The 72089-nt window shown below is 43.1% G+C and overlaps 1 protein-coding gene across 2 annotated transcripts; it reads left to right on the forward strand.

Annotated features, from left to right (window-relative positions):
- The first annotated feature begins 10419 nt into the window (after nt 1-10419).
- LOC136004178 (splicing regulatory glutamine/lysine-rich protein 1-like) lies at nt 10420-37597 on the forward strand. Of its 2 annotated transcripts, none has more exons than XM_065660446.1 (9): nt 10420-12130; nt 12423-12538; nt 23195-23359; nt 24343-24521; nt 30047-30177; nt 31703-31760; nt 34712-34825; nt 35898-36413; nt 37546-37597. In XM_065660446.1, exons 2-9 carry the CDS (start codon nt 12476-12478, stop codon nt 37580-37582), a joined length of 1263 nt encoding a protein of 420 aa, XP_065516518.1. In that variant the 5' UTR covers nt 10420-12130; nt 12423-12475; the 3' UTR covers nt 37583-37597. The 2 variants fall into 2 exon arrangements, with proteins under 2 accessions (XP_065516518.1, XP_065516517.1); XM_065660445.1 differs by having other exon boundaries at nt 10421-12130; nt 31646-31760.
- The last annotated feature ends 34492 nt before the right edge of the window (nt 37598-72089 follow it).

Raw genomic sequence — 72089 nt, forward strand, 5'->3', positions numbered from 1 at the left:
GACCCGCGGTTGGATTTCATCAGGTCCCATGGAATTGTGTAAGTTCAGTTTTTTAAGATGGTCTTGAACCAGATCCTCTCCTACAGTGGGCCCAAGGTCTTCATTCTCACAGTCCCTGTGTCTACCTTCTGAGACTTGGGTGGTGCAGTCAGAGCCTTTGCCAGTGAAGACCGAGGCAAAGAAGTCATTCAGAACCTCATCCTTCTCCAAATCCTGTGTAGCCAGTTCTCCCGAGAGCTTCCTCAGGGGGCCTATGTTGTCCCTAGTCTGTTTTTTGTTTGCTACGTACCTGTAGAATCCCTTCCGTTATCCTTAACATCCCTGGCCAAGTTTAATTCTAACTGGGCCTTAGGTTTCCTAACCTGGTCCCTGGCTTCCCGGACAACATCCCTGTACTCTTCCCAGGCTGCCTGTCCTTGCTTCCACTTTTTATAAGCCTCTTTTTTCCTTTGAATTTTCCTCAGCAGCTTCTTATCCATCCAAGGAGGTCTCCTGGTCCTTCTGCCGCACTTCCTTCTAGTTGGGATGCAGCACTCCTTAGCTTGTAGCAGGTGATCCTTGAATATCAACCAACAGTCTTGGGCACCCCTGCCCTCCAGAGCTATATCCTGTGGAACCTTACTGAGCAGGTTCCTGAAGAGGCCAAAGTCTGCTCTTCTGAAGTCCAGGGCAGTGAGCTTGCTACACGCTCTTCTCACTCTCCTGGGGATCTCAAATTCGACCATCTCGTGACCGCTGCATTCAAGGCTGCCCTGGAGTACCACATTCTCAACAAGCCCTTCCCTGTTGGTGAGCACAAGGTCAAGCATGGCACCTCTCCTTGTCGGCTCCTCTATTACTTGCAGAACGAAGTTGTCTGTTCCCCTGCTCAAGCGCAGGCTCTCCATGTACTGCATATTTTTTCAGAAAATGTCCAACTATTCCACAGTGGGAGGTCCTCCATAGCCTTCAGGAGTATCCTGGGTTCAGCAGTAGCAGTCATTTTTCTCCTTAGTAACTCGTGCAGTTCTGTGTTTTCAACTTTAGTCTGACAACAACGCTGATAACACTGAAGTTTTTAATTGTTGCTAACTAATATTTATTCACAGAATCATAGAATTATAGAATAGTTAGGGTTGGAAAGGACCTTAAGATCATCTAGTTACAAACTCCTGCCATCAGGCAGGGACACCTCACACTAAATTCTGATCAAGGACTTTTCTATCTCATGCTCTGCCAGTGAGGTGGAGCATGGGAAGCTGGGAGGAAGCAGAGACAGGACACCTGATCCAAACTAGCCAAAGGGTTATTCCATACCACAGCACATTATGCCCAGAATATAAACTAGGGGGAGCCCCGTGGTTTAAGCCCGGACAGAACCACTCAGCCGCTAGGTCACTCCCACTCCCTTCCTCCTCCCCCTGCTCCTGGAGAGATGGGGAGGAGAATCAAAAGAATGTAACTCCCATGGGTTGAGACAAGAACAGTCCAGTAACTAAGGTATAAAACAAAACTACTACTGCTACCACCAATAATAATAATGATAAGGGAAATAACAAGGGGAGAGAATATAATTGCTCACCACCTGGCAACCAATACCCAGCATGACCTGAGCAGCTATCTAGCCCTTGCAGGTAACTCCCTCCAGTTTCCCTTTGGCTAGTTTGGGTCAGGTGTCCTGTCTCTGCTTCTTGTGCCCCTCCTCACTGGCAGGGCATGAGACTAAAAGCCCTTGATTGGAGTAAACATTACTTAGCAACAACTAAAAACATCAATGTTATCAGTGTTGCTCCCAGACTGAAAGTCACTGAAACACAGCACTGCACCAGCTACTAAGAAGGAGAAAAATGACTGCTACTGCTGAACCCAGGACAGTATCTACCTCTTATTCCATACCATTCACGTCATGCTCAGATGCCACATTTTTCAATATACCATCACTCTTGTCTCATATACGTGTATATATATATACATCCACACATACACAAAGAGAGAGATCATTCCTTAGTGCATGGACCATTCCCTATAAAGCTCCTGAGTTGATCTGGTCCATGATATCAGGCTCCATTTCTTGTAACAGTCTTTCACAGCAGGAGAGATGGTGTGTAGTGTTGGATTGATGCCTGCTGATGACACCGTTGGAACTCATCTGGTCACTGCTGTATGAAATAGCCTTCATACATGAAAATCAAAAGACAGTTAGGGCTTTTGAAATGGTGAGTACTGCCTCCACAATAATAGCCATTAGATGACATCTTGCTGAAGAAAATCCATTCATCAGGCTAGAAGAATTTCACTAGAAGTATACATGAACCTATTTGTCTCAAATGGGATGGATGTATTCCACTTTCAGTTATAAAGCTCACAGAATATGTAGTTCTTTATTCAAGCAATGCCACACTCAGTAGTTATATAACCACTGTAAACTGTACATTTGGAAAAGAAACATTAAAAATCCTGGTATGGAGATTAGATACAAATGAGGAACTCATCCCATCATGATGTATTCTTTGAGAGCAAAGAAGAAAACATTTTACATGGAGAGAAATAAAAGTACATTTGCTAAACAGTTTCATCCAGCCAAAAAGGAGGCTTTAGTGGAATAACGTACCTGTACTCAGGGGGACAGTCTAGGAGACACATAGTGTTCAGGTCTTCAGATTAGGGGCAACTAATTTTAAAAAAAGTGTGTACATATATAGATGTATAGTGACTGCAGAAGGCTACTTCTACTAATACACGTGCAAGCTATTTTATATGTTATAGTATCATTCAAGTGGTTTCAGTTTTGTTGATGTGTGCTATGTTAAGAGTGAAATTGCAGATATAAAGGCTCAGGATCATAAATGCCATAGTAGTTTTGAATCATTTAGTATTATTATTTTGTTAGTCAGCATACCTCTCTAGATGACCACTGTTAGCATTACTGAGCATTTTTGAGAATTTTGACATTGTAAAAGCTTAGACAGTTAGCTGTAGGCCTGGAGGCACATAAACATGGTGATTTATAGCATGGGGTACTATACTGCAAGGTTACAGTGTTTCATCATTTTACAAAGAAATTAATGTAATATTCAATAATATTAAATCTGTTATGGCCTGTCTATTGAGCAGTAGTGGAGGGTTTAAAAAAACATCCAGCATCAGAGTGTAGGACAATGAATGAAAGATGGTGAACACAAAAGGTAAGTGAACTCAGAGCGGCAAGAGCCACCGAGGGAGCCTCAAGTCCTCAACAGGACTTGCCCAGGAGCTGGCAGCTCAGCTGACGCGAGCAGCTGATTCACAGGGGGCGGAGCCAGGAGAAGCAGCACTAGCCCTGAGTGGTTAAAAACCTGCCCCAGGGAGTACAAGTGGGTAAGTGTGGGGTGTGGTGAGTGTTTGTTTTATGATTAGGGCCCAGTCTGGGAGTTCTGCTCTGGCTGCCCCAGCAATGGCCAGTGTAGGCAACAAGACAGAGCAGATGAGAAGGGAGGCTGCAGTGCTGAGCTCAGAGTATAGAGAGTGCCTTCACTGGTCTTGTGAGGGAAAGGTGAAAAATGGGCATAGCTGCACTCGGTGCTCCCTGGTGGAGGTTCTCCTGCAGCAGGTGGCTGAGCTGCAGGATGCTATTAATAGGCTGCAAGATGTCAGGGAAACTGAGAGGAAGCAGGAATGCTTGCTCCAGCCCCAAACTGTGCAGGGGCCTCAAGCTTCCCCTCTAGCTCATGGAGGAAAGAAGGAGGCAGTTAACATGGGAAGCTGAGAATTAGTAAGAAAAATAACAACAAAAAAAGGAGGAAGAGGACAATTAAAAGCAAGAGGCTTCCTCCTAAATCTGTTGTCCCCAAGCAGAACCACTTTGCTGTCCTGCAGGGGGCTAATGAGGATACACACTCACACCAGAAACAGCCGGCTGATGTACTGGTAAAGAAGATCTCTACTGGTGCTGCCAGGAAAAAGAGGCGGGTCGTAGCAGTAGGGGACTCTACTTTGAAAGGGACAGAAGCACTCATTTATCGGCCTGACCCGGTCTCAAGGGAGGTCTGTTGCCTACCAGGGACATGGATCAGGGATGTTACAGAGAGGCTGCCTGCTCTAATAAGTCCTACGGACTATTACCCACTCCTAGTAATCCATGTGGGTGTGAGGGATATAGATAGTAGTAGACTGGGGAACATAAAGAAGGACTACAGAGCCCTGGGAGAGGTGGTTATGGGCTCTGGAGCTCAGATAGTCTTTTCGTCAATTCTCCAGGATACAGGGGAGGAACTTTAAAAAACTAGGATTGGCCAGGTTAATAAATGGTTAAAAGGGTGGTGTCATAGTCAGGGGTTTGGGTGTCTTGAACACAGGACCCAAGTTTGTAGGCCATGTCTACTGGGGGCTGGTGGAGCTGCTCTGATAAAGAAGGGGAAGAGTGGATTTGGGAGAAGGCTTGCCTGACATGTCAAGGATGCTTTAAAATAGATGTGTTGAGGGAGGGAGGCATCATTCCATCTCTACACATCCAGTCAGTTGCCAGCACATATAATAAATGCTTGGAGCAATGTAGATATATTCCAGCTGCTCCAGCCAATGAGCCGGCTTCATTTGGAGCTCAGCTCAGATGCCTCTACAAACGCCCGTAGCATGGGGAGCAAACAGGAGGAATTAGAGATGTGTGCACGTCTACGGGGGTATGATATAATAGGCATCACAGAAACATGGTGGGATGGCTCCTATGACTGGAGTGCTGGAGTGGAAGGTTACAAGCACTTTAGAAAAGACAGGCCCGGCAGGCGGGGAGGGGGAGTTGCCCTTTATGTTAGGGATAGGATGAAGAGTATGGAACCCTGTCTGGGGACAGGCGAGCAGTTTACAGAGAGTTTGTGGGTCACGGTTAAAGGGAAAACAGCTATGGGAGACATTACTGTGGGGATCTCTTACAGACCACCTGATCTAGAGGAGTCTGTGGATGAAGCACTCTACAGACAGATAGGAAAAGCCTTACGCTCACAGGCCCTTGCTCTCATGGGGGACTTCAACCACTCTGATATCTGTTGGAGCGACGGTACGGCCCGGCACAAGTAATCCAGGAGGTTCCTCGATTGTGTGGAAGACACTTCCTTCTGCAAGTAATAGAGGAACCAACAAGGAGAGGTGCCATTCTTGACTTCGTGCTCACCAACAGGGAAGGGCTCATTGGAAATGTGGTACTCCAGGGCAGCCTTGGATGCAGCGATCATGAGATGGTCGAATTTGAGATCCTCAGGAGAGTGAGAAGAGCGTGTAGCAAGCTCACTGCCCTGGACTTCAGAAGAGCAGACTTTGGCCTCTTCAGGAGCCTGCTTAGTAAGGTTCCATGGGATATAGCCCTGGAGGGAAGGGGGGCCCAAGACTCTTGGTTGATATTCAAGGATCACCTGCTACAAGCTCAGGACTGCTGCATCCCAACTAGAAGGAAGTGCAGCAGGAGGGCCAGGAGACCTCCTTGGATGGATAAGAAGCTGCTGAGGAAAATTCAAAGGAAAAAAGAGGCTTATAAAAAGTGGAAGCAAGGGCAGGCAGCCTGGGAAGAGTACAGGGATGTTGTCCGGGAATCTATGGACCAGGTTATTAATGCTAAGGCCCAGTTAAACATGGCTAGGGATGTTAAGGATAACAGAAAGGGATTCTATAGGTATGTAGTGAATAAAAGACAAACTAGGGACAAAGTGGGCCCTCTCCAGAAGCTATCAGGAGAACTGGCTACACAGGATTTGGAGAAGGCTGAGGTTCTGAATGACTTCTTTGCCTCGGTCTTCACTGGCAAATGCTCTGACCACACCACCGAAGTCTTGGAAGGCAGATGCAGGAACTGTGAGAATGAAGACCTTGGGCCCACTGTAGGAGAGGATCTGGTTCAAGACCATCTTAAAAATCTGAACGTGCACACGTCCATGGGACCTGATGAAATCCAACCGCGGGTCCTGAAGGAGCTGGCAAATGAAGTTGCTAAGCCACTGGCCATCATATTTGAAAAATCAGGGCAGTCAGGTGAAGTTCCTGATGACTGGAAAAAGGGAAACGTCACCCCCATTTTCAAGAAGGGGAAAATGGAAGACCTGGGGAATTACAGACCAGTCAGCTTCACCTCTGTGCCTGGAAAAATCTTGGAGCAGATTCTCCTGGAAGGCATGCTAAGGCACATGAAAAACAATGTGTTTGGTGACAGCCAGCATGGCTTCACTAAGGGGAAATCCTCCCTGACCAATTTGGTGGCCTTCTATGATGGGGCTATAGAACTGATGGACAAGGGTAAAGCAGTTGATGTCATCTACCTGGATTTGTGCAAAGCGTATCTTATAGAATCATAGAGTAGTTTGGGTTGGAAGGGACCTTCAAAGGCCATCTAGTCCAACTCACCTGCAATGAGCAGGGATATATTCAACTAGATCAGGTTGCCTAGAACCACATCTAGCCTGGCCTTGAATATCTCCAGGGATAACTCATCTACCACCTCTCTGGGAAACCTGTGCCAGTATTTCACCACCCTCATTATAAGGATTTTTTTCCTCACGTCCAGCCTGAATCTCACCTCTTTTAGTTTAAAACCATTACCCCTCATCCTATCACAAGAGGCCCTGCTAAAATGTCTCTTCCCATTTTCTTATAGGCCCCTTTTGAGAACTGAAAGGCTGCAATAAGGTCTCCACGCAGCCTTCTCTTCTCCAGGCTGAACAACCCCAACTCTCAGCTTTTCCTCATAGGAGAGGTGCTTCATCCCTTTGATCATTTTTGTGGCCCTCCTCTGGACCCTCTCCAACAGGTCTATATCTTTCCTGTACGAAGGACTCCAGAGCTGTATGCAGTACTCCAGGTGGGGTCTCACCAGAGCAGAGTAGATGGGCAGAATCATCTCCCTTGACCTGGTGGCCATGCTTCTTTGGATGCAGCCCAAGACATGATTTGCCTTCTGGGCTGCAAGAGCACATTGCTAGCTCATGTCCAATCTTTCATCCACCAGTACCCCCAAGTCCTTCTCCTCTGGGGTACTCTGAAACACTTCATCTCGTGGCCTGTATTGATAACAGGGGTTGCCCTGACCTAGGTGCAGGACCCTGCACTTCGCCTCTTTGAACCTCATGAGGTTTGCATAGGCCCACCTCTCAAGCATGTCCAAGTCCTCCTGGATAGCTTCCTGTCCCTTGGGCATATCAACTGCACCACTCAGCTTGTTGTCATCTGCAAACTTGCTGACAGCACACTCAATCCCACTGTCTATGTAGTTGATGAAGATATTAGATATTATCTTCTAGAGCCCTGCAGGAGGTCCCATGTAATTTGCAGCTATGAAAGCAATGCACACTTTGTTGTATGTTTAGAGCTGAAACCAGCTATCTTGTGCCTGTCGAGTAAGCTCTACAGAGTTTGGATCACTGAATGCTGACAAAAGCAGAGGAGCTATGGAGACACCCTAACATTTTTAAACATTTATTTTTTGTTTGTTTCAGATTGTTTTAAACAAGTATGGTAGCAGAGCCCAAGATATTTTTTTTCCTCTCTGTTGTGGTTTAAACCCAGATGGTAGCTAAGTAGCATGCAGCTGCTCACTCACACCCCCCCCCCCCCTCAATTCACCCCTTCCCGAGTGGGAAGGAGATGAGAATTGAAAGAATGTAAAACCAGTGGGTTAAGATAATGTGTTAGTGACAATAGATAATGGTCCATGGTGAAACACACAAAAATAGAAAAATACTGTTTGGCATGGGTTGTGGGAACATAACCTTGAAAATAGGGGAGTTAATTAACACCGCTGTTAGCAAAAGGGAGACTTATACCGGTAAACATCTGTTCACACTCTGGCCACGTGTGCACTAATGTTGCAACCGGTAATTTTCCACTCCAACTCGAGGGGGTATATAAGGACCTGTGCAGGGACGGATGGGTGAGAAGGTTAGATGCACATCTTGATTCGGGGGACGCCCTGATGACGCACTGCCTACCACCCCTTTGACCAGGCAACATGTTCAATCTCCTTCTCCTACTTGGTGGTATCCCATTCAACCAGGGGTCGATATGTATGTAACCTGCTTTGCATTTATTTGATTTGCATTAATAGCTCAATAAATAGACTAGAGCATTTAATTATTTATATTGTATTTGGTGTCCAGTCTTAGTACATGGGAATCTTATGAACCTGGAACAGATAAGAACAGTTTAATAAATGAAATAAAGTACAATTTACTACTACTACTGATAATGAAACTTGTAATAATACTAATAATAAAAATAGAAATAATAATAATAATGATAATAATGGAAATAACAAGTTGACAGAATATAAAACTAAAAGGGGAAAGGGAAAAAAAACAATAAATGCAAGTGATGCACAATACAATTGCTCACCACCCGTTGACCGATACCCAGCCTGATCCCGATCAGCAATCGGTCCCTTCTGGCTAACTCCCTCCAGTGTACATACTGAGCATGATGTGCTGTGGTATGAAATTCCTGTGAGAATAATGCTGATAACATACTGATGTTTTAGTTATTACTCAGTAGTGCTTACATGATCAAGGACTTTAAATCTCATGCTCTGCCAGGGAGGAGGGGCACAAGAAGCTGTGAGGGAGCAGAGACAGGACACCTGACCCAAACTAGCCAAAGGGATACTTCATACCACAGCATATCATGCCTGATATATAAACTGGGGGGAGATAGCTGGGAGGAGCCAATCGCTGCTCAGGTATGGGCTATGTATCGGTCCCGGGTTCAGCTGTAACAGTTATTTTTCTCCTTCTTAGTAGGTGGTGCAGTGCTGTGTTTTTGACTTTCAGCCGGCTTTAGTCTGAGAACAATGCTGATAACACACCAATGTTTTAGTTGTTGCTAAGTAATGCTTATCCCAATCAAGGACTTTTCAGTCTCTCATGCTCTGCCAGTGAGGAGGGGCACAAGAAGCCAGGAGGAAGCGGAGACAGGACTGCTACTGCTGAACCCAGGACAAGCACTCACAACCTCCCTAGGCAACCAATTCCAGTATCTCACCACCATAACAGGAAATAATTTCCTCCTTATATCCAATCTAAACTTCCCCTATTTAAGTTTTAACCCATTACCCCTTGTACCGTCACCACAGTACCTAATGAAGAGTGCCTCCCCAGCATCCCTATAGACTCCCTTCAGATACTGGAAGGCTGCTATGAGGTCCCCACGCAGCCTTCTCTTCTCCAGGCTGAACAGCCCAAACTTTCACAGCCTATCTTCATACGGGAGGTGCTCCAGTCCCCTGATCATCCTCGTGGCCCTCCTCTGGACTTGTTCCAACAGTTCCATGTCCTTTTTATGTTGAGGACACCAGAAGTGCACACAATACTCCAGGTGAGGTCTCACAAGAGCAGAGTAGAGGGGCAGCATCACCTACTTCGACCTGCTGGTCATGCTCCTTTTGATGCAGCCCAGGATATGGTTGGCTTTCTGGGTTGCAAGCACACACTGCCAGATCATGTTTATTTTCTCATCGACCAGCACCCCCAAGTCCTTCTCCACAGGGCTGCTCTGAATCTCTTCTTTGCCCAGTCTGTAGCTGTGCCTGGGATTGCTCCGACCCAGGTGTAGGACCTTGCACTTGTCATGGTTGAACGTCATAAGGTTGGTATCAGCCCACCTCACAAGCATGTCGAGGTCCCTCTGGTTGGCATCCCTTCCCTCCAGCATATCAACCGAACCACACAGCTTGGTGTCATCGGCAAACTTGCTGAGGGCACACTCAAACCCACTGTCCATGTCAGCGATGAAGATGTTAAACAAGACCGGTCCCAACACTGATCCCTGAGGGACACCAGTTGTTACTGGTCTCCAGCCAGACATCGAGCCATTGACAACAACTCTTTGTGTGTGGCCATCCAGCCAATTCTTTGTCCACCGAGTGGTCCACCTATCAAACTGATGCCTCTCCAATTTAGAGACAAGGATGCCGTGTGGGACAGTGTCAAATGCTTGGCACCTCTCCTTGTTGGCTCCTCTATTACTTGCAGAAGGAAGTTGTCTTCCACACAATCGAGGAACCTCCTGGATTACTTGTGCCGTGCAGTACCGTCGTTCCAACAGATGTCAGGGTGGTTGAAGTCCCCCATGAGAACAAGGGCCTGTGACCATGAGGCTTTTCCTATCTGTCTGTAGAGTGCTTCATCCACAGGTTCTCCTCGATCAGGTGGTCTGTAACAGATCCCCACAGTAATGTCTCCCGTGGCTGTTTTCCCTTTAACCCTGACCCACAAACTCTCTGTAAACTGCTCACCTGTCCCCAGACAGAGTTCCATACTCTCCAGCCTATCCCTAACATAAAGGGCAACTCCCCCTCCCCACCTGCCAGGCCTGTCTTTTCTAAAGAGCCTGTAACCATCCCTTCCAACATTCCAGTCATAGGAGCCATCCCACCATGTTTCTGTGATGCCTATTATATCATACCCCCGTAGACGTGCACACATCTCTAATTCCTCTTGTTTGTTCCCCATGCTACGGGCATTTGTATAGAGGCATCTGAGCCGAGCTCTAAATTAAGCTGGCTCGTTGGCTGGAGCGGCTGGTATATATCTACATTGTTCCGAGCATTTATTATAGACCTGTAAAGAGTGCTGAATATTGTGATGATAACTCAGATTCATGCATGTTTTTATAAAAGCCCTGGAAGACATCATTGCGTAGTTAATTCTTAAATGCTAATAATTTTCCTATTTTTCCCCTTTAGATAGCAAAATCAAGTGTTTTGTCACATGTTAAGGAGCAAGGCGCCTCAAAACTTTAAATAGAAGGCACGAGGAAAGAAAGAGAGTACTGTTGTTTTCTACTCCACCCATGCTACATATTAATTAATTTTTATTTAGATTTGTTTTGTCCTTTGGTCATATCCAACTGTCAGCTAGTCCTTGCTGCAGGTCTGTAGAACAGGTTTGCAACACTTGATTCCCATGGGGTTTATTGGGACACCTATAGCTAAAATTGCAGAGTGTTTTAAAACATGTCATGTTTTGCTTTTTGATAACAATATTCATATATTAAATTTTAAATCCTGAAGTTAGGGGTTTTGCAGTTTGAACCAAAGCGGTGAAAGCCACTGGCACAGTATTTGTATATACCTTGACTTGTAAAACAATGTTTAAATAAAAGCATTTACTTTATTAAAGTGCATGGGGCAATACCAAAGGGCTTAGTTGGATACCATATGTATAGCTACTGCCAGTAATTTTGAATAGACTATAGATACCTAGTATAATTAGTACTTCCTTTCTGTAGTTTTTCAGTTCAGTGTTTAATGTCTGTACCAGTTTAAATCCCTTTGCATTTCAAATTTAATACATACGTTTAATTGTATTTGTAATTAACTATTGCATCTTTTTATTTTTTAGGATTTTAGGGTGGGTTCATTTAGCAGAAATCTGTGTTCAGTTAAGATTAGGTAGTACTTAAACTTTTAGCATGATGGAGAGCATAATATGGTTGAAATGGTAGGAAGTAAATATTTTAGGAAAACATAGCTTGCTTAGCTGTTCAGTTATGATTTTCTTAAATCTCAGTATATTTGGAGCTAATTTATCAAAGTTTCACAGTGATCTCCGATATAAAACTGTATAAATCTGAATTTTTCTGCCATCCCTGCCTCTATTCCCAACTTCACTTGTATGTCTTGTGTGGAGTCACAGCAGTTTTGGGGGTGGGGTGTGTGTGAAGGTGGTGTGTTTTTTATTTTTGTGGTTTGGGGTTATTTGGGGTTTTTTTTGTTTGGGTTTTTTATTTTATTTTTATTTTTTTTATGTTTACTTTTTTTTTTATATTTATTTAATATTACATAAAAAGTAGGTAACATCAGAGGGGGGGAAATGCACCCTAATTTCAGTTAGCACATACTTTGTTTTCCCACCCCTTAGTTTTTTGGTTTTGGGGCTTTTTGGGTGGTTTTGGGGGTTTGTTTGTTTTTTGTTTGTTTGTGGTTTTTTTAACTGATTTGGTTATTTGCCATCTCTGGGGATTAAATTTAAAAAAAATGTTCTTCTTTTCTGTATCTGATGTTCTGTGTGCTATTAGTGATGCAGCCAACATGATCGGTTGTCATGTGTAAAACAACTTTCGATCACCGTGAAAACACCGCCCTGGGAAAACGTCCATGCTTGATATCGTTTGGTTCATGAACATTAAGTTTCCAGTACAGGTGACCCATAGCTCAAAGTGTTAAATAATTGTGTACATTATTCATTTTTTAAAATAATAAGCCATTAATGAGACTGCTAGTCTTTGCAGTTTTGCTCACTTTTGTTTTTCCTAGTAGAGGCAGGGTAAAAGGAAATACTTAAGTTCGTATATGTTTCTTTGTAAGGATCTGGTAGATAGATTCATTCTTATCTATTATGTCTTTTAAATGCAAGGGTAACTGTAAAATCATAGAAAGAGTAACATCTGTGTTGTGTTCCAGTTCTGCATAACGCTTTCATTTGCTTCTTCAGGTAAAATCCCAGATGAAGCCAAAGCCCTTTCTCTATTGGCGCCTGCTCCTGCTATGACAAGCCTGATGCCTGGTGCAGGGTTGCTTCCTATACCTACACCAACTCCTTTGACTACAGTAAGTAAAAGTCAGTCCCTGTTTGATTTCTGGTTTTTCTCTAAAAATACCTGCACAAAACTCAGCATCCTTTCTGATGCTTGTGCTCCAATAGCTGTTTTAGTCTCCAACTTATATAATGAAACAGTAGGTCCCAAGTCATCAGTTAGAGGTTTAGGCTGATTCTCTTAATGGTTCATAGCTGTCACTGTAGAAGAGACATTACATGACTTTGAAAATCATTTTTAGCTCACAAGAATGTTGGCTTTTTTTGTCTTAAAATAGGAGATCCTGCCCTCATTGATGTGTAAAGCGATAGTTTACGTATTTCAAAACCAAAAAAAGTGCTTACTCATGGTTCTGCTGCATAATTGTTGCTAATGAAACATGGGCATAGAATCATTTAGGTTGGAAAAGACCATGGAGTCCAACTGTTAACCTAACACTGCCAAGTCCACCACTAACCCTTGTCCCTAAGTGTCGCATCTACACGGCTTTTACATGCCTCCAGGGATGGTGACTGAACAGCTTCCCTGGGCAGCCTGTTCCAGTGCTTAAAAACCTTTTCAGTGAAGAAATGATTCCTAATGTCCAGTCTAAACCTCCCCTGGCACAGTTTGAAGGCATTTCCTCTTCTCCTATAATTTCTTACTTGGGAGAAGAGACCAACGCTCACCTAGCTACAACGTCCTTTCAGGTAGCTGTAGAGAGTGAGGTGTCTCCCCTGAGCCTCCTTTTCTCCAGGCTAAACACCCCCAGTTCCTTCAGCCGCTTTCTCATCAGACTTGTGCTCCAGGCCCTTCACTAACTTTGTTGCCCTTTTCTGGACCCACTCCAGCACCTCAACGTCCCTCTTGTAGTGAGGGGCTGAGACAAGGGGGGACACAAAATTACAAAATGGAATATATAAACCTTTAGAATCAGTTTTAAGTAATGTTAAGTTTGTTTTTTAACAGTAGCAATGGAAATTTTTTTTCTATGTATCACGCACCTCAGTAGAGTACAGCTAGAGAACATACTGAGAATTCTTGTACAAGATAAATCATTATATTTGATGTAGTTTTAAGAAAGCAGTCTAGAAGAACAGGATGCAAGGATAAGGTGTATCTGGGAATGGCAGATGTCCAGGATGGGCTACAGTTAAACTAACTGATAAGTAGGAGGACAGGAAGATTATTATGTCTGTGGTGCTAACAAACCAATTAAGCTGGTATAAGCATCTACTGCGCGTGCTTCAAAGGCTGCCAGAAGTGATGAAGATTGTTGGAAGAAGTAAACGACCCTCAGAGGACACCACCACAGTTCTGTACGCATGCAGGGAGCCTTCTGGAAAATAATGTAATCCCTACCTAGCCTCATGAACATGTATATATGCCCAGTGACTATATAAGGACGGCTTGTGTAGCAGTACAGGGACACACGTTAGGAGGAGCTATCCCCCGTGTCTCCCAGCGCTGCAATAAAGAATACCTGCTTGTCAAGTTGAAAACTTTGTTGGCAAGTTTGTTTCTGGAGTTTTCTCCAAATCAATTTGGCAACCCAGATGGGACCCTCTCTGGTCGGCTGCAGGACCTGCTGAGGACAGGGTTCCCTAGGGCCCTCGGGAATTTTTCCCGGAGGGACCCCTCGACTCATTCGGATCACTGCAGGAGCAGACAAGGACCATCTGCATAAAAGGTGTTCTTTTCTTTTGTATAGTCTGTAAGGTGCAGGGGGTATCTAACATAAAGACTAAATTGGGATGGTTTGGTAAGCGTACGCAAGGTTTGGAAGCCTTCCGTAAATCGAGATAGGAAATCTCGTAGGTAAAGGCGTATACCTGGCTGCTAGCGTCCGTTTGGTATACACCCACAAGAAGGAGGGGGCTTCTTGTGGTTTGGGTCCTACAAGACGCAGGGGGTGTCTTGTGGAAATGGTTTTGGATCTTGTTGGTATTTGATTTATTTTGTGGTTTGTTACATTAAGGATTTTGGTCTTGTGATTTTGGTATTGGTGGCAGGATGCTATAACTGTGTTATTTATTGTGGTTTGTTTGATAGAGTTTGTTTGATAGTCTCAGTTTCAAGTGTTGTAACTGTGTGGAGTGTGTCTGTGGGATCCCTAGTGTGTGTGAGTGGGAGATTGCTGATTTTCCATTATCAGAGTGAAGAGATCATGAAAAAGAGTCCTTTAGGGTGCATTTTGGCACACTGGAAAGAACTTGGTGGGTCTCCTGGGGGCTCGGTAAATAAGAAAACATTGATAAAATATTGTAACCGATGGTGGCCTTTGTATACTTTGGAAGATCAGGAAAAACAGCCCAAAAATGGAACTCTTACCTATAATACATTGTTACAATTAATGTTGGTTTTGAGGCAGCAAGGAAAACGGGGTGAAGTAATATATGCAGATATGTTTTTCACTTTAAGAAACCATGTGGAGTGACAGGCTGAATGCAAAATCAATATAGCTCTGCCAGATCCCTTAATTTTGGCTTTGGAAAAGGACAGGGAAAAACTGAAAGTTAAGATGGAGAGATGTTGTCATATTGGGGAAAGATGTTTTAAGTTAAAAAACAGTAATCAGGAAGATAGGTTGGAGGAAGATAGCTATCCCCATTGTCTCCTGGTGCCTCAATAAAGAATACCTGCTTGTCAACTTGAAAACTTTGGCAAGTTTGTCCCTGGAGTTTTCTCCGAATCAGGGCCCAGAACTGAACATATCATTCCCCAGGAGAAATTTCAATTCTCAGTTCTAAAAATTAGTTGCATTGTCCTCATTCTCTAGGCAGTGACTGTGTTTGTAGGGTAAGGTCTTACACTTAATATCTTTCATGTTTCAACTGTAATTAATCTTATGTAATATGTTTATTCAAAAGGTACTTTATCTGTTCCTTTGATAGACTGATGTCAGTTATGAAACAAATTGGCCATGGTCACTTCAAATTCCCTTCTTCCTTGCTGGGCAAGGCCTCAGTAGTACATTATCCGTTTGTGGATAAGCAATTCCGTATCCACTTCCTTATACTTGTAGCAAAAAAATAAGGATTTTAACAGTGTTTGAAGGTATCTTACTTAATTGACTGTAAGCATTAGAAATTCAAGCCAGCATTTTTTTTTTCTGATTTATGTACTGCATCCCTGTCCAGACCACTTTGATAAGACGATAACTGATAGCACACAGATAATCTTAACTATAGAAGGTTATTTATGGGTCCTGCCAGCAAATCTGCTCCAGCATGGGTACCTCTCTCCCCCAGGGACACAGGTCCTGCCAGGAGCCTGCTCCAGCATGGGCTCTATGGGGTCACAGTGTTAGCGTAAGAATAAACACATAACCACCGGAATGGTTATATGAGGTGCTTTATTGCAGCGCTGGGAAACCAGGGGCACTTGCCCAAATCTGGCTTCGACCTTGTCACATCGCGTTCGCAATTTATACACTAAAATTTGGTTACTAATACATATTTAACACGGATTGCATCATTAACTACTACATATGTATCAAGGATTGCCACATCAGTCTATTACGACATCAGCCTCTTCTGCGCTTGCGCAGCCTCCTCTGGCGGTCGCATTGATGAAGTAAGGAGTCTTCCTCAGATGAAGTAAGAAGTCTTCCTCGCTCTGTCCTCCTTCACCTTTCTGTTCTTTGGATATATCCCAACCATTGTGTGGACGCCAGCATTGTCTTGTTCTCACTTGACTACCCTGGTGTGTCCATTAATTTCTACTTCGATAGACTTTCACAATACTTTTTAAATCCACCAGTATGCCCTTTACCGTATGTAATTATGTTAGCTCTTGCCACCTAGCCTACCATTGTTAACATTGGTTACTGAATAACTCTGGTACAAAACTACAAACAGTACTGGAAAATTACAATATTTCCAAACCCACACTACTGATTTATAAATTTTCAAATATAATAATTTCTAATATTTAGTTATCGTCAAATTTTGCCCTTTTCTCTAACATTTCCCCCCTTTGAAAATACTTCACTTAACTTAAGTAAGTATTTTCATTCTCTTAGGTAGCTGTCTTCTGATAAGTCAGTGGAGGTGTAGGGTATTCCAGATGTTTCCTAGTTACTGCCTCTATGATTCGATGGGTCCATGCTCTGTTTTGGGCTATTTCCTTTGGATACAAAGATACATCAAATATAGCATTAAAAATACAATCAGTATCACAATTATAGTTTGTACGAGGGAATGGACCCATCCTGTGAGGTGAAGGCCCAAACTATCAAAGAGTGCTCCAGTCCAATTTTGTTCAATATATTCTCTTTTTCTGCTTCCTGTTCAACTTTAGTCAATTGGGAAATATCATATTCTATGTTCGCAGTTACATTGGGAATATGAATACAACAATGGTCTATTCTATCTTTCAAATATTCACAAACACCATGTTCTTTAAGTAGTAACATGTCCAATGCCATTCTGTTCTGCAAGGTCATTTTAGTCGTGGCTTGTAATTGCAAATTTATATCTTTGAATCCCTTTTTGTTATTTTAGCTAATCTTTCGGTCTGACCAATTAGATCATAAATCATTCCTCTATTCCGATATACTGCAACTTGAGTAAATAAGGATTCCATAGCCCATCCTACTTTAGGTCCTGTGGAGGGTTCCTGCCAAGTATGGCTTTCCATAGAGGATCTCATAGGGGCTTATTGACATTCCACTTCTGGGTTTTACTCTGATTTGTAACAGATCTATAGGTAATGCTTGTGGCCATTTTATTCTGGCCTCCTGACATATTTTACTGATTTGTCTTTTTATTGTTTGGTTCATCTTTTCTACCTGTCCACTAGATTGGGGCCTTCAGGGAGTATGTAAGTTCCATGATATCCCTAATAGTTTACTAACTTCTTGTACTATGGTTGGCAATAAAATGTGGACCCCTATCTGATGATATTCCTAAAGGAACTCCAAACCGTGGGATGATTTCTCTAAGTAACCATTTCACCACTTCTTTTGCTTGATTGGTGCGACAGGGAAAGGCTTCTGGCCATCCAGAAAAAGTGTTAACCCCTACTAGCAGATATTTGTACTCTTGTACTTTTGGTAGTTCTGCAAAATCAACCTGTCAATAATCTCCTGGTTCCACTTCTATCCTAATTCTTTCCATCTTAATTTGTCTTTTTACTACTGGATTATTTTTCAAACAAATTTCACATTTTGATCCCACTGCTTTTGCCATCGTTAACATCTGTGTGGAAATTATTCCTAGCCTTAAATAAGTTACCAATACTTCTGCACCCCAATGACATTTTTGGTGTTCAGTTTGTAGGATTTTTCGCATTATTGCTGGTGGTACTATTATTTGTCCAGTTGTTGTATGCCACCCTTCAGAATTCTTTTGAGCCTCCAATAGTCCTGCCAGCTTTTCATCTTCTTTTGAATAATTAGGATCTTGTGAAAGATAGGTATGGAGTGGGCTTACCTTGAGAGGTATCAGGGCCATATCATGTTCCATACCTTTCGGGCAACTTGTCGAGCTGTCCAATCTGCCAGTGTATTTTTTTCGGATATCTTCGAAGTTCCTCCTTGGTGTGCTTTACAATGCATACTGGCTATCTGTTTGGGTTTTTGTACAGCAATTATCAGTTTCAAAATTTCTTCTTGATATTTTATATTAGTCCCTTGTGAAGACAACAGTCCTCGTTCTTTTTACAATGTTCCGTGTATATGTATTATACCAAACGCATACTTTGAATCAGTTCATACATTCACCTTTTATCGTCGCTCAGTTCCAACGTTCTTGTAAGAGCTATCAGCTCTGCCCGTTGAGCTGACGTCCCAGGAGGTAATGTTTTTGCCTCAATTACCTTTTGTTGCATTGTTACAGCATATCCTGCGTACCGTGTTCTGTTCTCCACAAAGCTGCTTCCATCTGTGAAAAGTTCCCAGTCTGGTTGCTCAAGAGGTACCTCTTTTAAGTCTGTTCTGGTTGCATATATATATGCTCGATGACCTCTGTACAGTTATGTTCAAGAGTTCCTTCCTCTAGGTCAGTTCCTAGAAAAGCTGCTGGATTTAACAAATTAGTAGTCTTTAGATTCACATCATCTTGTTCTGTTAAGATTGCTTGATATTTCATCATTCGGCTAGGGGATAACCAATACCCCCCTTTTGTTCCAAGACAGTTTTTACCATATGTGTTACAAACACTTCAATATGTTTTCCCAGAGTCAGTTTTCTGGCCTCCTGTATTAGAACAATAGTTGCCGCTACCGTTCTTAAACATGAAGGCCATCCCGCACTTACCGGATCTAGTTGTTTTGAAAAATATCCTACTGGTCTTTTCCAGCTTCCAATTTTCTGGGTTAATACTCCCAACGTCAATCTCTGCCTCTCATGGACAAATAACTGAAAGTCTTTTGTCAAATCTGGGAGTCCCAATGCTGGTGATTTTATTAACGTCTTCTTCAGTTTTTAAAGGCCTCTTTCTGTGGTTTGTCCCAAACAAAAGCATGTGATTTTTTTTTTTTGGGGCTTCATACAGGGGTTTAGCAATAAGTCCGTAATTCATTATCCACAACGTGCACCATCCTGCCATGCCCAAAAATGTTCTTAACTCATGTAAATTCCATGGTTCTGGAATGGCACAAATTGTCTCTATGCAGTTTTTATTCCTAGCTGGTTCAGGATTTCAATAGTCACTTTTATGCATAATGATTTCTGTTCTGCCACAATAAAGATACCATCTACATATTGCAATCGGAGATATTGTGATCTCGGTACCTGTACCTTTCCTTGAGTAGTCCATGTCTCCAGTTCCTTAGCCAATTGATTCCCAAAAAGGGTTGGATTGTTTTTGAATCCTTGTGGTAGTTTGGTTCACGTTAGTTCTGTTTTTCATCCACTCTGTGGATTCTTCCCATTCAAATGCAAACAGTTTCCTGCTATTTTTATTAAGAGGAATGCAGAAAAAGGCATCTTTTAAATCAGTCACTGTAAACCATTTATATTTTTCCTTCACAGATGTTAACAGTGTATAAGGATTTGCTACTACTGGGGGGGATATCTTTTGTTATTTTATTTATTGCCCTCAGATCCTGTACTAAACTATATTCACTGTTTCGTTTTCTTACTGGAAAAATTAGTGTGTTATATTATGATTCACATTCTTCCAAAATTCAATATTTCAAAAATTTCTCAACTGTTTTTATAATCCCAAACTTTGCCTCTAGCTTCGGAGGATATTGTTTAACTCTTACTGGCCTAACCCCATCTTTTAATTCCACTGTTACTGGTTGAGCTGCTTTTGATTTTCCCGGGATTTCTGTCTCCCGAACTGTTGGTATCACAGCCTCTTTTACCTCTTTTGGAATTTGAGCAATGGGTTTTTTTTTTTTAAGAACCAAAATCTGTCCTGCTTTTGATTCGGGGATTTGCATTATTAATTCACCATCTTCAAAATGATCATTGCATCCAATTTGGCCAATAAGTCCTGTCCTAAAGGGGGAATGGGGCATTCAGGTACATATAGAAATTCGTGTGTTAATTCCTTCCCTCCAAATCGCAGATCTAGGGGCTGCAAGAATGGCCGTATTTCCTCCTTCCCTGTGGCTCTCACAATTGTCATAGTTCTTTCCCCTAACCCCCCGTGTAAATCATTTAAAACTGAATATGTAGCCCCTGTGTCTATTAAAAATTTTACTTCCTCCTCTCCTAGTTGGATCTTTACAAGGGGTTCTTTATTTTCTGCTTGGCTTAGTCAGCTTTGATTAACAAAATCCCCCAACAACATTGTTTTAGCCATGTCGGATCCTGCAAAAGGATTTCTTGTTGACATGAACTGCCCCCCTTTTGATGGACATTCATTTTTCCAATGTCCTTCCTGCTTGCAAAGGGCACATTGATTATATCACATTCTGTCTACATTCATTCTCCTTTTTTTTTTTTTTTTTTTTTTTAATTACAAAATCCTCTTACTCCCCCCTTTCTTCATTTAATGCCGGTGGGGCTGATGGGGCAACTGTCAAATCCAAGCTTTCAATACCTTTCTGATGTTGTAAATTATTCTTTAAGGCAAGACACCCTATACCTCTTTTCTTAGTAACATATCCCTTACATTGTTCATTAGTATTTACCTTAACAACCATTATTCCATAGGATTTCTACCATTCATCTTTTCTTTTTTTTTTTTTTTTTTTCAATTTTCCCTTTTTTTTTTTTCTGAAGGGAGGGAAAGGGAGTGGGGAAAGGAGAGGGGTAAAGGAGGAGGGGTAGGTGGGTGGGAGGAAGGCGGCAGCAGGGCTTTCCAGCTCGCTCCTGCCTCCCTTGAAACTCGTCCCATTTTCCTTCCCTTTTGCAATACAACATCAACTGCAAGATAGTATTATACTGTAAAGTTCCATTCTCAGGCCATTTTTCCTGGTCTTCTAATTCATATTGCATTCACTGTACATTACAGTAATCAATTAGTTTACTCTTTTGCATGCTCTGCCCAAACCGACCCTCCTTGCAGTGACTTAAAAAACAACCTAATGGAGACGACTTAGGGACCAATGGCATTTTGTAAATACAAAGAGATCTCCAAAACACGCACACACACTTACCACTACGTTACAGGAATTATACAGTCAGATGCTGATCCCGCAGCACAAATACCAATACCATAACCACGTTTGCCGAACCTGCAGAGCTTTCGCTACTGTCTAACGGACGGCGCCTAGGCTTTTACCCCGAGAGCTCTCTAGCCCCAACCAAGCGCAGCTTTCACCGCGTCTGACAGGCAGGCTTTACTACTAGCCCAGCCAAACGCAGCTTTTCGCTGCGTATAACAGGCAGGCTTTTACCAGACCTTACCAAAGGTCAATACACCATACTTTTACTAGAAATCGGTTCTGTAACTTAAATAAAGCACCTTTCTTACCGTGTCAGAGGTCCGTCGTGAGCAGCAGAGGTCGGTCGCGGTCGATGGCTCCCCGAGAATTTCTCGGTGCCGGCTGGAGTGGGATCGAAACGCGATCCGCCTCAGCAATGCCCGCGAGGTCCCACCTGGGTTGCCAAAATGTTAGCGTAAGAATAAACACATAACCACCGGAATGGTTATATGAGGTGCTTTATTGCAGCGCTGGGAAACCAGGGGCACTTGCCCAAATCTGGCTTCGACCTCGTCACATCGCGTTCGCAATTTATACACTAAAATTTGGTTACTAATACATATTTAACACGGATTGCATCATTAACTACTACATATGTATCAAGGATTGCCACATCAGTCTATTACGACATCAGCCTCTTCTGCGCTTGCGCAGCCTCCTCTGGCGGTCGCATTGATGAAGTAAGGAGTCTTCCTCGCTCTGTCCTCCTTCACCTTTCTGTTCTTTGGATATATCCCAACCATTGTGTGGACGCCAGCATTGTCTTGTTCTCACTTGACTACCCTGGTGTGTCCATTAATTTCTACTTCGATAGACTTCCACAATACTTTTTAAATCCACCAGTATGCCCTTTACCGTATGTAATTATGTTAGCTCTTGCCACCTAGCCTACCATTGTTAACATTGGTTACTGAATAACTCTGGTACAAAACTACAAACAGTACTGGAAAATTACAGTATTTCCAAACCCACACTACTGATTTATAAATTTTCAAATATAATCATTTCTAATATTTAGTTATCGTAAAATTTTGCCCTTTTCTCTAACAACAGCCTCCTTCAGGGCACATCCCCCTTCACTGTGGGCTGCAGGAGAACTTCTGATCCAGTGCCTGGAGCACCTAGTCCCTTCCTTCCTCACTGACCTTAGTGTCTGCAGAATCGTTGCTCTCACATATTCTCGCTCCTCTCTCTAGCTGCAGTTGTGCAGCATTTTTTTTTCTCCTTAAATTTGTTATCCCAGAGGTGCTACCACTGTGTCGTGTTTTAAGCCCAGCTGGTAACTCAGAACCATGCAGCTACTCGCTCACTCCCCCCCTTCTTCCCCCCTGCTCTCAGAGGGATGTGGAGGAGAATCGAAAGAATGTAACTCCCACAGGTTGAGATAAGAACAGTCCAGTAACTAAGGTATAACACAAAACAAGGGGAGAGAATACAGTTGCTCACCACCCACTGACTGATACCCAGCATGACCCGAGCAGCGATCTGGGCCTTCTGGGTAACTCCCCCCAGTTTATATGCTGGGCATGATGCGCCGTGGTATGGAATACCCCTTTGGCTAGTTTGGGTCAGGTGCCCTGTCTCTACTTCCTCCTGGCTTCTTGTGCCCCTCCTCATTGGCAGAGCATGAGACTCAGAAAGTCCTTGGTCAGAGTAAAACATTACTTGGCAACAACTAAAAGCATCGGTGTTATCAGCATTGGTCCCAGGCTGGAAGTCAAAAACACAGCACTGCAGCAGCAACAGGGAAGGAGAAAAATGACTGCTACTGCTGAACCCAGGACACACTGTCACTGGCTCAGCCTTGGCCAGTAGCAGGTCCATCTTGGAGCTGGCTGGAACTGGCTCTGAGCGATGTGGGGGAAGCTTCTGCCATCTTCTCACTGAAGCCACCCTTGTAGTCCCCTTCTCTGCTACCAAAACATTGCCACATAAAACCAATACAGTATTCAGCTGGGACCTTAAAGTCGTGCCTATATTCATTAGGTTTATTTTTACAGAAACACACGAGGCGGACAAGTGTTAACAAGTATCTTCCACCAGTGCTTCGCTTCTCAAAGCATATTCTATTTTTGTGTTTTTTCAGCTTGGTGTTTCACTTGGCAATTTTGGGGCTATACCAGCAGCAGCATTGGACCCTAACATTGCAGCACTGGGAGAAATACCACAGCCACCGATTATGGGGAATGTGGACCCATCCAAAATTGATGAAATTAGAAGAACAGTCTATGTTGGAAACTTGAATTCACAGGTAGCTTGTTTTAATTGTTATTATTTTATTCACAATACTAATAGAAGATGCAGAATTATCGTTTCTGAATTATAATCTTACATTTTATTCTGAATGCTCCTTTGTCAACCAGATAATAGCAGACTCTGGAATTCATTCTAGCAGGATACCAGAGAAATCACACTGTAGCTGAATTCAAGAAACATAGTTATGATTGTGTGTGTTGATTAAATGTCCAGCTGGGTTGTGCTAGCTGAACAGTGCCTCAGAAGTTGTGAGGTCATGGTAGCTGTCCCCTACAGCACTGTGCAGTTGTTTAAGTACAGTAAGAAGAAATGATTAGTCCTACTAGAAGTTGCAAAATTAGCACAAAAACTTTTGATTTTCTGTGACAGGAAAGTTAGGTCTTTCAGAAATTTGGTGGGGGTTTTTTTATCAGTTGATTGAATTAATTGAAAAACAAATTGCTTTTGACAGATGCAGTATTTGATTTTGGGGTTTTTTTGTCTGCAAAATTAGTTACTAGATTGTAAAAGTACTGTTGATTGCAATAAAATAAAACAAGCTGGAAGCCAGTAGGAAAACAGATAAAAGTGAAGTCTGGCAATGTTGTTTGGATTTTTTTTTTTTTCTTTTTTTTAATTGATCAAAATTCACAGTCAATATCTTGGTCATAGATGTATCAGGAAATTCCTCATGAGTTATTTCAAATGAGCTGCCTGAAAAGTACAAAATCCTGTGCAAGTGCTTTTTTAACCTTGATTTGCTTTTTTAACCTTTAAGTTTAAGGGCTTGTGGTTGTACTATTTTAAATTATAGTATAGTCTTTAAGAGAAAAAGGTTAGGTTTTTTTTTCCTTCTGTTAATCTGAAGTGAACATTACCAAATTCATGTTGCCTGTGAGATGTTTTTCTAAAATCTGTAGCTCTTAGATTACCTGATATGTTGGTTAAGTGGTTTTCATTATACATTTTAATTCATCTGAGTATTTTGACTCTTTCTAGACTACAACAGCAGATCAGCTGCTTGAATTCTTTAAGCAAGTTGGAGAAGTCAAATTTGTGCGAATGGCAGGTGATGAGACACAACCAACACGATTTGCTTTTGTGGAATTTGCAGACCAAAATTCTGTACCTCGAGCTCTTGCCTTTAATGGAGTTATGTTTGGAGACAGGCCGCTGAAGTAAGAAATTAATTGTCCATATGAATACTGAATGAGAGATTTCTTTAGTATCCTTACACATTTATGACTGATGTGCAGGAAACTGCTGTGAATATTCTTTCATAGAATCATAGAATCATAGAATAGTTAGGGTTGGAAAGGACCTTAAAATCTTCTAGTTCTAACCCCCCTGCCACAGGCAGGGACACCTTGCACTAAACCATGTCACCCAAGGCTCTGTCCAACCCGGCCCTGAACACCGCCAGGGATGGAGCATTCACAACTTCCTTGGGCAACCCTTTCCAGTGCCTCACCACCCTCACGATAAAGAACTTCTTCCTTATGTCTAATCTAAACTGTTGGAGTCGCGGGAGACAAGCCTCATGCTCTCATGGTCAGCAAGTCTCGTTTATTTAGCAAGACACATCCACTTTTATAGCTTGCAGGGTTAGTTACATTGTCTGATAAGATACAGCAAAATCATTGGTCAGCCTGTGTCAACGCAGGGGTCTCCAGGTAACTGTGACCACTTCTTGTTTCAACATGTTTCAACATGTCCCAACTTGCCCAAGCAAGACCATTGTGCTATTCCAGCAAGACACCGTTGCTCTTATCTCAGCAAGATGCATATCCTGTTTCTTAAGCAAATCAGGGTAAACATTAACTACGAGATTGCTGTGCCCTGGAGGCCTACATTTCCACCAGCTGCACGGTATCATGCCCTTTGTTACTTAGCCATTCAGTTGTTAAGCTCTCTACACTTCCCCTGTTTTCTTTAACAGCAAGCATAGCCATATTATGATTAAAAGCATTCAATATAATTTTCTGTAAACACTGCATAATACACGGCAAAAGCAATACTGCTAATAATATTACAACCACCACCAAAACAATTTTTTCTATTAAGGTAACAAGCCAGGGAGATAGCCCGAAAGATGCCAGCCAATTGGTAAAGGGATCACTTGTTTCTTGTAACTTTCGCATATTGTTTCTCAACTGTGCCAATTGTTTGTGAATGGAGTTAGAATGGTCCGAGAGATTCATGCAGCACATACCTTCAAACTCATCACACCCATGACCTTGTGCGAGGAGTAAAAAATCTATGGCGGCTCGATTTTGGAGAACTGCATGCCGGACTCCTTCTAAGTCCATGGCTAGATTTGACAATATGTTTGTTGTAATGTTTATTTGTTTTCCTGTCCAACAAGCTAATTTTCTTAATTGAGTGAGAGCTTGAGCAGATGCTATACCCGGAGCAAAAATACTGGCTAAAATAACTTCAGGAGGATCCCAGAGCGTAACAATATCGGAGCACTCTGGGCCCAGTTGTGTGGTGGCTCTTTTACGGCGTATATGAGTTTTATTGGCTTTAAGAACCGTCATTATGTCGGGTACAAACATTGTTAGCTGGCCTATATAGCAGGGTCCCCCCTTCGGGCTTCTGGGGATTCCCTGCCACGCCCTATCACCGCAGATCAAGAAATATCCATCAGGTAAATAGCCTGTGTTGGACGTTACAATGGTTTTGTGTGTGATGTTTTTGCAATAAGCGGTCTCATTATAAGGCCTATTTGAGGAAACATTTACTGAGTTATGTGGAAGCCCAAAAGGGTCCTTCCAAGAGTCAAAGTGAAAACAATATTGTGCAGGCGCAGAACCAAGCAGGTTAAATTCTTGGATTTCAGAGACATTTTTTCTTATATTGAGCTGAAAGGTAAAATTGGCTGGGATGCCTATCAAACAGGTTATAAAGGGGTCAGAAGCTTTAGCAAGAGCAAGGCATAAACTACTTTGGTTAACTTTTTCAGCCCAAGTGACCCACATGTTTTTTCGTTCCTCTATTTTGTTTAGAGTGTCCCAAGCTCCTGTATTGAGGCCGAAAACGGCGACAAATACGATCCCAATCTTCAGGTTTAACTTGCCACAAAAGCGGAATACCCACATCTTTACCGCACTTAATCTCTAGAGGCACTGTGGCTAATGCGGTTTGAATCTGGGAGAGAATCTCCTGAACCCGATATTTCAAATATCGTTGTTCCAGATCTTCCCGGTTCTCGACTAATAGATACGTTAAGGGTAGATTTATGGGAGGAGTTATACCTGCCTCCGCCAGCAGTGCTCTATAAGGATTGTAATTATGATGGGGATTCCAGGTACAGTTTACACAAGCACCATGTGCCTGTAATTGGCTTTGGGACACCCAAACCTTTTGGTGACAATTTCCACACTTAATTTTGATCCAAGCTCTATGATAATCTTGTAAACACGCCAAACAACGACGAGCAGGAGACAAAATCCGATCAAATGTTCCCACAAGTTCCCAAAACAAATGGAGTTCTGCCTCTTCTTGAGTCGAATAGGAAAAGCGAATCCCAAAACGTCTTTCAAGTGGTTCCAGCAATGGACGAAGGATCAGCTGCAGGCGATGACGACGACGGAGTTCTGGGCTGTTAATTCGTTTGAGCAGCTCGAGTCCAGCGAGCAGGGATCCACTTGGGTCCAAACACCAGGGGCCTGACAGTCGCGACGAATGTGGCCTAATTTTCCGCATCGAAAACACTTCATTCGGGTGGCTGGAGCTGCTGGGCGAGTCTGCGCAACTGCCGCCTGAAGAGGTGCAAGGGCTGCCAAAACTTGGCTTTGAACTTTAGATTGGGCGTTAAGGCCTTCACCAATTTTGTTAAGGGCTTCCACTACAAAAATTTGACTGCTTGAGGGGAGAGTATTTGCTTTATCTATGAGGTCTTGAATTACCCAGTTGCCAGGAGCGGTAGCGATAAGGGAGCGTGTGACTTGATTACCATTTTGTATAACACACTGCTTTAGGAGTGCGTCCTGCATGTGCTCCGCAACACCAGCTTTAGAGAGGGCTTGCATCAATTTGTCAATGAATGACCCAAGGGGTTCCTCTCGACCTTGTTTAATATTCATATACATAGGAGGCCCCCCCGGCTCCCGAATTTTGTCCATTGCTTTTTTTTTTTTTTTGCCACCCGCATGACCTCTCTTAATTTTTCTACTCCTATACCAGCCTGGGCATCTGTTCGAGTATAATCACCGTTTCCTAGTAATTCATTCATTGTAATTCCAAAAAGGGGGTCTCCTTGGGCACGAGGTAATGCTACTGAAGCAGCCGCTTCCTCCCCCCATCTTGCATCAAATGTAAGTTTCTGATGAGGGGTATAAATTAAACGAGCGATACCCTTGATGTCTACAGGCAGGAGAATCATTGAATTAAATAAGTAATCAAGCATCTGCTTGGCCGGTTCACTAGTAACCCCGAATTGAGAGACTGTAGCTCGGAGTTGTGCCAATATTTTCCAATCCATTTGAGTGATATCTACCCTATGACCGCCGCCTGGTCGAGGGTGGAAAATAACAGGAAAGGCCATAGAAGTAGCGACATGGTCTTGTGCCGCATCGGCAAGGACCCTATCTCCGTTTTCGACTCCGTGGCGTGCCAGAGCAGCCCAAACTTCCCGTCTCTGACTTGCCATAGCCTCCGCGAGGTCCGAAAGGGCTCCGGGGAACGGCTCCGTGGCATTAGGAGACAAAGGAAGGGAGTTTGGAGGAGACTCAGATGGTCCGTTTTCCAGAATAGAGGCAGACGGGGGAGAGGGAGAGGGAAGAGGAGGGGGGGGGGTATCCGAGGGGGGAGGGGGAGGAGGAGGGGGGGGGGTGTATCTCGACTGTCGAAACGGTCGGCGGATTAGGGGCAGAAGGATCATAGTGACGATTTTGATCTTGTGCCAAACGGGCACTTTCGGCCGCACGTTTTTCTGCCTGTACCATCAAGAGTTCATTATATATCAAGCGCCATAATTTGGATAATTTTTTAGCAATTTTATCATCGTCTAACGTAAGGTCCCATAATTTATCGCCGTAGCGGCGCCATTCCGATAATTGGTGAATAGAGTGGGGATCACTAAAAATACCGAGAGACCTAGCATGGGAAAGAAGGGCAGGGAGGTCCTTATCAAAATCTAAGCCTTTTACCCCCCGACGACGGAGGAAGGCAGTAAAAAGATCATACGCCGCTTGCCTGTCCATATTTACCGGATCCGTTGCACCCTCCAGGCGTCGGCAGCGCGTAGCAGCAGAGCCTGCCGATGCAGCACTCTGGGCCAAAGCAGGAGACGAGCAGCCCACCGATGTAGCACTCCCATTCTGCAGAAGCCATCTTTAAATCGAGACCTGCACCCAACGCAACTCCTTCAGGCAAAGGGAAGGGTCCCTGTTCGGGCGCCAGTTGTTGGAGTCGCGGGAGACAAGCCTCATGCTCTCATGGTCAGCAAGTCTCGTTTATTTAGCAAGATCTTCTAGTTCTAACCCCCCTGCCACAGGCAGGGACACCTTGCACTAAACCATGTCACCCAAGGCTCTGTCCAACCCGGCCCTGAACACCGCCAGGGATGGAGCATTCACAACTTCCTTGGGCAACCCTTTCCAGTGCCTCACCACCCTCACGATAAAGAACTTCTTCCTTATGTCTAATCTAAACTTCCCCTGTTTAAGTTTGAACCTGCTACCTCTTGTCCTGTCACTACAGTCCCTAATGAAGAGTCCCTCTCCAGCATCCTCATAGGCCCCCTTCAGATACTGGAAGGCTGCTATGAGGTCTCCACACAGCCTTCTCTTCTCCAGGCTGAACAGCCCCAACTTTCTCAGCCTGTCTTCATACGGGAGGTGCTCCAGCCCCCTGATTATCCTCATGCCCCTCCTCTGGACTTTTGTTCTAATGGTTCCCTGTCCTTTTTATGTTGAGGACACCAGAACTGCACACAATACTCCAGGTGAGGTCTCACGAGAGCCGAGTAGAGGGGCAGGATCACCTCCTTTGACCTGCTGGTCACGCTTCTTTTGATGCAGCCCAGGATACGGTTGGCTTTCTGGGCTGCAAGCACACACTGCTGGATCATGTTCAGTTTCTTATCAACCAACACCCCCAAGACCTTCTCCTCAGGGCTGCCCTGAATCTCTTCTCCGCCCAACCTGTAGCTGTGCCCCGACCCAGTTGTGTAGGACCTTGCACTTGGCTTGATCCTTCAATATAAGGATCCATTGTTAGTAAACTGGAACACTTTTTTGAACTCAAATTTCAAGGTTGGGCCTAACTTTCTCCACAAAGAATATGGATAGCATCAAGTAAAATATTTCTACATCTAATCTTGAGTTACGGAAAGCCATAACAGTGAGAGAATATGCAAAGTCCTGGTGCTAATTAAGGTTTAGATATGATTTGTGTGTAATTAGTAGGTCTTAATGTAGAGATTTGATTTGAAATAGAGAAACAGATTTCTAGACTTCTACTAGAAATATTTTAACACAGGAATACTGTGCTGTATTTATTTAAAAGTGGTAAGATTTGAAAGTGGTAAAAGACATTTCAGATACTTAGAACATACGAGTGTTAAGAAAAATCTGTAGTTTTGCTGAACTTTAAAGTGTTTAGTCACATGTGGAAGTTAAGGTGTTTTCTTACTTGGTTTTTCATTTTCCCTTTTCAAGAGTTTGGGAGTTAAATGTTTTATTTTTCCTTAATTTAGAATAAATCACTCCAATAATGCAATAGTGAAGCCTCCTGAAATGACACCACAAGCTGCTGCCAAGGAACTGGAAGAAGTGATGAAGAGAGTAAGGGAAGCCCAGTCTTTCATATCTGCTGCTATTGAGCCAGGTAGGTATATTATGCTCATTACCTAACAGACATGTTCTATGTGTACCTTGGTACGTGCTTTTAAGAGCACTTTCAAACACAGGAATATGGTACTCAAAGGTGAACAACATGCTTGGGTGAAAACAAAGGAAAATAATCAAAATGGCCTTCATGCAACAAAACAGTGGAATGAAGCTGACTTTTTATTTCATCATATCTTATTTTCAGATACATGCTCACTGAATGTTTTCTAAAATACAATGTCAATACTAAATTAATACCTAATGTTGGTGCTTTTAAAGGTCGAAGTACGTACAAACCTAAAATTGCTCTATATTTTGTTCTGTTCTCCTCTAGCACCCATTAATGCCATAGTTTCATGATCAGAGGGAGCTAGCATGCTGCTGAAAGGGGCAATGTTATACTTCAGCATGTTAATTTTTTCACTGTGCTATGCTCTTTTTCATGCTGGCTCAAGACTATGTGCATTTTCATAGCAAATGGGATCAGAGAAAGAATCTGGGATAAAACTTAACATATTGTAATGGACTTTTTCATTCAGATTGGTTCCCTGATCCCTGTTGACGTTGAAGTTGCCAGGTCGAGGAGGAAGGTGTTGGGGGGTTGAGTGGTTAGACAGATGTTTCAGTGCTGATTTATGCTGACTTAAACTGATTTTAAAACCACAGCATAAAAAATTCTCAACTTGTTAAACTTGCAGTTGAAATCCTCTGTTTTCCTTCAGCAAGATTTTCATTCTAACTAATAAACCTAGACATTGTCTTATGTAGTTTAGATAGTGGAAGATCTTGAGCGCTTGTTGGTCTGGGGGTTTTTTGGGGGGGAGGGAAGAGTATTTTCTGTTGGGAGAAAAATAGTTCTAACATTTCCTTAGTGTTAAGCAGCAGAATATTAATCTTTTAGAGTCTGAACCAAAGTCTGGTGAGGTTGCTGGTAAGCTTTCATGCTGACTTTCTGGCCTTTGGATCAAACTTTTCACCCCCTTCTCTCCATCCCTTCTTCCCCCAAAACAGTGTTTGAAGAATAGAATATCAATATTTGTACAGTGGCTGGAATATCTAAAAGTATAAAAAGTACTAATTATTCTTTGCATTTTATTCTTGTTTTCAAAATTATGCCCCCTAAATTTATTCTTCTGAGGTTATTTAGAAAAAAAGTAGCTAAATAATATAGTGGAGGAGAACGTCTTGTAATCTTGTGCATTTTGGCAGCAACATAAATCTCATTCCTAACAGAGCTAGCTGTTTATAATTATCTGGTTTGTGTGTACTGCTGCAGGATGGCTGCACTCAACGAGTATATGCAATGACTTTCTTGGATGTTTCTGAAGGATATTTGCAAAGAAGGAAGATGTGCAAAGCGTAGGCCCCTTGCACTATATGTGTGGTACTTTCCACTTGTGCCAGATTGTTAACTGGGATGTTTAAATGTTCTGAGCTTACACTGCAAAGTGGTTTTTTCCTCTCAGAGTCTGGAAAGAGCAGTGAAAGAAAAGGTGGTCGATCTCGTTCCCATTCTCGTTCAGAATCCAGGTCTAGCTCAAAATCCCGATCTAGAAGGAAAAGATCACACTCAAAACACAGGTAGGTATGTTTTTTTTTTTATTTTAGTCTAAGAGATCTTACTGGGGTCGTTTTGGGTGGTGGTAGTTACTGAGACTTCTTACTGAGTTATGAGATGAGTATCCCTGTAGAGAAGATTAGTAACTCATACTGACCAGATCAAAGTAACTAGGAACTTTGTCTCTGAACAGATACTTTTTCCCTCTAAAATTTAAATGTTTCCAGGATTACTTTCGCGTAAAAAACGCTAGAAGGTACTTATTGTGCCATGCAGCATAATTTACTTTTGTGACCTCTGATTTTAAAAAGAAAGTTATCTGTGTTTTGTGGTTGCAACATTTGGCTTACTGTTAACACCCTGAACAGATAGGCTGGCTGATTTTGCTAGTAGAAAGTTCCTGCTGTCTTCTAAGCGTCTAATTAACAAATGCAGTATTTTTATTTACTGTACTGTAAATGTAAAGCTATATATTTATTTAATTATTTTTTTTTTTTAACAGAATAAAAAGGCTTTAAGGGCAGTTTTTAATTCTTCAGAGTTTGTTGGCTTTGCTGATTTGTTCAGTTTAGATATAGGCTTTGAAATATAGGAGGGAATAAAATTACTAGATCACCCTTAAAGTTTACCCATTAAGGTCATTTCCAGGGATGAGACAGTCTTCCTATGTGAGACTTACAAATGCTTCCTGAAATGGTTCAATGTCATGGATATCTTCTGATAACTTACATAATCAATCTGAAGATATTTGGCTCCATTAAGTATCAAAGCCAAACCCAACCAAACCAACCCATCCAACAGAAAACCTCCTCAATGTATTTGATAGCTTACACTTTAAAAAGGTGAGTGTTGTATGCTGCAGCAACAGCACTGTTGCATTCTTTCATCCATTGTCTTTTAACAAGGCAGCTAGATTTCTTTTACATACAGAAAAGATGGCCTATGAGGATGCTGGAGAGGCCCTCTTCATTAGGGACTGTAGTGATAGGACAAGGGGTAACGTGTTAAAACTTAAACAGGAGAAGTTTAGATTGGATATAAGGAGGAGGCTCTTTACTGTGAGGGTGGTGAGGCAATGGAACGGGTTGCCCGAGGAAGTTGTGAATGCTCTATCCCTGGCGGTGTTCAAGGCCAGGTTGGACAGAGCCTTGGGTGACATGGCTTAGTGTGAGGGGTCCCTGCCCATGGCAGGGGGGTTGGAACTTGATGATCTTAAGATCCTTTCCGACCGTAACTATTCTGTGATTCTATAAGGACGTACCGCATCAGTCATACTACCAAACAAATATGATCCAAGTGCAGGCTTCAGTTTTATAATAGTGTTACACAGTACATGTTATGTAATGACTTTACAGCATTGGATGTTTTTGTAATGCAAGAAGAATAATTTGTTCATTTCCTTATTGCTTGCTTCTTTTCTGTTACTCTAACTCAGGACACAACTGAAAAACAGGTTTGGGGTTTTTTCATGTAACATTGCAGTAATCTCAGTACTATTTTGTACTCATACAAACCAAATTGAGTTTTAAAAGATAAATTTGCTTTTTTTACTTGCAGAAACCTGGGCTTTAAACAGTTGTCAATAGTTATATTTCTCTTTTTAATGGTTATACCACTGCTACTGTCAGTTTTGAGAACAAGCTGAAAAAAGGCCAGTCTGCTCTGTTGAGACAACTTCATCCTTAAGAATAAACTGTCCTTACCACTTTCCTGGTTTAGTGTTTTATAAAACCACTAAATTGCTTTCATTTCTATGATATAAAATCTGTTCAAGGTCTTATTTAGACTAAATTGTAATTAATTTCCCCTGTAATTAGTTTGCATTTCTACACTGATACATGGAGCAAAGCTGTAGGTAAAAAAATTATTGCCTCTTGGTATATCTTACTCTGTGTCTTGAGCTGCAGAAGACTAGTGGAGCTGGTATGTTTTTGTATCTCCCTGTTCTTCAGGATTTATTGAGTAAAAAATTTGAATTTCTGTCTTTGGCAAGTTCAACTTCATCATACCTTAACCTCTCAGGCAAAGTATCCAATGATGTACTCTTTTGAAACTTAATGTTCAAATTCAGCTTCTTATTTTTCTTTTCTTAGGGGACTTCCAAATATAGGGAATATTTTGGGAAAGAGTATAGTAATTTTTAAGTCTTGTTTTCTTCGTCAAATCTGGGACTATACTATATATGTCTATCAGAAGACTTTAATTGGATTTCTATTGGAGTATCTGCACGTTATTCGCTTTCCTTATTTATTGTGTAGTAAATGCTCATTCTTTTTCTTGAGAACTGTAATAATTCAAATCCATGCTAACATATCCTTTCAACTGAAAAGGTAACTGGACTAAATGCTGAACCACAGACGTTAGGGTTCTTATTTTGGTTTGGTTTTTTGTTTGGCTTTTTTTTTTTGTATGGCTTGTTTTTTTGTTTGGCTTTTTTTTTGGTTGGTTGGTTGGTTTGGTTTTGGTGGGGTTTTTTTTTGTTTTGTTGTTGGCTTGTTTTTGGGGTTTTTTCAAGTTGAATTATATTGTAAGTCTGGAGAACAAAAGGCCAATTAAAGCCATCTTTCTTCATTAACCAAGACTGCAATAAGTGACTGGGCCTGGAAAAGAAGAAAAATGTGACTAATTTTTACAGCTGCTAGAAATTGTCTAGTAGCTTTTATGCACTAGATTTACTAAGGACGGCTATCCTAATATGATATGAAATTGTATTTTCCAGAATATTTATGGAAGTTATTATGAAGCATTAGTATTACTTAAATGGTGCATTGTTTCAATGGAGAGAATGTGCACCTGGTGAAGCTTAAAATATCCATATTTACAAAAATGTTGGTAGGCAGTATATTACTGAGGTGTAACTCTATTTTATATAGTTAGACAAGATTTATATTGAGGTTGTTTTTTTTTCCCCTTGGTTGACCGAATTTTCATGAAGTTTCAATATTAAAGTATTTTTCTTCTGTTGTTTGTATAGAAGTAGATCTGGGAACAGATCGCTCTCAAGACACCAAGACAGACTTAGATCCAGAAGCCCCCTAAAAAAACGGTCTACATCTAGGGAAAGATGGAAATCAAGAAGTCATTCTCAGTGAGTTTCCTAAGAAATTATACTGTTGTTCTTAGCATGTAGTACAATGTTTTTTGAATAATAAATAAATAATAATCTAACAGCCATTGTGGGTAATGGCAAAGGATGGAATTTCTTAATGCTTTAGCCTGTCCTTCAGCTTTGTTTGTGGGATGAAATAATGGAAAGTAAATTTTTATGCCAAGTGTACTGGTATTGGCTGTGAATATAGTGAATTTTCTTCATAGTAACTCATATGGGGGGGGGAGGGGGGAGTTAAACCACAAAACTGAGGTACTTAAACTTTGATACTAAAGCCTAGTCTACGTTTTATGCCAACATGCAAGCTGATTAAAAAATAAGTAACTTTAATTGTTGGACTTTAACCAATGGATTATATATGTTCTGTGTAGCCTCTTCAATGCGAAAAAAGGGGATGCTGATGCTGCTTCAGCCTTCTCAACAGATATAGATTGGATTCAGGCTGAACCTGTTCCTGGATTCTGAGAACATGTCTTAAGTTTTTGTGCATGAACTTTTATTTTTGCCTTTGGTTATTTTATAATAGCCATACACTGCTGTATGCAAAAATGAATATATCTGTTATGTTAATTGATGTTGAACTTCCAAGCAGTTTAAGGCTATTTACGGAATACAATCATAGAATGATTAGGGTTGGAAAGGACCTTAAGATCATCTAGTTCCAACCCCCCTGCCATGGACAGGGACACCTCCCACTAGCTATATAGCCTCTCCCTTGTAATAAACAAGGGTGGAAAATTAAAATTTTGACTAACTACTTTTTTTCTATCACAGAATCACAGAATCACAGAATCCCAAGGGTTGGAAGGGACCTCAAAAGATCATCTAGTCCAACCCCCCTGCAAGAGCAGGGTAACCTACAGTACATCACACAGGAACTTGTCCAGGCGGGCCTTGAATATCTCCAGTGTAGGAGACTCCACAACCCCCCTGGGCAACCTGTTCCAGTGCATTTTTTTCTTGAACAATTAATGTATGATAAAAAGTTAGTTGTAATTTTTATTGGAAAGTTCAAAGATGAATTAATGGATTTATGTTTGACTTTTCACAGGGACAAGCAAAGAGACAAAGAAAAGGTCAAGGGAAAAGAAAAAGCCAAAGAAAAGGAAAGAGACCGAGACAAAGAGAAGGAGAGAAACCAGGACAAAGAATGGGAAAGAGAGATAAATAAAGAGAGAAACAGGGATAAGGACAAGGAGAAGGACTGGGAGAGAGAGAAGGAACAAAACAAAGACCGAGAGAGAGTCAGAGACAAGGATAGGGATAGAGACAGGGAAAAGGACAAAGATAAGGAAAAAGACAGGGAAGAGGTAGACCAGAACAAGGAAAAAGATGATGTTGATGAAGAGGGGGAGAAGGACCGAGAGAAGATTAAGGACAAGGAGGGAGACAAGGAAAGAGGGGACAAAGATAATGACAGAGATAAAGAAAAGGAAAGAGATGAGGATAAAGAGAAGAAGGAACACAAAAGAGAAAAAGAGAGAGATGATAAAAAGAAGAGAGAGAGGAGATCCAGAACACCCCCAAGAAGCTACAGCTCTTCAAGAAGATCTCGTAGCTCCAGCAGGTTTGTTTAGAAATTTTTTTCATGCTTTTTTGGACCTGTCAGGACAGTGATGTATCATGAAAATGTACATCCTAATGTTTATGTATTGATATCACCATGTCACTTACTAATTCAATTTGCATTCTTTCTGTTTTGTAGATTTCCCTATAAAGTAAAATCTATTACAAATATCTTTGTATGATGCTTGATAGAAAACAATTTCTTGCTGGGCAGCTGGTGCTTGCCTTTCACATAACTATAGTATAGTCCTTGAGGACAGTAAGTAGATGGTTCTTATGCCATTTCTCTGTGTTGGAGCCATCCAGAAGTTATAATAGAGGGACATCAAACATAATCTTTGTCCTGATGAAAGCTTGACTCGCTGTTACATAGCTCCTTGGTCGATTACATACTGTACAGTGTTGCTTGGTAAAGCAGTTTGTTGGGTTTATGAACAGTTGGGTTGGTAGTATTTGCCCCTTGGCCACCTTAAGGAATGACGAGCAATGAATTTTCTTGGCTGGATGGCTGAGCAGCAGGCAGCAAGCATGTCATTTGGCTGGCTAGCCATTTGGCTGGCTAGCCATTTGGCAAGTGAATGTATCTCAGCTGGAAGATAGGATACCTTGCTTAGCTGGTAGGGTGGCCAGGTGCAAGTAAAAATAAACATTCCTTAACCATACTGATAGTAAGCAGGAAAGCAGTCAGGGTTAATTCTAGCTGTTGTTTTTGCTTCTGAGGGAGGGTAAACTGGATGGAAGTCTGGGTAAATTCAATACAGCAAAAGGAGGCTGTGGTATTGATTATAAGTTCTGTAATTGGACTAATTCAGGCATACAAAGCAAAATGCAAGGTCTTACACCTGTGTTGGAGCAATCTCGGGCACAGCTGCAGGTTGGGCAGAGAAGTGATCCAAAGCAGTCCTGCGGAGGAGGACTTGGAGGTGTTGGTTGATGAGGAACTTAACATGACCCTGGAGTGTGTGCTCGCAGCCTAGAAAGCCAGCCGTGTCCTGGGCTGCATGAAAAGAAGTGTGACCAGCACTCAGATTACTGAGGTGTAACTCTATATAATTTTATGTAGTGAGACAAGATTCTTTCACCATCTGGGGTTTTGGCCTTTGACATATTGCCTCTTTTCGGTCTTGTTCCAGTGTTCGCTGTCCAGCACTAATCTCATATTCCAGGTAAATTATTTTTGCTTTACTATCTGGCCTTTTTTCTTGGATACCCTATATCCCTGGAGTCCCAGAAAATTTAAGATGCTTACTGTCCAGGCAACACAGGCCTCTTCTGTCTGGGTGGCTATTAAGATGTCATCTACACACTGCAATAGCTTCCCTTCTTCCAGTGGAGCCTCCCAGGACTCTTAAGTCGTTTGAAAGTTGTTCTCCAAACAGGGTGGGACTGTTCTTAAATCCCTGAGGCAGCACTGCCCACATGAGCTGGATTTTGCACCCACTCTTAGTGCTTTCCCATTCAAATGTAAATATTTTCTGGCTGGCTTCGTGGAAAGGGAGGCAAAAGAAAGCATCTTTCAGATCTAAAATGGTAAACCAAGTTAGCTCTGATGTTAAGCATGTTAATTGGGTATATGGATTTGCTATCACAAGGTAAAGGTCCTCAGTTACTTTGTTAAAAGCTCGTAAGTCCTGTACCACCCAGTATGGCCTGTCAGGTTTATGAACAGGTAAAATAGGGGTGTTAAAATCAGACTGGCACTCCTTTAGCAGTTCTAATTGTAGTAAATTTTCAATTATTTGGCAAACTCCTTCCCTATCTTCCTTCTTCAGGGGGTATTGTTTAATCCTGACAGGCTGTTTTCCCTCTTTGAGCTTAATCTGTATCGGGGGTGCATTTTTGCCACTTCCAGGTATGTTTGTAAAAGCTGATTCGGAGAAAACTCCAGGAACAAACTTGCCAACAAAGTTTTCAAGCTGACAAGCAGGTATTCTTTATTGCAGCGCCGGGAGACACAGGGGATAGCTCCTCCTAACGTGTGTCTCCCCCTGTTGCTCCACAAGCCGTCCTTATATAGTCCCTGGGCATACATACATTACGTCATTTTCCAGAAAGTTCCCCGCATGCGTACAGAACTGTGGTGGTGGTCTCTGAGGGTCGTTTACTTCTTCCAACAATCTTCATCACTTCTGGCAGCCTTTGGAGCACGCGCAGTAGATGCTCATACCAGTTTAATTGGTTCGTTAGCACAGGAGACATAACAATCCTCCTATCCTCCTTCTTATCAGTTAGTTTAACTGTAGCCCATCCTGGACACCTGCCATTCCCAGATACTCCTTATCCCTGTGTCCTGTTCTTCTAGCCTGTTTTTCTTAAAACTGTGTCAACTATAACAATTTATCTTGTACAAGAATGCTCAGTGTGTTCTCTAGCTGCACTCTATTTTTTTTTCTATGTATCATGCACTTTAGTAATTTTCCATTGCTACTGTTACAAAGCCATCAAACTTAGCATTACTTAAAACTGATTCTAAAGGTTTATATATTCCATTTTGTGATTTTCTGTCCCCCTTGTTTCAAATCCCCCCTTTTTCTGTCCTTTTGCAAATTCTTTTGCAACATTTTATATATTACCATTGCCATCAAAAGTCTTTTGAAATAACTTCCCGTTTCTACTTGGTGCTTAATTTCACTCCTTTTCCAGTCTTCATAATTTATCATAGCATTTACAACACCAGAGAGAACATTGTATCATACCACAAGTAATCAATATTAAAATAATTAACACCAATATACCTGCAATCAGTTGCCTCAACCAGGAGAGATCAGGTAACCATGAAGTTAACCCTTTCCATATTTTTTTTCAAAACCCCAGGAGGTGTCATCCATGGCCATTTCATGAAATATCTTAGTTTGTTTCCAGATTTCCTCCAGATCTGTTTCAATTCTGCCACTTTGGTCTATATAGGAGCAACAACTTTCACTGATTATGGAACAAACCCCTCCTTGTGATGTCAATAACATGTCTAGAGCCATTCGGTTTTGTAATACCACCTTAGATAGGCTAGTTATCTCTCGTTCTGCCTGGATTATATCAATGTTTTTATCTTCCGTTTCCTCTATGGTTGCTGAGATATTTATAATTTATAATTCACTTATTCCCAAAGATGGAATTAGCCCTCTTACAAAACTATGAAATGCAGTGTGCTGTTCAATAATAGGGTTAAACCCTCGCTTAATCTGTTTAGCAAAATTGGGTATTACAGCACCTAAGGTGCATGCCCCCTTCTAGTTGAGGGCTAGAGTCTTATAAGCATTTTCTCCACATAACCAATACCATCCTTTCCCTTTAGGAATGGGCCACCACTGAATTATGATACCATCTATATTAATAGTGTGATTGCAATTTGAATGGTGACCTACATCTGTGGCATTTAAACAAGTATGATCTCCTACCCTGGTTCCCGGTGTAATACATCTTTCTGCACAGGTGTAATATTTATTACCTGCATTAGGATTAACTATTCCAAATTTTAACCTTTCCTTCGAATACAGATTGCTAGTGTTCACCCACAAATTTGTCCATGAGACAGTGTTAGGAATTGGAACTCCAATTAATGGGAGATCCAGGCTTTCTCCTGATTTAGGCAACTGTGCACACACCCAACAGCCACTACGATTGGAAATCTTAGTGACATTCTGCACTAATTTCAGGTATAAGTTCTGGTCCCAAGCTTGTGCTCCAGTTATCATATGAGTCCTAATTGTGACCGACGCAATTTCATACGCAAGGGTCCTGAAGGTTTGACCTGCCATGTCTTCTCTGGCTCTGGTGCTTTCTTTATTCTTGAGTAATGTATTCAAGCAGGCTGTTCCTTTATCTTCACTGCTTTAAAGGTGGTCAGTAATCTCTGGTACGGTCCGCTCCACTTCTCCTGTAGAGGATCTCCAGAAAAATTCTTAACATAAACCCAGTCTTCAGATCTGAAAGGGTGAATCAGATAATCCAGACCTCTTGCTTTTGTCCCTACTGTTCTCTTATTTATCTCCTCCAACTGTTTTCCCAGATGGATCAGAAACTGTCGGAGATAGCCTTCCCCCACTTCCTGAAGACTTTCTCCTTTAAACTGGGACTGATATGGTCTTCCATACAAAATCTCAAATGGGCTAACCTCTTCTTTTGACCAAGGTTTAGTTCGAATTCTTAATAGAGCCAGTGGTAAGGCTTGGTACCAATATAAATTTGTTTCCTGACATATTTTACTAATCTGTTTAATCAGATGGTTCATCTTTTCTACTTGCCCACTGGCCTGAGGCCTGTATGGAACACGTAGTTGCCAATCAATTTCAAAATTTTTCCTAATTTCTTGTAACAATTTTGCACTAAAGTGTTAACCTCGGTCTGAAGAAATTGCCTCTGGTACTCCAAAACGAGGTATAATCTCATTAAATAATATTTTAATCACTTGTCTTGCATAATTTATCCTACAAGGGAATGCTTCTGGCCAGCCTGAAAAAGTATCCTTTAACACCAACAAATATCGATAACCTCCTTTTCTTGATAATTCAGAAAAATCTGTTTGCCACTGCTGTCCCAGATAACTTCCTCTCACAATTGTCCCAATTTGATTTCTATTTTCAGTTTTAGGATTATTCTTAAGACATAGCTGACATTGTTTTGTCACTAATTGAACTATAGTATATAGATTTCTTCCTACAATTTGTTTGTTTAAGTGTTTATACAAAGAGTTACTATCACAATGAGTTTTATTATGTTCCTCCTGAACTAACTTCCAGAGTTGGTTATAGGGGGTTACAATTCTCCCATCAGGTATCTGAACCCCACCCTCTTTATTTTCCTGTCCTTTTAGATCTTGAATCAATTTTCTATCCTCTTTTGAATACCTAGGTTTAGATTTCTCAATTGTTAGTTTGCCATCAGGGATTAAGGACATGATTTTATATTGTTCAGCTGCTTGTTTGGCTTCAAAATCGGCCAAATTATTTCCAATTTCCTGATCAGAGTCACCTTGATGTCCTTTACAGTACATAATAGCTACTTCTTCAGGTAGCTGAACAGCTTCTAGTAATTGTAGAATTTCTGTAGCATGTTTAATCTGTTTCCCTTGTGTGTTCAAAAGTCCTTGCTCTTTCCAGATAGCACCATGTGCATGGACCACACCAAATGTGTATTTAGAATCAGTCCAAATATTTATCCTTTTATCTTCAGCCAATTCCAGGGATCTCGTTTATGTTATTATTTCTGCCTTCTGGGCAGAGGTGTTTGCTGGTAAAGGTTTAGCTTCTATTACCTGTGAAGTGGTGGTAACGGCATATCCTGCCTTTCGTTCACCTGCTTTCGTTCATGAAGCTACTACCTCAGTAAACCAAGAATCAGTGCCTTCCAGAGGTTTTTCTTTCAAGTCTGGTCGGCTCTAATACACAGTCTCTATGGTGGCCAAGCAATTGTGTGTTAGTAGTTCTGTCAGTTGTTCCTGCAAAAAGGATGCTGGATTCACAACATTAGTGACCACAATTTCTATATCATCCCGTTCCACAAGGGTGGCCTGGTATTTTAAAAACCGTGAAGGAGATAACCAGTGGGCTCCTTTCTGTTCCAGGACTGCTGATACCACATGGGACACTAGCACAGTAATCTTCTGTCCCAAGGTGAATTTGCGAGCATCTTCAATATTCATGACAACCGCCGCCACAGCCCTTAGGCATCCAGGCCATCCTTTGCTCGCTTCAGCCAGCTTTTTGAAAAATATGCCACTGCCCTTCTGTATGGTCCTAGTTTCTGAGCAAGGACCCCCAGAGCTATTCTCTGGTCTTCATAGGAATATAGCCTAAAAGATTTAGTCACATCTGGAAGTCACAGAGTTGCAGCTCTCATTAGCTCTGTTTTTAAATTTCTAAAAGCCCCCTCTGCTGTATCAGTCCGTTTTAAAGAGGGAGGGTTTCCTTTCAACAGTTCATACAGTGGTCTTACCAGAACACCATAATCATGGATCCAAAGTCTGCACCCATCCAGTCATTCCCAGGAATGTCCGGAGCTCCTTGGTGGTCAACGGTCATGGAGTCTGACAAATGGCTTCTTTTCTAGCAGCTTCAAGAGCATACCAGAAAGAAGATAACGTCCACACAAGGATTGGAATATACTCAAGTGGGGGAAAGGTGAAAAGGACAACCTGAGGAAGACTTCTTACTTCATCTGAGGAAGACTCTTACTTCATCGGAACGACCACCAGACGACCACCAGAGGGGGCCGCGCAAGCGCAGAAGAGGCTGATGTCGTAATAGATGGATGTGGCAATCCCTAATGCATATGTATTAGTTAAATGTTGTAACCTATGTTGAATATGTATTAACTGTGAAACTTTTAGGATATAAATTGTGGACGCGATGTGACGAGGTTGAAGCCAGATTTGGGCGAGTGCCCCTGGTTTCCCAGCGCTGCAATAAAGCACCTCATATAACCATTCCAGTGGTTATGTGTTTATTCTTACGCTAACATTTTGTCGACCCAGGTGGGACCTCGCGGGCATTGCTGAGGCGGATCGCGTTTCGACCCCGCTCCAGCCGGCACCGAGAGATTCTCGGGGAGCCATCGACCGCGACCGACCTCTGCTGCTCACGACGGACCTCTGACACGGTAAGAAAGGTGCTTTATTTAAGTTACAGAACCGATTTCTAGTAAAAGTATGGTGTATTGACCTTTGGTAAGGTCTGGTAAAAGCCTGCCTGTTATACGCAGCGAAAAGCTGCGTTTGGCTGGGCTAGTAGTAAAGCCTGCCTGTTAGACGCGGTGAAAGCTGCGCTTGGTTGGGGCTAGAGAGCTCTCGGGGTAAAAGCCTAGGCGCCGTCCGTTAGACAGTAGCGAAAGCTCTGCAGGTTCGGCAAACGTGGTTATGGTATTGGTATTTGTGCTGCGGGATCAGCATCTGTCTGTATAAGTTTTGTAATATAGTGGTGTGTGTGTGTGAGAGAGGAGCCTGTTTAGAAATCATCTTGTAATTATAAAATGTCGCCAATTCCTAAATCATCTCCTTTAGGTTGTATTTTAAGCCATTGGAAGGAGGGTGGATTTGGGCAGAGTATGCGGAAAAGCAAACTAATTGATTATTGCAATGTATGGTGGACGCAATATGAATTAGAAAAATCAAGAAAAATGGCCTGAGAATGGAACCCTACAGTATAATACTATCGTGCAGTTGATGTTGTATTGTAAAAGGGAAGGAAAATGGGATAAAGTACCATATGTGGATGTTTTCTTTATCCTTAGAAACAATGATAAGTGGCAGAAATCTTGTGGAATAATGGTTGTTAAGGCAAGCAGTGCTGAAGAATGCAAGGGGTGTGCTGGAGGAAAGGAATGTGTGAAATGCCTTGCCTTAGGGAATAGTTTGAGACATCAAAAGGATGAGGAGGATCTTGACTTGTTAATGGCTCCGTTAGTGACAGATGAGGAAAGGGGGGAGCAGGGGGAAAGCGATAGTGATCTTGAGAGTGAGGAAGAGGGTGAAAAATGGGGGAGGTAGGAAAATAAATTCCCCCGTCACCCCAGTCTCACAGGGAACTCGCCGAAGGGGAGGGCGAGAAGGAAATACACAGCTTCAAGCAGCTAGTGCGGTCCTTGCCCCTTTAAGACAGGGGGTTGGAGTTGAAGGACCAGTGTATGTTAAAATACCTTTCTCTCCTGGGGATTTGGTTATATGGAAACAATCGGCAGGAACATATAGAGAAAATCCTGATAAAGTAGCTCGAGTGATGAAAATGATCATGAAAACTCAAAACCCAGACTGGGATGATATACAAGTGCTTCTAGGTACCCTTATGGATTCAACAGAAAAGGAAATGGTATTGCGAAGTGCTCGGGAAAGGGTTCGGGAAGATATAAGGCAGGGAATAGTTGGGGGAAACATAGATCAAAACTTCCCGATGGAAGATCCAATGTGGGATTATAACACACAAGAGGGAATGAGAAATTTGCGGAGATACCAGGACTGGGTAGTTTTTGGAGTGCAACATGCTATGCCCAAAACAATAAACTGGTCAAAACTGTACAGTGTTAGACAAGAAAAGGCGGAATCACCATCTGCCTTTTTAGAGATACTAAAAGAAACAGCAAAGAAATATACGGACTTAGATGTGGAAACGGAACAGGCTAAAGCACAATTAGCCTTGATTTTCCTGGGGCAGTCTCAAGATGATATTAGGAAGAAACTGCAAAAACTAGAAGGGGCAGATTTGCGAGATCTGGATAGGCTGTTAGAGGTGGCCTGGAAGGTGTATAATAATCGAGAAAAAGAAAGTTCTCGGAGACAACAACAAAATTTACTGGCAATAATGCAGGGAAGGGAGCCAGGATTCTCTAACCTTAGGGGAAGAGGACGAGGAAATATGCGAGGACGAGGACGAGGCAGAGGATTCTATAATCCTAGGCTAGGAATGAGCACAGAAAGAATAGGATATAACCAATGTGCACTTTGCAAGCAGGAAGGACATTGGAAAAATTAATGTCCAACCGGGGGGGGCAGTTCATGCCAACAAGAAACATTTTTGCAGAATCCGATATGGCTAAGACAATGGTGCTGGGGGAGTTTGTCAATCAAAGCTGACTAGGCCAAGTAGAAAATAAGGAACCCCTTGTAAAAATCCAACTAGGAGAGGAAGAAATAAAATTTTTAATAGATACCGGAGCCACCTATTCAGTTCTGAATGATTTGCACGGAAAAATAGGAAAGAAAGCTACAACAATTGTGGGGGCTACAGGGAAAGAAGAAGTGCGACCATTCTTACCACCCCTAAATCTACGATTTCAAGGAAAAGAATTGACACATGAATTTTTGTATGTGCCCGAATGTCCCATTCCTCTATTAGGACGGGACTTATTGAGTAAGCTGGATGCTACGATTGTTTTTTGAAAATGGTGAATTGATAATGCAAATCCCTGAATCCAAAACAGGACAGATTTTAGTCCTTAAAGACAAACCTATTCCACAAATCCCAAAAGAAGTAGAACAGGCTGTAATACCAACAGTTTGGAAAACAGAAATCCCAGGAAAATCAAAAGCAGCTCAACCAATAATAGTGGAGTTAAAAGACGGGGCTAGACCAGTAAGGGTTAAACAATATCCATTGAAGCTAGAAGCAAGATATGGGATCATAAAAACAATTGAGAAATTCTTAAAATATAACATTTTAGAAGAATGCGAATCAGAATATTACACACCAATCTTCCCAATAAAGAAACCAAATGGTGAGTATAGATTGGTGCAAGATTTGAGGGCAATAAATGAAATAACAAAAGATATCCACCCGGTGGTGGCAAACCCATATACATTGCTAACATCTGTGAAGGAAAAATATAAATGGTTTACGGTGATTGATTTAAAAGATGCCTTCTTCTGCATTCCCCTTGACAAAAGTAGCAGGAAACTGTTTGCGTTTGAATGGGAAAATCCACAGAATGGATGGAAAACACAACTGACATGGACCAGACTTCCACAAGGATTCAAAAACAGTCCGACCCTATTTGGAAACCAACTAGCCAAAGAATTGGAAACATGGACTACCCAAGGAAAGATACAGCAGCTTTTCTAGGAACAGACCTAGAAGAAGGAACCCTCGAACATGACTGTGTAGAAATCATTGAACATACATATGCAACCAGAGCAGACTTGAAGGATGCACCTCTAGAACAACCGGACTGGGAACTCTTTACAGATGGCAGCAGCTTTGTGGAGAACGGGACACGATACGCAGGATATGCTGTGACAACTCAGCAAAAGGTAATCGAAGCCAAGGCATTAACTCCAGGAACGTCAGCCCAAAAAGCAGAATTGATAGCTCTTACAAGAGCATTGGAGCTGAGCAACGACAAAAAGGTAAATATATGGACAGACTCAAAATATGCATTTGGTGTAGTACATATTCATGGAGCATTATGGAAAGAACGAGGACTTTTGTCTTCACAAGGGACTAACATAAAATATCAGAAAGAAATTTTAGAATTAATAATTGCTGTGCAAAGACCTAAACAAGTAGCCATCATGCATTGCAAGGCACATCAAGGAGGAACTTCAAAGGTATCTGAAGGAAATACACTAGCAGATCGGACAGCCCGCCAAGTAGCCCGGGAGGTGTGGAATATGATGGCTTTAATACCTCTGAAGGTAAGCCCACTCCACACCTATCTTTCACAAAGCCCAAACTATTCAACAGAAGATAGAAAATTAGCAGGACTCTTAAAGGCCCAAAAGAATTCTGAAGGGTGGTATGTAACAACAACGGGACAAGTAATAGTGCCACCTGCAATAATGCGAAAGATTCTACAAACTGAACATCAAAAATGTCATTGGGGTGCAGAAGCATTGGTAACTTATCTAAAACGAGGAATAATTTCCACACAGATGTTAACTATGGCAAAATCAGTGGGATCAAAATGTGAAATCTGTCTGAAAAACAATCCAGTAGTAAAAAGACAAATTGAGATGGGAAGAATTAGGATAGGAATGGAACCAGGAGATTATTGGCAGGTTGATTTTGCAGAACTACCAAAGGTACAAGGGTACAAGTATCTATTAGTAGGGGTTGACACTTTTTCTGGATGGCCAGAGGCCTTTCCCTGTCGCACCAATCAGGCAAAAGAAGTAGTGAAATGGTTGCTTAGAGAAATCATCCCGCGATTTGGAGTCCCTTTAGGTATATCATCAGATAGGGGTCCACATTTTATTGCAACCGTAGTACAAGAAGTTAGTAAACTATTAGGAATATCATGGAACTTACACACTCCTTGGAGGCCCCAATCTAGTGGACAGGTAGAAAAGATGAACCAAACAATAAAGAGACAAATCAGTAAAATATGTCAAGAGGCCAAAATAAAGTGGCCACAAGCATTGCCTATAGCTCTGCTACGAATCAGAATAAAACCCAGGAGCAAAATGACAGTAAGCCCCTATGAGATCCTCTATGGAAAGCCATATGAGGCACTGGAACCCAACCCTAATACCCATATTAAGGGGAATCAGGATGTTTATAATTATGTGCTGTCTCTTGGTAGAACCTTAACTCGACTGCGGAGCACTTTGGTGTGGAATAGCCCACTATCTCTGGAAAATCCAGCACATGACATCCAACCAGGAGACCAAGTGTATGTCCGGAACTGGAACGAAGAACCATTAAAAGAACGGTGGGACGGACCATATCAAGTATTGTTAACTACATTCACAGCAGTAAAGGAAATAGCCAGGAACAACGCATGGACTCATCGAATTATAGGAGCAGTGACCAGAGACCACTCAAAATATCTGACACCTCCTCCTACTTATTAGGAAACAGCTATCTAAAGGAATGAAAATACTTACTTAAATAAGTGAAGTATTTTCAAAGGGGGGAAATGTTGGAAAGAGCAGAATTTTGTATGATAAAACACTTGTATAAAATAGTAGAAATTATTATGTTTGAGAAATTTATAAATTAATAGTGAGGTTTTGTATATTAGAAAATGCTGTGACTTCGTGGTTTTGTATCACGGCGGTTCTAATGTTGCAATATATCGTGATTCTAGTTCTCATGCTAGCTGATTTCCAAACACTGCTGGACTGTTTTAAACTCTTTAGGTAATGTTGTCCAAGGTAATTGAGTTTCCCTTCCTGTGTCAGGATTTTCCCATTCAAAAGCAAATAACTTTGGCTTTCTTTGGCCAATGGTAAGCAAAAGAAAGCATCCTTCAAATCCAGGATGGCAAACCATTCCTGATTATTCTTCAATTTAGTCAATAAGTCCTACAAATTAGCTACTACTGGACAAATATCCTCTGCTGTTTTGTTGATTGCCCTGAGATCTTGAACCAATCTGCAACTTTTCCCATCATATTCCTTTACTGTCCAGATAGGAGTGTTATATTCCAATTCACATTCAATTAATAATCTATATTTTAAAATTTATCAGTGATTGTTGATTCCCTTTGATCTTCTAATTTTAAGGGATATTATTTTATTCTAATTGAGCAATGCTCCCCCTCCTTTTTTATTTACACTTTAAGAGGCAAAGCATTTTTCGCCTTACCTGGAACTTCAGATGCCCATACTCCCAGATATACCTGATTAAGGTGTTCTTCTATTTCAGGGAGGTCCTCCTGTTTGCTTTTCTGCTGAATTAAAGACAAACTCAAAACTGCAATTAATTAATTATTTTAAAATCTAAATTCCATTTTGCCTTCTTTAAATGTTGCTTCTTGCCCTAATAAAGATTTTAGAGAATTTGGCATGCATAAAAATTTATGCATTCCTATTTATTTTCCCAATTTGTACTTTAAAGGTTTCAGAAAGAATGCCTCTCTTCTTTTTTTTTTTTTTTTTCTTGGTGGCCAGTAGCTCCCACATCTGCAGCGAATTCTTTTCTCTCTGATTTAATACCAAATAACTTGCTCCTGTAATCACTAAAATTCCACTTTATTTCCTCTAGTCCCTAGTTTTAATTTAACCAGTGGATCTGGTAGGGTAGATTCCCCAGGTCCCGGTCAGTCTAGTTGCAATTCAGTCACCGGATCCACCCCATGGCACTGCCCCCCCCACCCAGGGCAGTCTCACATCCGATGTCCAAACTCCCCATAGCACACACACCGATCGGCTTCCACAGAAGAAGAGCTCACTCCCCCACCTCTGCCCGACATCCCTCCTCCCAGGCTCAAACACAGGAGCTGCTTGAGCTCCCCTCCTTTCCCCCTTGGTTTTCCCTTTTGTTTTTTTTATCTCACAGTTGCTCACCCTGCTCTGCAGGGGCTGCAGATGCGTGCCTCTGCAACAGCACTTCTGGTTTAACCCTTTCTTAACTCTGAATGTGAATCTGCCGCTTTTTGCCAGTGACAGCAATCTCTTCCTCCTTATCAATATCAGATAGGACAGGTGCAGAGGGTGCTCCTCTCAGAGGTACCTGTGACACATAATTTTCCAACCTATCTTCCTGATTGCTGTTTTTTAACTTTAAACACCTTTCCCCAATATCACAGGCTGAACAGCACCTCTCCATCTTAACTTTCAGTTTTTCCCTGTCCTTTTCCAAAGCGAAAATTAAGGGATCTGGCGGAGCTATATTAATTCTGCATTCAGTGTCTCACTCCACGTGGTTTCTTAAAGTGAAAAACATATCTGCATACATTACTTCATCCCATTTTCCTTGCCACCTCAAAACAACATTAATTGTAACAATGTATTATAGTTCAGAGTTCCATTTTCAGGCCATTTTCCCTGATTTTCCAAAATATACAAAGGCCACCATCGGTTACAATATTTTACCTATGTTTTCTTATTTACCGAGCCCCCAGGAGACCCTCCAAGTTCCTTCTAGTGTGCCAAAATGCACCCTAAAAGACTCTTTTTCAAGATCTCTTCACTCTGCTGATTTTCCATTATCAGTCTCACATTCACACACACACACACGGGATCCCACAGACACACTCCACACAGTTACAACACTGGAGACAAAGACTAAAATTCTATCAAACAAACAACAGTTAATAACACAGTTATAGCATCCTGTCACCAATACCAAAGCACACGACCAAAATCCTTAATGTAACAAGCCACAAAATAAATCAAATACCAACAAGATCCAAAACCATTTCCACAAGACACCCCCTGCGTCTTGTAGGACCCAAACCACAAGATGCCCCCTGCTTCTTGTGGGTGTATACCAAACGGACGCTAGCAGCCGGGTATACGCCTTTACCTACGAGATTTCCTATCTCGATTTATGGAAGGCTTCCAAACCTTACGTACTCTTACCAAACCAACCCAATTACCAATTTAGTCTTTATGCAATATGCCCCCTGCACTTTACTGACCATACAAATAAAAGAATACCTTTTATGAAGATGGTCCTTGTCTGCTCCTGCAGTGATCCGAGTGAGTCAAGGGGTCCCTCCAGGAAAAAATCCTGAGGGCCCTAGGGAGCCCTGTCCTCAGCGGGTCCTGCAGCCGAGCAGAGAGGGTCCCACCTGGGCCGCCAGATTGATTCGGAGAAAACTCCAGGAACAAACTTGCCAACAAAGTTTTCAAGCTGACAAGCAGGTATTCTTTATTGCAGCGCCGGGAGACACAGGGGATAGCTCCTCCTAACGTGTGTCTCCCCCTGTTGCTCCACAAGCCGTCCTTATATAGTCCCTGGGCATACATACATTACGTCATTTTCCAGAAAGTTCCCCGCATGCGTACAGAACTGTGGTGGTGGTCTCTGAGGGTCGTTTACTTCTTCCAACAATCTTCATCACTTCTGGCAGCCTTTGGAGCACGCGCAGTAGATGCTCATACCAGTTTAATTGGTTCGTTAGCACAGGAGACATAACAATCCTCCTATCCTCCTACTTATCAGTTAGTTTAACTGTAGCCCATCCTGGACACCTGCCATTCCCAGATACTCCTTATCCCTGTGTCCTGTTCTTCTAGCCTGTTTTTCTTAAAACTGTGTCAACTATAACAATTTATCTTGTACAAGAATGCTCAGTGTGTTCTCTAGCTGCACTCTATTTTTTTTTCTATGTATCATGCACTTTAGTAATTTTCCATTGCTACTGTTACAAAGCCATCAAACTTAGCATTACTTAAAACTGATTCTAAAGGTTTATATATTCCATTTTGTGATTTTCTGTCCCCCTTGTTTCAAAGCCCATACCCCTGGGAATACCTCATCCAGTATATCTTCCCTGACTTTTTCCTCTATGTGGTTAGTAACCAAAACTAAGCTTAACATCTTTATATACTGTTGGTCGTTTACTTTTAAAATGATCTCGCCTCCTTTGAAAATAATAGTGGCTACTGAGAAATCTCTTCCCAAAAGAGGTTTTGGGGAGTTAGGCATATATAAGAATTTATGAATGTCCCATTGCTTTTCTAATTGATATTTCAATGGTTTACAAAAATAAGCCTTTTCACTTTGGCCAGTTGTTCCTTTTACCATAATATATTCTTCCTCTAAAGGCATCAAGGCTTTGTTTAAAACTGAGTATGTCGCTCGCTGATCAACCAAAAATTCCACTTCTTTTTCTTTGTTCCCTAGCTTCATTATAACCAGTGGATCTGTTAGGGAAGATTCCCCTGGTCCCCGTCACTCTAATTCCAATTTAGTCACCAGAGCCACCCCATGGCACTCCTCCTTGGTTTTCCTTTTTTTTTTTTTTTTCTCACAGTTGCTCACCCTGCTCTGCAGCGGCTGAAGATGCCTGCCTGTGCAACAGCACTTTTGTTTTGACCCTTTCTTAACTCTGAATGTGAATCTGCTGCTGGTTGCCAGTGACAGCAATCTCCTCCTCCTTATCAATATCTGATAGGACAGAGGCAGAGAGTGCTCCTCTCGGAAATACTTATAGTTCCAATTCAGTCACCTGAGCCACCCCATGGCACTCCCCCCCAGGGCAGTCTCACTTTTACAAATCTTGCACTGCCACAATATTCAGGCGTAGTGCCAAGAACTGATAGTGGTAATGCAGCCACACACAAAACAAAGAATTCCTTGAGTCCGTCTAGCAGTCAAGATAATGTGGCTTGCATCAAAGGCATCCGATGTTATGCTCCTTTGATAAAACAAATACACTTCATCTGTCTCCAGCCACTCTCCTTGCGGAGAACACGGAACCGGGGATTAGGACTCCACACTCGCTTCGTAGCTATGCCACCTCTCAGTCACACAAAACACTTGCACATGGGATCCCACAGACACACTCACACGGTGGTTCCGCTTACCCTTCTCCTGCTTCCTACACAGTCATTAGCAGGTCTGTCCTGGCTCCCAAAACCTGGGATGCAGCGAAAACCCGGACTCACCTGATCCACCCTCAGGATTGCTAGCAGCTGCTCTATTGGTTGATGAGTCCCCAACCTGCTTGCAAGCCCTACCTGCCAAGGGGAACTACGCTGTGTGCCAGACATCTCTGTGTGCCTTACCAGCAGTCCCGGGCCAAGCATGCAACTTATAGGCCCCCTAAATTACAAACCTAAATTCCAATGCTCCCTAAATTACAAACCTAAATTCCAAGCATACTGTTTTTCCGCAGCTGGTACAGGTTGTTGTCTGTTCCCACAGTGAGTGGACAAGAAGCAGAGCTCCTGGTTTTGTATCACGGCGGTTCTAATGTTGCAATATATCACAGCTGTCTTGTACCCAATGCTACAAAAACATAGCATAACCAAATATGGTAAAAGGAGTATAAAAGGATTTAGAAAAGTATGTACTGGAGACTATACCCAAGTGGAACCTGTGTATAAGATAGCCGGAAGAGCATACCAGAAAGAAGATAACGTCCACACAAGGATTGGAATATACTCAAGTGGGGGAAAGGTGAAAAGGACAACCTGAGGAAGACTTCTTACTTCATCTGAGGAAGACTCTTACTTCATCGGAACGACCACCAGACGACCACCAGAGGGGGCCGCGCAAGCGCAGAAGAGGCTGATGTCGTAATAGATGGATGTGGCAATCCCTAATGCATATGTATTAGTTAAATGTTGTAACCTATGTTGAATATGTATTAACTGTGAAACTTTTAGGATATAAATTGTGGACGCGATGTGACGAGGTTGAAGCCAGATTTGGGCGAGTGCCCCTGGTTTCCCAGCGCTGCAATAAAGCACCTCATATAACCATTCCGGTGGTTATGTGTTTATTCTTATGCTAACACCGGGAACTGGCAGAAATAAGACAGGCAGCTCCATATAAGGACATATGAGTAAAAGGTCAACTATGGGACAAAGGAGGAAGACTTCTTACTTCGGCCTCAACGACCATCAGGAGACAGAAGTTGACCCCCTAGCAACAGCTGAAGCATGCGCAGAGTACCTCCACTACTTCATGAACACGGAAGTAAAGATGTATAAAAGGGGCTGTTTGAACTGCTCAGTACGGCAGTTGGCGGAGCGCAGACTCCCCTGTCGTCCAGGGCTGTTTTTGCTCATATTCTACTTGCTATAATTAATAAAATTTTAATTGGATTATGATCAGTTGTGGTCCCAATTTATAACATACCTGTCAAGCTTGCCATGCAGTACCAGGACAATAGGCTATTGATAAGGCGGAGAAACAATCTGATAAGGGGAAGAAACAGACTGATAAGGGGGAGGAACAGTCAGTTAACAACACAGCTACAAGAAACTGATTTGTTAAGATCTGTAAAAATTGATATGTACCTGCATTTTCATTATACTGTTCGAAACCCATTGTTAGTGCAGAATGTTAATTGTTCTTTAACTGTTTATTTGCTAGGGTAGGAGCACAAGTGAAAACGTATTAAGAATGTTTGTTTTGTTAGTTTTTATTAGCTTATACTGTTTCTTATTAATCAAGCCCTTAAGCAGGTGTTAATAGTGAATATACAAAACAAAGAAGGGGGAGATGTGGGGAGTGAAGTTGATAAGATTTGCATGAAAAAGTTTGGGAATGAGCTCAGAGGCTTTGGTGCTTGACAAGCCCTGGGGTGATGAGTTTGAATGTTGAAGGATAGGGAATGTAAACAAGCAAGCCTTGGGAGGATGGGCCAGGATGTAGTTGTGGTGGGAATCTGAGTTGGAGGCCAGAGAATGTGACGGTTGTGAGAGGGTCTGCAGCACTGTGATCGGACTATTTACCTGGAGAGTTTCACAGGGGCAAATGAGATTGATGTATATGCAGGTTGTGAAAGTACCGAACGAGGGGATAAAAAGGGCTTTGGTGGTAATAAACGAGGATTTGAGTCTCTGCATCAACTTGAGTCCATGTTGTGAAATGCCACAGTTCTGCACCTGGGCAGAGATATCTTGCCACAGTGCAGAAGCCCAGATGGGTTTACCTCTGCATTGCCAGTTGCTCTGCTTCCACTGCTGCAACCACCCCCATAGGGCATTTGACACCATCCATGAGTCAGTAGAGAGATAAAGTACTGGCCACTTTTCTCATTCAGCAATGTCCAAGGCCAGCTGGATGGCTTTCACCTCGACAAACTGACTCGGTTCGCCCTCTCCTTAAGCAGTTCCTGCAACTCGTCATAGAGGACTCCATACAGTTGCTTTCCATCTCTGATGTTTTCCCACAGTATGGCAGGACCCATCAGTAAACAAGGCATACTGCTTTTCACTTTCTGACAGTTTCTCATATGGTGGGGCCTCTTCAGCATGCATCACCACCTCCAACTGATGCAGAGGGTTAACCAGTATACAAGGGGGTTAGAGGAATTCGATTGCTTAAACAAAAGTATTGTCAGTTGTAAACACCTATCATGCTTACTAAGCAGAACAAAGGCACAAACTGCTGAGAAGGGGAGAAGCAGAGATCTGGTTCTACTGATAAGCAACTATTGATAAAGAAACGCGAATGCCTGAGTCTATTGATAAGGGGGAGAAGCAGATGGTTTATGGCTGGGATATCGACCAAACCCTAAAGCCATGTGCAAAGATTAAAAGGTGAAAAGTTTAAGAAGAGGAAGACTCATTTACTTCATCTTGAAGACCCCTGCCCACAGGAGGAAGACTCATTTACTTCATCTTGAGACCCCTGCCAATGACCAGAGGGGGGCACTGCGCAGGTGCAAAGGACCTTCTAGCTCATTATAATACGAAGCGGGGATAGATACTAAATATGTATAGGTGTATCATTAATCTAATGCATATGTATACCTTAAGAGAATAAATGTAAAGGAAAAACGACCCTGGGTGTGCATACTTTGGAGGAGTGATCCCCATGCACCTCAGCGCTGAATAAAGCATACCTACTTTACAACTTTAACGAGTTGTGGAGTCAATCCGCATATCACAAACCAGGGGTAGGACCTTGCACTTGGCATGGTTAAACTTCATAAGGTTGGCATCTGCCCACCTCAAAAGCATGCCAAGGTCCCTCTGGATGGCTTTCCTTCTCTCCAGCATATTGATGCAGAGGGTTGACCAATGCACAGGGGGGTTGTAAAAGGGGGTCATACAAGGGGGTCATACAAGGGGGTTGTGCAATGTGGAGACGTGGCTAACAGAGAAAGGTCACGTTCCCATCAGTGAGCTGAAATAGAACATTTGTTTAGAGAATGGTGCAGACTTACTAGCACCAGATAATGAGGAACTGAGGGACATCTGGAGGGAAGCGCCATGCTCTGGCCAATTACAGACAAGGACACTAATAAACTGACTGCTGCCGCTCAAACCAGGACACTAATAAACAAGATAAGCACATTAAAATAGAGAATATAAAAGTACACCGTTTAACCGCAAAAATAATGAGCTTACGCAATGCCTTACTTATGCCAGAACCAATCAAGCACCTAGTATTTGCATATTCATGTATTACTGTTGCTATATTAACTGGAGGTAGAAGCCCAATAAACGAATCACGCTTATGGATCAGAATGGTCATGTCATGATTCCTCCCTGCTGCAACAAATTGGCACCCGAACAGGGACCCTCTTGCTGTTGCTTGACTGAGCAAACAAGACAGCTGGAATAGGAGGGGAACAGGGACCGATTGGAACAGGGACCCAGGTACCTTTAAAGGCTGGGACGACAGCAGAGATTGGGAAAGCTCCGAAGAAAGCAGCCTTCGGAAGGCTAAGAACGCTTTGCTGCCTGCAGCGTCGGTTCCGAGAGCCTGAGCAAGATTCTCCTTGTCTCACCGCCCATATTTCATCTGCCTCCTGGTGAGCTGCACTGGTGCCAACACCTTATGTGTTGAATTGTAATGGATAGAGAGGCAGCATATGATTTATTTAAGTGCTTCTTAGAGAAGCGGGGAGTGGGTAAGGAATTGGACTTAACTAAGGGATTAAAGGCTCTGTTAGAATACACGAGAGAGGTAGGTTGTTTCCGAGATCCTAACTATGTATTTGATCTACCCGAATGGAGGAAGTTTGGGGACCAGCTTTGGAATAAGGTGATTGATGATAACAAGCAAGTGAAAAAATATGCTAAAGACTGGAGGACAGTTATTAATTGCCTACATAAGTACGCAGCTGAGCAGAAAGTGGGGGCTGCAGCTCAGGAGAAACTTTTAGCCCTTTCTTCTCCAGCTCCTCCAGCCGGTCTGACTCACTATCAGGTTGGCAAGGATTACGTTTCTGATCCGCCCGTAACATCTACAGTCAATCTTGATATAAAGATAGACCCATCCGCACCCCCGGCAGAATCCTCGGAAGAGGGGTTAACTCCATCGGAGGAGGAGACCCTGGAGGAGGAAGCTGCTCACTATCAGAATAGTGGAGTATTTTTAGCTGCACAGCCGTCTTGTTTGACTGATAAAGACCGTAAAGATCATGTAAAGAAAAAAGGGGAGCAAGAAGGTCATTGTAAGGAAAGGGTTAAATTGCAAGAAGGTTGTTGTAAGGAAAGGGTAAAGTCACAGAACACAGGTAGACAAATGCGAATCCAGGTGATAGATTGGAAATCTATTCAGAGAGAGGCTCTGTCAAACAATGATTTTGATTGTTCACAGGCGTTGCAGGAAAAGATTCTTGCCTTTCCTGTTAAGTACCAGATTAACCCTCAAGGTCAGGCAGTAAATGCTGAAATGTCTCCCTTAAATTGGAAATTGCTATCTCAGTTAAGGCAAACGGTTTCTTCTACAAGCATTCAGTCTGAGCTGACTAGGCAGATGTTGTTATATATTTGGGGAACAGATTTGCTGTTAATCGAGGATATTAAAAGTATTGTGAAATTAATCCTCACCCCTTCGTAGTTGTTGCTATGGAACATGTATTGGCAGGAAGCCTGTCAAGAGGCGGTTGCAGTTCAGGGAGGCCAGGGAGATCCTCTGATTGGGGTGCAATTACAACACCTGATGGGAATTGGGCAGTTCTCCACTAAGGAGGCTCAAGTCCAGCTAGGTCCAGAATTGTTAAAAGAATCTATGAGACTAGCCTTACGAGCTCTATCACAGATTAAAGATACTAGTGCAGCTCCTGCCTACATGAAAGTGACACAGAAAAAGGACGAGCCCTTCAGTACCTTTGTGGATAGGGTAGCTTATGCTATAAGGAAGTCAGGTACTCCAGAATACATGCATGGTATTTTACTGCGTCAGTGTGCAATACAGAACTGTAATGATGCTGTAAGGCAGATGCTTGTCCAGCTACCTGCGAATGCCACTGTAGAAGAGATGTTAGAACGTATGACACGGGTACCTATGGGGCATCAGGCAATATTGGTTGAGGCGGTAAAAGCAGTGGGAGAGGCAATTAAAAAAAAAAAAAGAAAAAAAAGAGAAAAAAAAAAAAAGTCAGTCACAAGTATTAGCAGCCTTGGCACCTTTGCAAGCCACCGGTATAGTCAAGGGTCCTCGATGTTTTAGATGTGGTCAAAATGGGCACATGAGAAAAGATTGCCACCACTCGGTTTGGTGCCCTAATTGTCAAATGGATAACCATTGTGCTGCTACCTGTCGACGTAAACTGAACCGGTCGGGAAACAGGCAGCGGAGCGCCAAGACCCATCGTGCGATGATCCCAAGCACTGGTCCCTCAGCCCCTGCGCCTCAATGTGTGTGCGCAGCAAGTCAAACTCCATTGCCTTGCAACCAGCCACCGCTGGCAACCTCGGAATGGACTTGGCAACCACAGTAGACACTACCTTATATGATAAGGCCGTGTCGTTGCTCCCTACTGGAATATATGGTCCCTTGACTTTAAATAATAAGCCTATAGGAGCCTTGTTACTGGGGAGATCATCATCCGCGTTGAAAGGACTATTCATTGTTCCAGGTGTCATCGATGCTGATTGTATGGGTGAAATTAAGATCATGGCAAAGACTGACTATCCTCCTCTGCATATACCAAAAGGCACACGCATAGCACAACTTGTGCCCATTTAGCAATTAATATCAGGAGCACATCAAACTGGTAGTGGCACTGGTAGTTTTGGATCTACCGGAGGACTCGCCCTATTTTCTCTATCGATGGTGACCCGCCCAGAGATTTCAGAGATATTAACTTGGGGAATCACTCGATAACTTTGACTGCATTGCTTGACTCTGGTGCCGCTATTACCATAGTTTTTCTAAGACCCTTGTGGGTACCATCCAAGTGGCTAAGACCGGCTGCTGCAGAAGCTCCAGTGACGGCGTCTCCGAGCTAGTGTATGGACCCTGACTCGCATACCTGGGAGGAGCGTCGCCTTCGCCAAGCGCTAGAGCCACTAATAGAAGAACTTAACTCCTTAATCAACACAGAGCTTTCGTTGAGCATGGTCGCCCTCCTAGATCCGGTCCATGGGCACAGACATATAGTGGTACAACCGAGATTGGAGATACAAGTGCTTCGACAACCCTGTAGTTTCTGTCATCAGTGTGACCCTACAGTATAGTTCTATTGTGGTGGTTGTCAGTCTATAAGGTATCTTTGCCAGAGCTGGCTAAAACAAAAGGCCTTTTGTGTAGCTTGTCGGAACAAATTTTATCGCAAAAGTGACCCGCATATAGCGCTTTGGAAATATTTAGCTGGTTTTAGAAGTACAGATTTTGAATTACTCAAGTTATTTGAAAATCGAGGTTCACTTCATAGAGCTGCATATATGTTTACTTTACAAGCTGCTTCGCCGTTATAGGACTCATAATTATAGGGGGCTTGTTGCTTTGTTGTGCTTTGCAATGTTGTTCTGCTTGTTTACAACGACTCCTGACTCAGTCCTTATTCCTTCATAAAGAAAAAGGGGGAATTGTGGAGACGTGGCTAACAGAGAAAGGACACGTTCCCATCAACGAACTGAAATAGAACATTTGTTTAGAGAATGGTGCAGACTTACTAGCACCAGATAATGAGGAACTGAGGGACATCTGGAGGGAAGCGCCATGCTCTGGCCAATTACAGACAAGGACACTAACTAATAAACAAGATAAGCACATAAAAATAGAGAATATAAAAGTACACAGTTTAACCGCAAAAATAATGAGCTTACGCAATGCCTTACTTATGCCAGAACCAATCAAGCGCCTAGTATTTGCATATTCATGTATTACTGTTGCTATATTAACCGGAGGTAGAAGCCCAATAAACGAATCACGCTTATGGATCAGAATGGTCATGTCATGATTCCTCCCTGCTGGGACAGTGCAAGAGGGGATAAAGGAATTTTGCCTGTTTAACAGAAAGCATTGTTTGCAAATACCTGTCAAGCTTGCCATGCAGTACCAGGACAATAGGCTATTGATAAGGGGGAGAAACAGTCTGATAAGGGGAAGAAACAGACTGATAAGGGGGAGGAACAGTTACTTAGTTCCAGTGAAGACCAGCTTTTTGGTTTGGATTTTGTCCAGACTCCTAAAGAGCATGCGTGATGGCTAGAGGTGAAAAGTTCAGGCTCGAGGAAGACTCATTTACTTCATCTTGAAGACCCCTACTTACAAGAGGAAGACTCATTTACTTCATCTTGAGACCCTTGCCCATGACTGGGGGGGGGAGCACTGCGCAGGCGCAAAGGACCTTCTAGTTATTATAATACAAAGCGGGGATAGGACATAAATATGTATAGGCATATTGTGCAGCCGTATGAATATATATAACTTTAGAGAATAAATGTAGAGGGAAACAACACTGAGGCACGCATGCCTTTGGAGGAGCTATCCCCCATATGTCTCAGCGATGAATAAATCATACCTACTTTACAACTTTAACGAGTTGTGGAGTCTATCCACGTATCAATTTGGCAAGCCAGGCAGGAGATTTCTGTCGACTGCAGGATTGTCTAGGGGCGGATATCCTAGGTTCCCCAGGCCGTTTGCAAGAAGGAGCTCTACTTCTCGTCCATTCACTGCGGGGACAGACAACAACCTGTGCTGACTGCGGAAAAATGGTGTGCTTGAAATTTATGTTGGTAATTCCGGGGGTATATAAGTCGTGACCCGGGCTGCTGGTAAGGCGCGCAGAGACGTCTGGTGCACAGCGAAGTTCCCCTTGGCAGGTAGGGCTTGCAAGCAGGGGAGTCGCTGACCGATAGAGCGGCTGCTAGCGATCCTGAGAGTGGATCAGGTGAGCCCGGGTTTTTGCTGCATCCCAGGTTTTGGGAGCCAGGATGGACCTGCTAATGACTGTGTAGGAAGCTGGAGAAGGGTAAGCGGAACCACTGTGTGGTTGTGTCTATGGGATCCCATGTGGGTGTGAAAGTGTTTTGTGTGGCTGAGACGTGGCATAGCTACAAAGCGAGTGTGGAGTCCTGATCCGCGGTTCCATGTTCTCCTCGAGGAGAGTGGCTGGAGACAGACGAAGTGTATTTGTTTTGTGTTGTGTCTAAGTGTTTTGTGTGTGTATATGTCTGTAGCTAGTGTTAAAGATTGCAGTGTTTAAACGGTGGGGGAGGAGTAGACAAAATTAAACCGTGGCTAATGGGGAGGTGGGGGGTGGGGTGTTAAGAAGAGCTCCCTCTCTGCACCCCAGTGGCTGTATAAGAGAAATATAACCTCTAATATCTGTAGTCCTACTCTTGAGACCCGGACTTTACACTCAGTACCAGAGGCTTCTAACCTCACATATGGGTGCATAATAACTTTTGAAGAGTGGAATCTGCTGTGGATACTAGGACAGTGTAAATTTTGCTGGAACCGAAACTGATCTAACAACAGGGGAGTTGATCTGCAGAACCCAGAGATGCTATTTTACTGAATCCCCTGAGAATATCATAAAACTTGTGTGTAGGTTACTGAATCCCCTGAGAATATCATAAAACGTGTGCGTAGGTGCTCTCATATTTTTTTAAGTACATTTGCAGAGCACTGGGAAAGCGAAGCTATAGAGATTTGTAAAAGATTGTTTGAAATGGGAGCCTGTCAAACCAAGGGAATTATGAAGAAAAGCCCATTGGGTTACATTTTGGCACATTGGAAAGAACTGGGAGGTTCTTCTGGGGGGCTCGGTAAACAAGAAAACGTTGATAAAATATTGTAACCAATGGTGGCCTTTATATACTTTGGAAGATCAGGAGAAATGGACTAAAAATGGAACTCTGAATTATAATACATTTTTACAATTAATGTTGTTTTTGAGGTGGCCAGGAAAATGGGATGAAGTAACGCATGCAGATATGTTTTTCACTTTAAGAAACCACCCAGAGTGGCAGACAGAATGTGAAATTAATGTAGTTCTACCAGATCCCTAATTTTGGCTTTGGAAAAGGACAGGGAAAAACAGAAAGCTAAGCTGAAGAGATGTTGTTCAGCCTGTGATATTGGGGGAATGATGTTTAAAAGTTAAAAAACAGTAATCAGGAAAATAAATAGGAAAACTATATATCACAGGTACCTCCGAGAGGAGCACCCTCTGCCTCTGTCCTATCAGATATTGATAAGGAGGAGGAGATTGCTGTCACTAGCAACAAGCAGCACTTTCACATTCAGAGTTAAGAAGGGGTTAAACCAGAAGTACTGTTGCAGAGGCAGGCATCTGCAGCCCCTGCAGAGCAGGGTGAGCAGCTGAGGAAAAAAAAAAAGGAAAACCAAGGGGGAAAGAAGGGGAGTTCCCGCAGCTCCTGTGTTTGAGCATGGGATGGGTGCTGGGGCAGGCAAACAAGTGGGAACAGACATGTTGACAGACGGGACTGAGGGGTTGTTGAATAAATGTGGATGGGAGTGAAGGAGGAAGCATGGAGAGTGTACAGGAATCGGGAACAGATAGAAAAGAAAAAGCTGGGTCGTGCTATAGCCACGGCTGCGCTGGTTGCTTTGAAACTGGTGGAGGAGAAATGTCGGGCAGAGGTGGGAGAGTGGGCTCCTCTTCTGTGGAACCGCATCGGTGTGAGTGCTATGAGGAGTTTGGACGCTGAAAGTGAGACTGCCCTGGTGGGGGGAGTGCCATGGGGTGGCTCCGGTGACTGAATTGGAACTAGACTGACGGGGACCAGGGGAATCTTCCCTAGCGGATCCACTGGTTATAATGAAGCTAGGGGACAAAAAAAAGGAAGTGGATTTTTTGTTTGATACGGGTGCAACGTATTCAGTTTTAAACAAAGCTTTAATGCCTTTGGAGGACGATTATATTATGATAAAAGGGGCGACTGGCCAAGGTGAAAAGGCTTATTTTTGTAAACCATTAAAATATCAATTAGTAAAACAATGGGGCATCCATACGTTTTTGTATATGCCTAACTCCCCAAAAGCTCTTTTTGAGGAGAGATTTGTTAGAACACTTGGGAGCCACCATTACTTTCAAAAGAGGCGAGATCACTTTAAAAGTAAACGACCAACAGTATATAGAGATGTTAAAGCTTAGTTTTGATCACTAATCATGTCGAGGGAGAAGTCAGGGAAGATATACTGGATCAGGTATTCCCATGGCTATGGGCTAGAAACATACCTGGAAGGGTCAAAAATGCACCCCCAATACAGATTAAGCTCAAGGAGGGAAAACAGCCAGTCAGGATTAAACAATACCCCCTGAAAAGGGAAGATAGGGAAGGAATTTGCCCAATAATTGAAAATTTCCTACAGCTAGGACTGCTAAAAGAGTGCCAATCTGATTTTAACACCCCTATTTTACCTGTTTGTAAACCTGATGCCTCACATCGGGTGGTACAGGATTTATGGTCTGTTAACAAAATAACTGAGGATCTTTACCTTGTGATAGCAAATTCATACACTTTGCTAACATGCTTAACATCAGAGCTAACTTGGTTTACCATTCTAGATTTGAAGGATGCTTTCTTTTGCCTCCCTCTCCATTAAGCCAGCCAGAAAATCTTTGCATTTGAATGGGAAAGCCCTAAGAGTGGGTGCAAAATCCAGCTCATGTGGGTGGTGTTGCCTCCAGGATTTAAGAACAGTCCCACCCTGTTTGGAGAACAACTTTCAAAAGACTTAGAGTCCTGGGAGTCTCCACTGGAAGAAGGGAAGCTATTGCAGTACATAGACGACATCCTAATAGCTACCCAGACAGAAGAGGCCTGTGTGGCCTGGACGGTATGACAGGATGGTGTAGATTGTGGATCTACCATCATGGACTAATTGTTAAGCCTCTATATGCACTAATTGTAAAAGACAACAAGATTCCTCAGTGGACAAAGGAAGCCTCTCAAGCCTTCCACCAATTAAAAAAACAGCGCCTTGATGTCGTCACCAGCCTTAGGACTCCCAGACATGAGTAAACCATTCTTTCTTTTCTCCCATGAGAAACAAGGAATTGCCTTAGGGATACTAGCACAGGGTCTGGGCCCGTAACAGCGAGCAGTTACTTATTTTTCTCAGCAATTGGTCTCTGCAGCGGAAGGATGGCCTGGATGCCTCAGGGCCGTCGCAGCAGTTGTGCTAAACATCCAAGAAGCACGCAAATTCACTTTGGGCCAGAAAATGACTGTACTAGTGTTATAAAAACTTGCCACAGATGTGAATTTGTCTGATTCATTTTATTTACAATTGATTAGTATTGAGAGGCAATAAGCAAGCAGCGCTGGGTGCGCCGGGGAGTCTCCGCTCCACCTACGACGCACACCTATTCCCAAAGATTCTGTCTTTTTATACTCTTTTGTATCTGGTATACGTGTCCTTTCACATATTGTAAAGTGTCCTTTTATGGTATGACCCGAGTCTGCGCCAGTCTGCTGCTAGAGGTCTTTATCTTCCTTCCTTGAAGATTGCTGAATCGAAGGTCTCAAATCTTCCTCTTTTGTGACTTCTACACAATAGGTGTCAAGCCTTGTTTACATTACCGGATATCTGCAGTTAGCATCAGGCTTAGCATCAGCATATCTATATGTCAGTGCTTGAGGTTACAACCTTGCATAAGCATGTGTTAGTTTAAAGATTATCTTGGTTAATACAGTTAAATGCAAAAATAAATTCAATAGTTTTCTAAGTTACTGACATGAATCACACCCACATTCCTCACACTAGCATCCCACACAGTGTCCACAGTAGTAGAGGTGAAAAGCAGGCACTGGCTTTCCCCGCAGAGGTTCCTGAAATATCAAGCCATCATTGTGGAACAAGATGATGTAGAGATAGTGGTGACTAACATTGTCGACCCAGCTTCTTTCCTCAGCGGAAATGAAGGAAAACCAGTACACCACGATTGCCTGGAGACTATTGGGCCACATATTCCAGTCATCCAGATCTGAAAGATACCCCTTCAGATGACGTAGAAACCTGGTTTACTGATGGAAGCAGCTATCCCATCAGTGGAAAACAGCATGCTGAATATGCAGTTACCACCTGCAGAGAGGTAATAGAGTCTGGACCTTTGCCTATAAACACCTCTGCACAAAATGCGGAGCTGATTGCTCTGACTAGAGCCTTCAAAATTGCGAAAGGGAAGAATATAAACATCTATACAGACTCAAGATATGCATTTGGGGTCATACATGCACATGGAGCCATTTGGAAAGAAAGAGGACTGTTGAACTCGCAAGGGAAAACATCAAACATGCACAAGAAATAGTGAGACTGTTGGAAGCGGTCCAGCTTCCTGAGAAGGTAGCAATCATGCACATTAAGGCACACCAGAAGGTGAGCACAGAATTGGAGGAAGGAAATGAGCTGGCAGACAGAGAGGCAAAAGAAGCAGCAAAGGGTAAGATAACAATTGAGGGAGCCTTAGTTCCTGATGGGAGAATTTCCCTGGAAGGTAAGCCAAATTACAACAAAGATGACCAAAAATTAATCACAGACCAAGAAGGAATATTCAATGAGGAGGGGTGGGCCAGAACAGCACAGGGTGCTCAACACTTATCGTGCTTGCTGGAACAGAGTGGGAGGACCAAGGCTATTGATAAGAGGAAGGAACAGTAACTCCTGTTCTCTGAACACATAAACTGGCCGAAATAAGCTTTGTGGTTTGGACAGTGACTAAATCACCAGGGAACATGCACAACGACTAGAGAAGAAAAGATCAGGGAAGACTCATTTACAACATCTTGAGACCCTCGCCCACGACCACCAGGAGACACTACGCAAGCAAGCAAGGACCTTTTACCTCATTATAATATGAAGTGGGGATAGTTCATGAATATGTATAGGTGTGTTGGGTAACCTCATGAATATGTAATAGTTTAGAGGATAAATATAAAGGAGAACAATGCTGAGGTGTGCATGCCTTTGGAGGAGTGAGCCCCCATGCACCTCAGCGCTGAATAAAGCATACCTACTTCACAACTTTAATGAGTTGTGGAGTCTACCCACGTATCACAAGCACCTTCTTGTTTTTTATGCGTGTCCTGGTTTAAACCGATCCACACAGCTCATCCATTCACACACCCCCCACCCCCCCCCCCCCCCCCCGGGAACGGGGAGGAGAATCGAGAGAATGTAACTCCCACAGGTTGAGATAAGAACAGCCCAGTAACTAAGGTATAACACAAATCACTACTGCTACCACCAATGATAATATTGATAAGAGAAAATAACCAGAGAAGAGAATATGATACCACCACCGAACGAGTTCGAACCCCCGAAGAGAGAGTGTGCCCTTTCGGTAACTCCCAGTTACCTCCTTGGGCATGACATGCTGTGGTATGGAATACCTCTTTGGCTAGTTTGGGTCAGGTGTCCTGTCTCTGCTTCCTCTCGGCCTCCCTTCGTCCCCAGCAGAGCATGAGACTCACAAAGTCCTTGGCCAGAATAAACATTATGTAACAACAATTAAAAACAATCAGTGTTATCAGCTCTCTGCCCAGGCTGGAAGTCAAAACACAGAGCTTGCACCAGTTACTAAGAAGGAGCAAAACGGCTCCTGGTAAACGCAGGACAGTATCCACCCCTTATTCCATACCATTCACATCATGATCAGATCCCACATTTTCAATATACCATCTCTCTTACATATATAAATATATATATATGTAGATATACATACACACACACACACACAGACAAAGAAATCATTTCTTAGTGCATGGACCAATCCCTATAATGCTGTCGAGTCCATTCGGTCCATGATGTCAGGTTCCATCCCTTGTAACAGTCTTTCAGGACAGGAAAGGCTGTGTACAGTGTTGGATCGTTGCCTGCTGATGCTGACTGTTCCTTCACTGCAGAACTCGTCTGGTTCTATCAGAATTCATTCTCTGTTGGTATGATGGTTGGAGGGAAGTCAGGGCCAGTTGCTGGTGACCTGAAGACATCTAATTGATGGGCTATAAAAGTATTACACAGCAGGCAACAGAATACAATTAAGTTCATTGACTGTTTTCCCCTAAAATCAAATCCCCTTGAGGTATACATCGGACTTCCCCATCTTCCCGCATTACCCACCAAGTATATCTGGGTCCCTGAGCAAAAGCAATCCCACAAGTGGGTTTGCCTGTACCTGAAGCAGGAATAACCCAAACTGTCTTCCACAGCAAATTCTTCATGTGCATCACAGGAACTTTGTCCCCTTCTACAATATGTAAAAGTTCTGACCGGGCTGGGCCAGCTCTATTGACCGATCCTCTAGTGTTAACCAACCAGGTGGCCTTTGGTAAGTGTGTATCCCAATGCTTGAAAGTTCCCCCACCCATTCATTGCTCTCAGTGTGGTTTTTAACAGCCCATTGTACCATTCGATTTTCCCAGAGGCTGGTGCATGGTATGGGATGTGATATACCCACTCAATGCCATGCTCTTTAGTCCAAGTGTCTATAAGGTTATTCCGGAAATGAGTCGCATTGTCTGACTCAATTCTCTCTGGGGTGCCGTGTCGCCACAAAATGTGTTTCTCAAGGCCCAGGATAGTGTTCCGGGCAGTGGCGTGGGGCACAGCGTATGTTTCAAGCCATCCGGTGGTTGCTTCCACCATAGTGAGCATATGGCGCTTGCCTTGGCGGGTTGGTGGGAGTGTGATATAGTCAATCTGCCAGGCCTCCCCACATTTGTACTTCAGCCATCGTCCTCCATACCAAAGAGGCGTTAACCGTTTGGCTTGTTTAATTTCAGCACATGTTTCACCCTCATTAATAACCTGGGCAATAGTGTCCATTGTTAAGTCCACCCCTCGGTCACGGGCCCATCTATATGTTGCATCTCTGCCCTGATGGCCTGAAGTGTCATGGGCCCACCGGGCCAAAAATGATTCACCTTTATGTTGCCAATCTAAGTCCATCTGAGCCACTTCAATCTTAGCAGCTTTATCCACTTCTTGGTTGTTCTGCTGTTTCTCAGTGGCCCGACTCTTGGGTACATGTGCATCTACATGGCGTACCTTCACCACCAGGTTCTGCACCCGGGCAGCGATACCTTGCTACAGTGCAGCAGCCCAGATGGGTTTACCTCTGCGTTGCCAGTTGCTTTTCTTCCATTGCTGCAAACACCCCCACAGGGCATTTGTCACCATCCATGAGTCAGTGTAGAGATAAAGTACTGGCCACTTTTCTCGTTCAGCAATGTCCAAGGCCAGCTAGATGGCTTTCACCTCAGCAAACTGACTCGATTCGCCCTCTCCAGCAGTTTCTGCAGCTTGTCATCGAGGACTCCATACATCTGCCTTCCATCTCTGATGCTTTCCCACAATACGGCAGGACCCAGCAGTAAACAAAGCATACTGTTTTTCATTTTCTGACAGTTTGTTATATGGTGGAGCCTCTTTAGCACGCATCACCTCCTCCTCTGGTGACATTCCAAAATCTTTGCCCTCTGGCCAGTCCATGATGACTTCTAGAATGCCTGGACAACTGGGATTTCCTATTCGAGCTCATAGTGTAATTAGTGCAGCCCATTTACTCCATGTAGCACCAGTTGCATGATGTGTAGAGGAGACCCTGCCTTTGAACATCAAGCCCAGTAAGGGCAACCGGGGTGCCAGGAGGAGCTGTGCTTCTGTGCCAATCACTTCCGAAGCAGCTCGAACCCCTTCATAGGCTGCCAGTATCTCTTTCTCAGTTGGGGTATAGCTGGCCTCAGATCCTTTGTATACCTGACTTCAAAAGCCGAGGGGTCGACCTCGAGTCTCCCCTGTAGCCTTCTGACAGAGGCTCCAGGTAGGACCATTTTCCCCAGCTGCGGTGTACAGTACATTTTTAACATCTGGCCCGGTCCGGACTGGTCCGAGGGCTACTGCATGAACTATCTCGTGTTTAATTTGCTCAAAGGCTTGTTGTTGCTCAGGACCCCATTTAAAATCATTCTTCTTCTGGGTCACATGATAGAGAGGGCTTACAATCGAACTGTAACTGCCCTGGACTTCAAAAGAGCAGACTTTGGCCTCTTCAGGAGCCTGCTTAGTAAGGTTCCATGGGATATAGCCCTGGAGGGCAGGGAGGCCCAAGACTCTTGGTTTATATTCAAGGATCACCTGCTTCAAGCTCAGGAGTGCTGCATCCCAACTAGAAGGAAGTGCAGCAGGAGGGCCAGGAGACCTCCTTGGATGGATAAGGAGCTGCTGAGGAAAATTCAAAGGAAAAAAGAGGCTTATATAAAATGGAAGCAAAGACAGGTGGCCTGGGTAGAGTACAGGGATGTTGTCCGGGAAGCTAGGGACCAGGTTAGGAAGGCTAAGGCCCAGCTAGAATTAAACCTAGCCAGGGATGTTAAGGATAATAGGAAGGGATTCTACAGGTACGTAGCAAACAAAAAACAGACTAGGGACAAAATAGGCCCCCTGAGGAAGCTTTCGGGAGAACTGGCTACGCAGGATTTGGAGAAGGCTGAGGTTCTGAATGACTTCTTCGCCTCGGTCTTCACTGGCAAAGGCTCTGACTGCACCACCCAGTTCTTAGAAAGTAGATGCAGGGGCTGTGAGAATGAAGACCTTGGGCCCACTGAAGGAGAGGATCTGGTTCGAGACCATCTTCAAAATCTGAACGTGCACAAGTCCGTGGGACCTGATGGAATCCATCTGCGGGTCCTGAAGGAGCTGGCGAATGAAGTTGCTAAGCCACTGGCCATCATATTTGAAAAATCATGGCAGTCAGGTGAAGTTCCCGACAACTGGAAAAAGGGAAATATAGCCCCCATTTTCAAGAAGGGGAAAATGGAAGACCCGGGGAATTACAGACCAGTCAGTCTCACCTCTGTGCCTGGTAAAATCTTGGAGCACATTCTCCTGGACAACATGCTAAGGCACATGAAGAACAACAAGGTGCTTGGTGACAGCCAGCATGGCTTCACTGAGGGGAAATCCTGCCTGACCAATTTGGTGGCCTTCTATGATGGGGCTACAGAATTGATGGATAAGTGTAAAGCAGTTGACGTCATCTACCTGGACTTGTGCAAAGCGTTTGACACTGTCCCACATGACATCCTTGTCTCTAAATCGGAGATATATCAATGTGATGGATGGACCACTCGGTGGATAAAGAACTGGCTGGACAGCCGCACACAAAGAGTTGTGGTCAATGGCTCGATGTCAGGCTGGAGACTGGTAACGAGTGGTGTCCCTCAGGTATTGGTGTTGGGACCGGTCTTGTTTAACATCTTCATCGCTGACATGGACAGTGGGATTGAGTGCACCCTCAGCAAGTTTGCCGATGATGCCAAGCTGTGTGGTCCGGTTGATACGCTGGAGGGAAGGGATGCCATCCAGAGGGACCTTGACACGCTTGTGAGGTGGGCTGATGCCAACCTTATGTAGCTCAACCACGACAAGTGCAGGGTCCTACACCTGGGTCGGAGCAATCCCAGGCACAGCTACAGACTGGGCAAAGAAGAGATTCAGAGCGGTCCTGTGGAGAAGGACTTGGGGGTGCTGGTCGATGAGAAAATGAACATGAGCCGGCAGTGTGCGCTCGCAGCCCAGAAAGCCAACTGTATCCTGGGCTGCATCAAAAGGAGTGTGACCAGCAGGTCGAAGGAGGTGATCCTGCCCCTCTACTCTGCTCTTGTGAGACCTCCCCTGGAGTATTGTGTGCAGTTCTGGTGTCCTCAACATAAAGAGGACATGGAACTGCTGGAACAAGTCCAGAGGAGGGCCACAAGGATGGTCAGGGGACTGGAGCACCTCCCGTATGAAGACAGGCTGAGGAAGTTGGGGCTGTTCAGCCTGGAGAAGAGAAGGCTGCGTGGAGACCTAATAGCAGCCTTCCAGTATCTGAAGGGAGTCTATAGGGATGCTGGGGAGGGACTCTTTGTCAGGGATTGTAGTGACAGGACAAGGGGTAATGGGTTAAAACTTAAACAGGGGAAGTTTAGATTGGATATAAGGAGGAAATTCTTTCCTGTTAGGGTGGTGAGACACTGGAATCGGTTGCTCAGGGAGGTTGTGAGTGCTCCATCACTTGCGGTGTTCAAGGCCAGGTTGGATGAAGCCTTGTGTTGGATGGTTTAGTGAGAGGTGTCCCTGTCCATGGCAGGGGGGGTTGGAACTAGATGATCTTGAGGTCCTTTCCAACCCTAACCATTCTATGATTCTATGATTCTATGATTCTCCAGAACCCCACAGCACCCAAGAAAGCTTGTGTTTCTTTCTTATTAGTTGGTGGAGATATTGCTGTTATCTTGTTGATCACATCTGTGGGGATCTGTCTACGTCCGTCTTGCCACTTTATACCCAAAAATTGAATCTCTTGTGCAGGTCCCTTGACCTTACTCCTTTTTATAGCAAAACCGGCTTTCAGCAGGATTTGGATTATTTTCCTCCCTTTCTCAAAGACTTCTTCCGCTGTATTGCCCCACATGATAATGTCATCAATGTACTGCAGGTGTTCTGGATGTTGCCCCTGTTCCAGTGCAGTCTGGATCAGTCCATGGCAAATGGTAGGGCTGTGTTTCCACCCCTGGGGCAGTTGGTTCCAAGTGAACTGGACACCCCTCCAAGTAAAAGCAAACTGTGGCCTGCATTCCCCTGCCAAAAGAACTGAGAAAAATGAATTGGCTATATCAATCGTGGCATCCCACTTGGCTGCCTTTGACACCAGTTCATATTGAAGATCAAGCATGTCCGGTACGGCAGCACTCAGGGGTGGTGTGACATCATTCAGGCCATGATAATCTACTGTTAGTTTCCACTCTCCGTTAGACTTTTGCACTGGCCATATGGGGCTATTAAAGGGTGAGGGGGTCCTACTTATCACTCCTTGGCTCTCCAGTCTACGTATCAGCTTAAGGATGGGAATTAATGACTCTTGGTTGGTGCGATATTGCATAAGATCAACAGACAGCACGCTGATTAATCAGAAACTGACGTTTATTCACTTCAGAGCACTGCCTTTTATAGCTTCCAAGCTTGGTCACACGCTTAAGCTTTACAATGATTGGTTTCTACACATAATGCAAAGGCAGATGATTGGTTCCTTCTTCAGCATCCAGGAGTTGTTTCCCTCCTGCAGAACTTCCACATACGTGGCCACAACTTTGCCCTGAATTAACCTGTGAACTTGGCCGTTAATCTTTACTATAAACTCTATCCAATGGCAAGAGTCCTGGATCACTCACATGCCAATTGTTTGTTAAAAAGCTCTCAACACGATATTGCCACCGGTGCACTGTTGTGGTTGTGATTGGCACTCGTTGTTGTTCGACCTTCAGCAACCCCACAAAAGAAGGATCCTCTGAGAGACCTGGCAAGGTGGACAGCTGCTCAGTTTCCTATGTCTCCAAAGAAGCAATACCAAAAGCCCATCGGTACCCTTTTGGGTCTTTGAAGGACCTTCTCCTGAGGTAGTCTATGCCAAGGATGCATGGAGCCTCTGGACCAGTCACAATGGGGTGCTTTTGCCATCAGATCCACAGACTTTTTTTTCTTTGAAGGTGCTGGGTAGTGTTGACCAGGGCTCTGTAAGTATAGGCCAAGCCCCAGCATGTTGCCATGATTTGTCCCTCTCTGATATGATCAGGATAACAACACACCTCATGTAAGTGTTTTGCTAATTTTTCTGGATTTTGCACTAGTTCAGTGGAAAAGTTCCA

The sequence above is a fragment of the Lathamus discolor genome, chromosome W, assembly GCF_037157495.1.
Source record: "Lathamus discolor isolate bLatDis1 chromosome W, bLatDis1.hap1, whole genome shotgun sequence".
NCBI classification, from domain to species: Eukaryota; Metazoa; Chordata; class Aves; order Psittaciformes; family Psittacidae; genus Lathamus; species Lathamus discolor.

What these genes read in the sequence shown, in the direction of transcription:
- LOC136004178 (XM_065660445.1), top strand. Translation starts at nt 12,476, where the DNA reads ATGACAAGCCTGATGCCTGGTGCAGGGTTGCTTCCTATACCTACACCA. An exon ending in ATCTGCTGCTATTGAGCCAG is followed by an intron (nt 30,178 to 31,645) that starts GTAGGTATATTA and finishes TTTTCCTCTCAG; the next exon opens with AGTCTGGAAAGAGCAGTGAA. An exon ending in AAATCAAGAAGTCATTCTCA is followed by an intron (nt 34,826 to 35,897) that starts GTGAGTTTCCTA and finishes GACTTTTCACAG; the next exon opens with GGACAAGCAAAGAGACAAAG.